General features: G+C 40.2%; 1 protein-coding gene across 1 annotated transcript; it reads right to left on the reverse strand.

The window, feature by feature from the left end:
* Positions 1-4,258: 4,258 nt before the first annotated feature.
* On the reverse strand, positions 4,259-53,677 carry LOC127411861 (protein jagged-1b-like). Its single transcript, XM_051647698.1, has 26 exons — positions 53,331-53,677; positions 52,684-52,986; positions 43,956-44,013; positions 35,161-35,418; positions 34,468-34,528; positions 31,044-31,174; positions 30,846-30,965; positions 26,130-26,243; positions 25,921-26,034; positions 25,703-25,816; positions 25,528-25,574; positions 23,190-23,363; positions 22,436-22,586; positions 20,851-21,015; positions 20,342-20,455; positions 20,111-20,224; positions 19,890-20,003; positions 18,759-18,875; positions 17,094-17,121; positions 16,092-16,177; positions 14,987-15,100; positions 11,842-11,951; positions 11,499-11,732; positions 10,591-10,722; positions 10,253-10,400; positions 4,259-6,220 (listed from the first exon to the last, which is right to left on the reverse strand). The coding sequence occupies exons 1-26, from the start codon at positions 53,400-53,402 to the stop codon at positions 5,766-5,768; spliced, it is 3,648 nt and encodes a 1,215-aa protein (XP_051503658.1). The 5' UTR covers positions 53,403-53,677; the 3' UTR covers positions 4,259-5,765.
* Between the last annotated feature and the right edge of the window lie 18,412 nt (positions 53,678-72,089).

Raw genomic sequence — 72,089 nt, forward strand, 5'->3', positions numbered from 1 at the left:
CGAATTGCCCGATCGGTTGGGTGTTGCTCAATTTTATTTGATACTGGATTTAACGAAGGGCTATTGGCAGATCCCCTTAACTCCAATCTCCCAAGAAAAACAGTGTTTTCCACACCGTTCGGTTTAAACCAATTCATGACCCTTCCATTCGGTTTGTTCGGGGCCCCCACCACGTTCCAGTGTCTCATGGACAAAATTCTCAGGCCACATATGGCATATGTCGCAGCTTATCTACAACCCCAATTCCGAAATAGTTGGGACAGTATGAAAAATGCCATTAAAAACAAAAAAGAGTGATTTGTAAATTATAATAACCCTTTGCTATATTGAAATCTCTACAACTACACATTATATGATGTTTTACCCTGTGAATTTCATTGTTTTTTTTTTTTATGAACAGTAATTTCAAATCAGATGATTGCAACATGCTCCAAAAAAGTTGAGACATTCAGGTGTTTACCACTGTGAAACATCACCATTTCTTCTAATAATACTTCTTAAGCATTTGAGCACTGAAGGCAAGTTTGTTAAGTTTAGAAAGTGGAATTTTCCCCCATTCATCCATGTAAGTCTTAAGCTGCACAATTGTACAGGGTCTTCATTGCTGGATGGTGTGCTTAATAATGCGCCACACATTCTAAATTGACAGGCCAATCTAGCACCCCCATTCTCTGCTTACACAGCCATGCACTTGTAATCTGGACAGTATGTGGTTTGAAGTTGTCCTGCTGGAAAATGAAGGGACGTCCCTGGAAAAGATGGTGCTGGATGGCAGTATAAGTTGCTCCAAAATTTGTACATATCTGTCTGCATTCATGGTGTTCTCACAGATGTGCGAGTTGCCCATGCTTTGGGGACTGACACACCCCTGGCCCATACAGACACTGGCTTTTGGACCTGACGCTGATAACAGCTTGGATGGTCCTTTTCCTCTTTGGCCCAGAGAACATGACAGCTGTGTTTTTCAAAAACTACTTGAAATGTGGATTCTTCGGACCAAAAAACACAGTTCCACTGTTTTACATTCCATCTAAGATGAGACCGAGCCCAGAGATGTCAGCAGTGCTTCTGGACAGTGTTGATGCAGGGCTTCTGCTTTGCATAGTAAAGTTTTAACTTGCATCTTTGGATGCAGTGGCGAGTGGTGTTGACTAACAAAGGTTTACTAAAGTAATCCCAAGCCCATGTTCATGAAATCTATAACAGATAAATTATGTTTTTTAAGACAGTGACGTCTGAGGGATCAGAGATCACGTGCATTCAGAAGTGGTTTTCGTCTTGCCCATTACGCACCGAGATTTGACCAGATTCCTTGAATCTTTTAACTATATTGTGCACTGCAGAGGGTGAAATGCCCAAGCTCCTTCCAATTTGTCTTTGGGGAACATTGTTCTCAAAGTGCTGGATTATTTGCTGAAACATCATTTGGCAAATTGACAAGTCTTGAATGATCCTTGCTCTTGAAGGAATAGGCTGTTTATGGAGGCTCCTTATACAGTATACAGTACTATGACACAATTGCCTCACCTGTTTAACATCTCCTGTTTCACATCACCTTGTTATTTCAACTCGTCAGATTGTTATTATTCTTAAATTGCCCGTTTCAACTATATTGGAGCGTGTTGCAATCATCTGATTTGAAATTACTGTACATTTTCAAAAAACAAAAAAAAAAAAAAAAAAACAATAAAATTCACAAGGTAAAACATATTATGTGTAGTTGTGGTGATTTCAATATAGCAAAGGGTGAATATAATTTACAAATCACTCCTTTTTGTTTTTATTAGCATTTTTCATACTGTTCCCAACTTTTTCAGAATTGGGGTTGTAGATGAAATCATCATTTATAGTAATGATTGGTGGCGGCACAGGCAACATCTGAGAGCCGTCCTGAGATCGCTGTGGTGGGCATGACTCATGGCAAACCCAAAGAAGTGTGCAGCTGGGCGGGTGGAAGTTTGGTATCTGGGGTCCCACTTGGCAGGTACGTCCCTAAATTAACAAAACCGCAGCGATCGCGGCCTGCCCAGCGCTCAAGACCAAAAAGGAGGTGAGACAGTTTCTGGGGCTGGCTGGCTTCTACCGAAGGTTTGTGCCTAGTTTCTCTGACGTCACCAGCCTGCTGACTGATCTCACTCGAAAGGGGGCTCTCAATCTGGCAAACAGGCTTTTCTAAAAGTGAAATCTGCACTTTGTAGGGGAGCGCTCATACATGCTCCAAACTTCTCTCTCCCCTTTATTTTGCAGACAGATGCATCTGACAGGGGGCTGGGGGCAGTGCTCTCGCAGGAGGTGGAGGAGCGTCTGGTGCTGTACATTAATCATAAACTCTCGCTGAGGGAAACTAAGTACAGCACCATTGAAAAGGAGTGTTTGGAGATCAAGTGGGCGGTCCATACCCTCCACTTCTACCTGCTGAGGCGGCCCTTCACCCTCTGTTCAGATCACGCCCCACTCCAGTGGCTCCACCGCATGAAGGATACCAATGCGCGGATCACCCGTTGGTACTTGGCACATCAGCCGTTCAAATTTGAGGTGATCCACAGACCGGGGGCACAGATGGCTGTGGCTGACTATCTCTCTAGAAATGGGGGGGGGGGGGTGGAGTTGTCAGGCCAGATGTTGCCCCGGCCTGAGTCGGGTGGTGGGAATATGTGGTGATGGGGGCGTGGTCGTGTGTCTGTCTGCGGGAGAGAGGGAGTGGTGTGGCTCGTCAAGCTGGTTGACATAATTTCTAACAGCTGTTTCTCATTACAGTGAGAGCAGATAAAACTCCTTAAAACATCTGAGCATGCCAGAGAAGGCAGAGAGAGAACGAGTGTGCAGCGTTGTCAACTGTGTACATTACATGTTGAAGCTATTGCATGTTTGTGAAGAAGTTTATTTTTGAGAGTGAATTATTGAACTGAGTGAAAAACCTGAAAAAGGCTGCATCTGCTGCACATGAAGACACGAGAATAAAACCCTTACCTGAAGCGTGTCACTGCTCCCCGTCTCCTTTTCCAGAACCTGAAGTTCTGTTACACTGATGCCTCAATGTCTGCTGTAATGCGATTTTGATTAGATTCAGGGGCCTGCGATTGATAATAAACTAATATTATGTGCCTATTTTACAAAATCAGCACCTGGCACTTGTACAATTTGAAGAGGACATGCATATCAATGGAAACGCATAGTACGATCGATGGAAATACATATGGACATGGCTGGCATGAGAGTGTCAAAATAAAGGAGTATCTTAAAAAAATCTACATTTATGTTTACGCATTGCAAAGATGACATCAGCATCTTTGGTTATTTGATCAATACATTTATCCACACCCCTAGTATTTATTGAATTAATCCTCAAAGATGAAGTGTGTAATTTCTGCATCACTAGCAGCACCAAACAGAATTGCAATAAACAAACAAACAAACAAAAACATTTAATGACTGTTTTTAAACGTGTTTCAAACACTCATCCAAACAGAAAAAGGGTAGTCTTGCCATTGGTTGAGCCAATGTTTTTATATCTAGCCCAGTCATGTGGCTCAAACAAATGGATTGGAGAAATTCCTCAGAAATTATACACTTCACTTTGAACTAGATCCTTACACATGACTGACAAACATTGGGAAACCCCTTTTCTACTCAGTTTTCTACTAATTTTCAACTCATTGCCTTTTGACTTCCAGGTCATTGTACTGAATACCTCATTGAACACGTGGGGAACGCACGTCAGTCTTCCCACGGTACAGAGTACAGTCAGAACCACATATTGCATGTTAACACATTTAGACAGACCTTGTGCCTCTGACTTACACCATGCAACATTACATAAGCACAGGGGCCATTCAGAGCGAAAGCGTTCTTGTTCTAAAAAAAGCTAGACGTAGTGCAACGAATGGAACAGATCGCAGGAGTTTTAACACGTTTTACTTTACAAGTTCTTTTTACTTGACACTATCTAAAAATGTGTAGAGATGTTAAAATGTTTTACACTTGGCACAATGGTCAAAAACGTACTTAAAAAAAAAAAAAAAAAAAAAAATGAAAAATGTTTTTTTGTAGATGGACGCAAAACCGAGTTAACTGTGAATGGCCCATAAGAGAGAGGAGCTAAGGACCGGATTTTGAAACACATCCATTCTGTTCCATTCGTTGCGCTGCGACTAGCTTTTTTTAACACTATAAGGCTTTCTTTTTGAACAGCCCCTAAGCCCACTCGTAAAGTAGCACAATAGAGTACAAATCGAAAGCAAACAAGATTTAAATTCTTTTTATACAAAATGTTTAATAAATATAACATTCAAAAAATATTGCCAGGAACAAACAAACAAAATTTTTTTTACAATAAGATCAAATATGAACATTGAATATTTCCTTGATCTCATAGAATTTACAAATGTTATAAGCATGTTGGTTTGTCGTTTTAGAGAGCCTTGATATAAAAGATTACGAAAAGAACACTACATGTGCACAGCAATAGAAATGGACTCCTGAAAGCAAGGCAGTCACTTACAGTGTTTCCATTGGCCCCCCTACTGTTCAAGTATTCACAGCCTAGCTTATGACATACTGCAAACCGAAGCTGAAGAGAAATAATTTCTGTGAATCATGGTCTGTGTTTGACTCTATTTTCTAATCTGAGAAGGTGAACCAACAAGCAACTAAAAGACTCTTGTTCCCTTTTGTTTTTTAATTCATTTTTTTTTCCATGTGTGGCAAGCAATGTGTCTGCCACCAAGTATCCAAACAAAAAGCAGCCATTATTTTACTTGACCTGCATTGAGTATATGCAAGTAAGAGTTGGCAAAAACATACATTAGAAGTTTCAAATATTGAAATATCTGACAATGTATATAAAAAAAGAATAATAAAAAAATTCTCAGGCACATAAATGCCCGTCTTATTTTTTTAAAAATAGACTGCTTTTTTCTCTTCAAATTTTGGTATCTGAAACATGAAACAAATGTGTTTGAACAAAGCTATAGGCTAACAAATCTATCAAAACTAGACAGGACATATAAATAAAAAGGAATGATATTTTAAGGCTCTTGATTATTAAGTTAATAAAATCAAATATACACAGTGATTAATAAAAAAAAAAAAAAAAAAAATATATATATATATACATATCTACACAAGTTCTAAATTGACACAATTCTTCATATTGGCAGCAAATGCTGACCGACATATCCCGCCCCAAGAAGAGAAAAATAATAAATAATTTTTTTGTTCTTTTTATTTATTTCTGACAATTGCTGTGGTGCGTAGCTGTGAAGGCACTAAGTTCAGAATTAGAAATAAAACCAACTAGAGAGAGTTTCCACAAATCTGCTGGATCAAGAAGAAACAACTACTTTAGCTGTGAGAGCATTGTCATTATAAACAAAAACAACACTTATAAACTATTTGCAAACACTATGCAAACTTTTCAGATACTCAAACGTATCCACAAAAATATAGACATTTGAAATGTATGTGTTCTTTTTTATACTTTTTTCTTTTTTAATGGAAAACACTCGTGAACTGGTTTCCCAAGGATACGAAATGCAGCATTTCGGTTTTTCAGCCATCCACAGCAACTATCAATTGCCAGTGTTAAGCCAGCTTGTCAAAACTTAAATTAATACATGTGTTCTAGGCAAACAATAGTCTTAGAGTCCAGAACACGACGCAACAGTTTTTAAGAAGTACAACCCCTCCGAGACTCTGCCAAGTGACCAGTATGTGCATGAGGGACAGGAGAAGGGGGTTTTGTCGCACGGCAACACAGCTGCCTGCTATATGATATATTCCATCCTGTTCAAGCTCTGAGCTGTCTCCAAGTCTCTGTTGTCCTGTTTGTTAGTCCAATTTGGGTTTTTGTTAGGCGTTCGCTCCTCTCTCTCCACCAGCGTGTAAGCTGGCTGTTTTGTGAAGCGCGCTTTCTGCAGGTGTTTCTCCATGTCCTCTTCCTCCACCTCAGTGTTATGAGTCCTAATTTTGGCAATGATAGAGTTCTTCCCCTCGTAGTCTTTTATGGCCACACTATTGGCCGCATGTTTTTCAATGGGATTTTTGATTTGGTTGAGCTGCTCCCGCACATTATTGGTGGTATTGTCCTCTGTAGTTGAGGTAGTTGCATTGCCATGGGTGTTCTGTTTCCGCCGGCGGTGCATGCACCAAAGGAAAGCCGAGGCCAGGGCGACGATCCAGAGCACTATAAAAATGGAGCTGAGCAGAGGAACCAGGTAGTCTGAGGAAGAAGACCCAGAAGGAAGGTTATTAAGCATTCACATAATTGCACCAATAACTCGCAGCTTTCAAATAATTAGGGTTCCCCCTTTTTTTAACCAATTAATTTTCATGTCTTCCAGTTGTTTTGATTTCTGGAAACCACATTTTAAAGAGAATTTAGATCCAGACTTATTTGCAAACCATTTCGATCAATCAACAGAAGCAAACCAAACTCAAAAGATGGATTTGCTTTTAAGCAAATTCTACTCTACACAAGCTCTAATCAAAAGCGTTATTTAGGTCATTAAATATTGTAAGTCTTGGGTATACTTAAGTTTTTATGCATGGTCGGGCGTTCTAGCATTTTCAACATATACTCTGCAGACGACACGTACACATACGCAAGGCTATAAAAACTGGGCTGCACACAGACAGTCTGCACGGACTGCGCTAATGACAACATTTACGTCATGCACACTGTGCGGCACGTGGAAAATGAAGTATACGTTAGCCTTTAGAGCAGGGGTCGGGAACTTTTTTTCACTAAGCAGCCAATTTTTTAATTTTTGGTTGATGCATTTTTTTGAAAGAGCCATAGCACAAACTAATAATTTGCTATGTTCAAAAAGTTTTTCAATAAAATAAAATGTTTATTATTCCCATAGACTATTCAAAAACACAAAAACAAATAAATATGCAACAATTAATAGGTAACATTTTGCAGTATGGAATTGAGTACACGTGTTTGTGCGGGTCTCCATAAAATTACTTCAATTGTACATGAAAAAGTTTACTTCCCTTTTGGGCTGGGTGATATGTAAAAAATATTTTAACGATAATTGCCTTAAATTTCTTGATATCCGATTATATCTTCAATCCCCCTGCTGTGAATATTTTTGCTTTATTGATTTTGCTTTAAAAATTAAATTTATTGAAACAAAAAAAAAAAACTTTTCTAAATTTTTTCAAATTGCACTTATAAAAAATATAAAAAAAAAGCAATTAAAATAATGAAGTGATCAAAAAATCTTATATATAGCCACCTCCTCAAATCCAAACATTTACCATCTCCAATGGCCCCATTTGCCATCACGCAAGCATTCGCCAACGACAACATTTGAAAAATTACTAATAGCCTACAAATTAAGAACTAAAGACAATTATAAATGTAAAGATAATAATAACACTCATAATAAATAAGCCTAATAAATTCCCATATGTTCCCAAAAAAAAAATGCTGCCAAATGTGTGTTCTTATCGAATGTGTTTGTATTGCGCGTTGGTAATACAGTTAATGCTGCCTAAAGAAAGTAAAATAGAACTCAATTTTAGGTTCAAGGTGTCTTGTATAATTTTATATACAAAAGTTTGGGGTCACTTGCCTGAAATGTTTCTCATGATCTTAAAAACCTTTTGATCTGAAGGCGTATGCTTAAATGTTTGAAATTAGTTTTGTAGACAAAAATATAATTGTGCCACATATTAATTTATTTAATTATAAAACTAAAATGTAATAAAAAAATAAATAAAAGTTTTTGAAATTGATGACTTGGACAAAATAATAAAGAAAAGCAGCCAATAAGTGCCCAGCATAGATGGGACTGTTTAAAAAGCATCCCAGGGTGATACCTCAAGAAGTTGGTTGAGAAAATGTCAGGACTGCAAACTCTAGGCAAAGGGTGACTACTCTGAAGATGCTAAAATATAACACAGCTTTGATTTATTTTGGATTTTGTTTAGTCACAACATAATTCCCATAGTTCCATTTATGTTATTCCATAGTTTTGATGACTTTACTATTATTCTAAAATGTGAAGAAAAAAAAAATATATAATAAAGAATGAGTGTTTCAAAACTTTTGACCGGTAGTGTATATATATAATGTTACTAAACCTGCAGTGTTGTGTTCACAATGCATGTTAACCGCAAACTGCTCTGTGGAAATAAAGTGAAACTCACTGCACCTCCTGAGATGATCGGAGATCATTTGCAGCATTCTCATAGACATTGTTCTTGCAAACAGTTTTCAGACAAATGAAACAGAGAAAATGGAGTGATAACTCTTTACAAGCGCGTGTTCCACAAGACAGGGTGCACGCATCTGAACAAACAGCGTATCCCACACAAGCAATGACGGCTTTTCTTTTGTCTGTTCTTATATGATAATATAATAACGTTTCTTGAAGCGTGTGTCTTTGTGACTAACAGCATTTCTTGTCATGTGCCACTCCGAGATGTCTTACAGGTCACCCACCTGTTGCGGCTAGATGAGCAAAATTTCTTGTGCATGAAATACCTGCATTTGGACGGGGAGCTTGCGAACTGGATTGAGCCTCGTCACATTTTGCGGGTGGCGGGTGCTATTTCACACCCTGGGCGCATTTAAAAAATAACAAACATTTGTAAAATCACTCGTAGAAAATGCTCTTAACCGCAAAGATCAATAGTTATTGATAATAGGAAAAATACTATTATAAAAAAAATAATAGGCCCAGAACTCTATGCATGTGCGTGTATAGAAGTGCTTTCATTGCACTCGTGAACAGCGGAGCTCACTGTGGCCATATATCAAATCAGATGTGCATCGGCGCCTTTTCTTTCATCTGTACTTCAAAATATAATCACACGTTTCGTCAAACGCACGTCTTTGTGTTTAATTTCTTGTCATATATCACTCTGAGAAGTCTTACAGATCGCCCTCCACAGTGGCTGGTACATCAGCAAAATTACACGCCATTGCATCTGAAAAATCCGCATTTGGCAGGTGTTAATTTCAAATCTTGTTCACCAGGAGTAGGCTGTATGACAAATTCGGGAGAGAGCAAATCAAAAGAGTGTCACTGACTTCACCCACACCTTCTGCAGGAAAATTATTTCTAGAAAGCTTTAAACCATCATGTGTTGGTGAATGGTGAGACACCAGGCGAGCCACTTGATTTTTAACAAAGAGCCACTTGTGGCTCGCCAGCCATAGGTTCCCGACCCCTGCTTTAGAGCATAACTAGAAACAATTATATTCACTATAGAGGTCTGTTACGCAACCCAAGCTGGGTTTCGAGTCTGGTTCGGGTTTGTAATTAATAAAATAAAACATTTTTGCACAAGTCCGTGGTGTTTTTCAATTGTCTTATTATGTAACCACTAACTCTAGCTTAACACTAGAGAGTGGTAACACGAACTAATTTTTAGACACCTTGTGCCGTGCTTTGTTAAAACGGTGTTCAGTACCTTCAGTGTTGCTTACAATGCTGAAATAAAATACAGCCTATTGCAACATATTTACTTGCTTGGAGAAGGAATTATAATGAGAGTGAGCAATTTCAGGTTCGGGTCGGGTTTGGGCTTAAAATTTGATGGTACCGGTGTGGTCGGGTTTGAGCTTTAACTTAAAGCCCCTACAGACCTCTAATTCACTATAGAAATGTCCATAATTTTTCCAGTCTTGGAAAACATTATTTTAAAATTCCCTAATATTTCCAGGTTAAACATGACCGTGGGAACCACATAAAATGTCTATATAACACCTGCAGCACATCTTTTCCCATGTACTGATGCCATGCCCTGAACATTAGTACAATTGACAGGGTAATTATAGACAGTTGGAGTGTGAACAGAAGTGATGTAGGAAAATATAGCCACACATCAATTTATGGAATAAGAATAAAATGTTCCTATTTTGGGACAAGACAAATATACAAAGGAGGTTGGCACACGTGTTTTAAGGTTTCTTAAGTTAGGTAGAGAGTAAGCAGCTTGGCAGAAACTTTGGGCGCCATTTTTAATGAACGGCATGCATAAAGAGGGCCCTGGTGTCTAATTGAAGTTCCATCCAACTGGCAAAGCTGATTTTACATTCCATGGATTCAATGACTTAAAGCTTCTTTCAGTGGTTGAACATTGCTCAAGCAAGACAGACCAAGAAAAGACTGGCCCTGACTGTGGAAACCTTAGCCACACCTTTCTTCTTCTTAAAATGTCAAACACTTAACTTAATTAAGTCCCATATCCTGCCGAAAGAATTCCAAAACCAGTGTGATGGAGAGGTGCTTACCAGTTTTGGGGCTTGGTGCCTGATGAACACGTACGCCGGTGATGGCTTTGATGATGGTGTTGTTTCCATTGTGCTTGCTCACCAAGTCAATGATTTGAACTGTAATTTCTTTAATTGGACTGCTGTCAAACCTGGGCTCTTCTGTGGACTGCAAAAAAAAATGGAGACTCATTAATAACACATTCGATTGCACATGAAAAACACGTCTTTCATTAACTATATAGGAAGTGCTTTACAACATATTCAACTTGAGTACATAAAAACACTTTTTTGTTTGGTTCTGCCTTCCTCCCAGCCTTACATGCAGGTTTAACCTTCTATTGAAAAGGTGTACTTACAATGCTGACATGAATCTCGTTGCTGGCTGAAGAAGATGGCTCACATGTAATGGACACTGCATACTCTGCCGTGAGGTTCTTCAGCAGGTACCAATGCCTCAGCTCATTACATACATGTTCTACGCTCAAGCCCTGTCAAAACAAAAATATCTAACTTGAGTTGATTCATGATTTTTGAGCCTTTTCCAAATAAATATCATCACAGGGTAATATGCAAGCCAACCCCAACAACTGCTCCTCAGTTTTTTGGTTTGACTCCCATTGCTGAGCTTACAGTGTGGGCAGAGGGAGAAGACAAAGAAAGAAAGAAAGATTCAGTTGGTTGGGGAGAAAGTAATAGAGAAAAAGACAGCAAGTTTCTCCCTTGTCAAATATTAATCCCACTACACTCCTCCCTTATGCATTCTCACTGTTGTTGCTGTAGCCCATTAGAAGAAGAACCACAAGTTTATACATGTCACTGTCCTTTGGTGTACTCACTTGTTTCTCGCTCAGCAATTGTACTTAGCTGGTGGGCAGCCGCCAGTGGTCTCTCTCAAACTTGGGACTTATACGATGACTGCCTGAATATTAAAACGTTATGGGATATTAGCTCAGGAATGCCTGGGTTCGGAAAAGGATACCGAGCCAAGGCTTATTGTACAAGACGTATTTCTTGAGCTTTTTTTTTTTTTTCAACATAAGAAAAAAATGTTTGGATATGACAACAAATATTGCAAGAACTGGGCCTGGAAAACTTCACCCAAGAGGAACATGGTCTCCTAGATGAATAGAACCTGATCTTTCATGCCCCACTGCTCTCTCAGTTCTACACCAAATTACACAAGGGTGGAGGAGACATTTGGAGAAGGGGGAAAATGGCGCAAAAGCTCATAATTCAATCTCTTTTCCTTGAAACTATGACTCACTTGAGGCATGTTCTCCATGTTAAAGGTGAATGTGATGTTGGCACAGCTGTCTTCCTGGTTAGAGAAGCTGGTGTGGCATTTGGAGGGTGGAGGAGGAGCTGGCGGCCAGCATTCTCCAAGGCTGGGGCAGGGTTTGACAAAGCACTGCTCTTCCTTAATGGGAACACAGGATTGGCCGACTGGACACCCACCTTTACCCTTTCCTGCCCGACATGACTTTGGTCCACACCATATCTAAACAGAAGAACAAAATTAGCATTTTAAAACTTGAAAGGAACTAATGTATCCCTAAGAGAACGATTAATAAGTCCTCAAGAAAATGCTTGTCTGGCTGATAAGTTACCATGGTGCAATGAATCCTTCCATTCTGACACTGGCAGATGTTGCAGTCTTCCTCCCATTTGGTGCCATCTGCAGTTACTTGTCCACTAGCAATACAGGGTCTTCCAATGACTGTGAATGACATGGGCATGACATTATGACATGGCCGGTGTCATGAGGAATGGAGTCCCCGCCAGGACCCTGAAGCAATTTCATTAGCTAAAAGAAGTTGTTTTGGGTATTCTATTCAGTGCCTGATAGTAAATCCTACAATATCGCTTGAAGATTTATTTTGTCTTAATCATGAAAATACATAAATTAATGTAATTTAAGCTATATATGACATATCACATTACATAACAAAAAGCAACAAATGGTAAAATTTAAATTGTTCTGTTTGTTTCCAGTTAGCATGCTAATTGTTTAGCCTGCTAAGGTTGCATCTCATCATGCATTCCTTACAGTTCAATTATGCCCCTAAGCTAACTTGTTCTGTGTACTTCATGTAATGATATCAAAACTTTTAATTTAATTTATTGCTATATGGTAAATGGATATGTTAATACTGTATTTACTGAGTGTATTTATGTGATCAGCTACACGTAAATAGGATTCTGAAGCGAATTCATTGGCTGAAAAAAGTTGTTTTGGGCATTCTATGGAGCCTGATAGTAAATCCTACAATAATGTTTGAAGATATATGTTGTCTTAGTCATGAAAATACACCAATTAATGTCATTCAAATGTATGTAATATCACCTGATATAACCAAAACAACAAATGGTGAAATTAAACATTTCTGTCTGTGTTTCCAGTTAGCATGCTAACCGATTAACCTGCTAAACTAACATTCCATCAAATATTTCCTATGGTTCAATTATCCTACTAAGGTAACATATTCAGTGCAAATACTTTGCATAATTACATCACAACAATGAATTTAATGCTATATGGTAAATGGATATAGCAATACTGTATTTACTGAGTGTATTTATGTGATCAGCTACATGTAAATACAGTAAATAAGACCCAAGCGTATTTTTTGGTTATTCTATTTGGTGCCTGATAGTACTATCAAAATGTTAGTAGTATTTGATAATAGTAAAAAATTTTAATTTAATTATCTTTTCCATCCATCCGATATGGTAATACTGTATTTACTGACTGTATTTATATGATCAGCTACAACAGGAATTAGTAATAGACACTTCTGATCAGGCATTACAACAACTACTCAAGGGGAACAGGATTTTAAGGTGAAAGGGGTTTGTGTGGCTTGATCTTTTTCAGTGAAAAACTACCACTGTTTAGGTAATTGCGTGTACATTGTCAAACAACCAATTTTGTGAGCTCTTTGAAGAGCTGTAACATTGGCTACGGTTTAAGTCCTTGCTTTGTTGTGACAGGAAGGGTTATTGGTGGTAAGTCTCAGTCATTGGGGTCAGGAGATTATCTACAAGAAATGAAGGTCTCCCGAGGGAACAGGTGAGGCCTGTGAGATTATGTGGTGTATACAGTGGCATGCAAAAGTTTGGGCACCCCTGATCAAAATTTCTGTTGCTGTGAATAGCTAAGCGAGCAAAAGATGGCCTGATTTCCAAAAGGCTTAAAGTTAAAGATGACACATTTCTTTAATATTTTAAGCAATTTTACTTTTTTATATTAATCTTTTACAGTTTCAAAATAACAAAAAAGGAAAAGGGCCCGAAGCAAAAGTTGGGCACCCTGCATGGTCAGTACTTAGTAACACCCCCTGGCAAGTATCACAGCTTGTAAAAGCTTTTTGTAGCCAGCTAAGTGTCTTTCAGTTTTTGTTTAGGGGATTTTCGCCCATTCTTCCTTGCAAAAGGCTTCAAGTTCTGTGAGATTCTTGGGCTGTCTTGCATGCACTGCCCTTTTGAGGTCTATCCACAGATTTTCAATGATGTTTAGGTCGGGGGACTGTGAGGGCCATGGCCAAACCTTCAGCTTGTGCCTCTTGAGGTAGTCCATTGTGGATTTTGAGGTGTGTTTAGGATAATTATCCTGTTTTAAAAGCATTCCTCTTTTCATCTTCAGCTTTTTTACAGATGGTGTGATGTTTGCTTCCAGAATTTGCTGGTATTTAATTTAATCCATTCTTTCCTCTACCAGTGAAATGTTCCCCTGGGCCACTGGCATCAACACAAGCCCAAAGCATGATCGATCCACCCACGTGCTTAACAGCTGGAGAGGTGTTCTTTTCATGAAATTCTGCACCCTTTTTTCTCCAAACATACCTTTGCTCATTGCGGCCAAAAAGTTATATTTTAACTTCATCAGTCCACAGGACTTGTTTCCAAAATGCATCAGGCTTGTTTAGATGTTCATTTGCAAACTTCTGATGCTGAAATTTGTGGTGAGGATGCAGGAATGGTTTTCTTCTCATGACTCTTGAAGGTCATATTTGTGCAGGTGTCACTGCACAGTAGAACAGTGCACCACTACTCCAGAGTCTGCTAAATCTTCCTTAAAGTCTTTTGCAGTCAGACAGGGGTTTTGATTTGCCTTTCTAGCAATCCTACGAGGAGTTCTCTCTGAAAGTTTTCTTGGTCTTCCATACCTCTACTTGAACTCCACCATTCCTGTTAACTGCCATTTCTTAATTATATTACGAACTGAGGAAACGGCTACCTATACTACGAACTATACGGAAACTTATAGCCTTCTCCTGCTTTGTGGGCATCAATTATTTTAATTTTCAGAATGCTAGGCAGCTGCTTAGAGGAGCCCATGGCTGCTGAATGTTGGGACAAGATTTGAGGAGTCAGAGTATGTATAAAGCTTTGAAATTTGCATCACCTGGCCTTTTAGATTGTGAACAAGCCATAGCCCTAACAAGCTAATTAAGGTCTGAGACCTTGGTAAAAGTTATCTTTTAGAGCTCAAATCTCTTGGGGTGCCCAAACTTTTGCATGGTACTCCTTTCCTATTTTCACTCTAAAACTGTACAAAATACAAATAATACACTAATATTGCTTAAAATGTTGAAAAGAATGTTTCATCTATAACTTTATGCCTTTTGGAGATCAGTTCATCTTCTACTCACTTAACTATTCACAGCAACAGAAATTTTGACCGGGGTGCCCAAACTTTTGCATGCCACTGTATGTGCAGAATCTGTTTGCACAAGCTAATATGACTCTCACCTTCTTGACACTCAGGTCCTGTTCTTCCAGGTGGACAAAGGCAGCGATAACCATTGATTTCATCTACGCAGGTAGAGCCAAATGCGCAGGGAGACGACTGGCACTCGTTTATATCTGAAAGTAGAAGGAGAATCCATTAGGAATCACGTTCTGAATTTTCAAATTTGGGAAAAACTTTCCAACATGCGATTTCGAAAGAGAAAAAAAAAAGCATTCTCATCTAACATTCCACCGTTATACTTTACAAGTGTTTCCCAAGCTTTAGGTCTTAGGTACCCCAACAGCCCTGTCAATACATATCAAGGACCCCTCCATCAGCACCAAACCAGAAATGTGTAACTTTACGATTACACTGAATATCATTTAGCATTATCATTAATATTGTAAAATTCACACAAATCAATACTATGGGTGAAAAACATTCACCAAGTAGCATGCATATTCTGCTAAGAGCAGATTTATAAAAAGATGCCCACATTAAACCAATTAGTTTTGTTTTCTTTACTTAAAAAAAATCAGATTAACCGAAATTAGTTATTTTGATATAAAAAATAAATAAATAAATAAATCTGTTTTACGGACTTATAGGGTATGCGTAACCATTTTTGGGAATCACTGTTGTACAGTATGCAACGCTGGCAACTAACACAGTGATACTTTTGATAGAGACAAGCTAAAAAGTATGACCTAACACCCTATACTGATGGGCAATAACATCTTGGGCTTAACTGACAGTAATGTCATAAGCATGCGGAGTTCATTTGCAGGTTTGGGTGTATCAAACATTGAAGCTTGAGGCATGTCCATTACAGCCAGATGAAAGTGTTTAAAAGAGCCAAATGAGCCATCTAATCAGAGCTGCATAACCAGGCTGATTGGCTTTCGGTCACTGTGAGCCAGTTTCTCCTTTGAGGCTGTGAACATCAGTGCTGTAGAATGCAAGAACAGTGCTTTTTGCCATTATGCCCAGAGGGATGGCTAAATGGCTGGCTAGACCGTGCGTTTTGCTCCAGCTCTTGTTTGTTTTTGAAGAGATGTATTGCACATTAACAGGGCTGAAAGCTAAGAGGATCAGGATTTGGATCAGGCATCATCTAACACTCACTTATGCGGCAGTCCGGCCCGGCGAAACCTGGGGCGCACTCGCAACGGTACCAGTTTTCACCGTCCACACACGTCCCGCTGTTGTAGCTAAGGAGAGAGAAAGACAGAGGGTCAGACACAGTTCAATTCAGGCATCATTACATAATTATAGAAGAGTAAACAAATTGAATTTTAACATCAAAGTTGACATACAGCATCCTCAAAACATATTTGGACACTTTAAGACACTTAATGGGCCGTTCACACCAAACAAGTTTTTGCATTGATATGCACTGTTCTTCCAATAGTTTTTCTATGTTAACATGCGCTAGATGGACACCTTTGACCGTTGCCCTACGTCAAACAAAAATTTAATTGCATTAGATAACAAAATATCAAACCAAGTGGCATCTGCGAACAATTCATGCTAGACCTTTTTTTAGGACTAACTTCACTTTTCTTGATTTAAATTTTTAGTGGATGTGTTAAGTAGGAAGCAGTTACTACAGGTATATTTCATCACATTAAATATGGACATTTCAGTACATCTGACAACCAGAAAGTGTCCAACTGCTTCTTTTTTAACAATGTATCTATTGTTTTATAATTTAAGACCTAACAAACCTCTTTTTGTGAAGTGTTTTGCTTGAAAAGTATATTTGAGCCATATTTCTTTCAAATAAATGGAACTTGGTATAAGTGTCATATTTAAGTGTGGCTTAAGTGTCCAAATACTATAAGCTAATCTATTATGCTTGGATATCACTCAACAATCCCTGCTTACTACACGCAATATTTTAAATAAGTGAACTCCTGACAACTCAGAATCTTGCTCAGCTCTCGAGCAGATGAACTCAATGTCAAATGCACAATAGGCAGCGATCTGAACGCACCCTTGGAATGACAGACACTATGGGAGTGCCTCTTTCCCAGCACTGTGAGAGAGTGTGAGAAAGTGCGGCACAGCTGTACAGGCCTGTTTACAGCGGCAGGCTGTGTGCAAAAAAGTTTTGCCAGGACTTACCATGGGTGTGGGTTGCAGTCGTTGGTATCTGAAAGAGAGGGAGAGAAGAGGGTTTGTTATACTACACCCATGTAAGTGCAGAAGAAAGAACACAACAGTGAACATGTCAGAGCTTGTGTTGGTTTGCGCGTGCATATGTGCACACGTGGGCGTCAAGCTTGGCTTCGCTAACTGTTGTGTTACTAACAGCTTTTCCTCTACCTTCAGTCATTTTTAAAGGTATAGTTCACCCATAAATACACATTTTGTCATTATTTACTCACCTTCATGTTGCTGCAAACCCATATGGCTTTCTTCATTGGAACACAAACTGAGAAATTTGAAGAATACAAAAATCTTTTTGCAATTTAATCAAATTTAATAGCTAGTCGGTATGACTTGTGCACTATATTCTGAGTCTTCTGAAGTCATACGATCCCTTTGTGTGATGAACAAACAGAAATTTAAGTCATTATTCACCCTCAAATCAAATCATTGATGCACTCCAGTTTCCAGCGGCTAAATCAAATATGGCGATTACAACGCATATGATTTTTTTGATATCATATGGCAAAATACACTCACTGAGCACTTTATTAGGAACACTATGGTCCTAATAAAGTGCCCAAAGTGGTCTTCTGCTGTTGTAGCCCATCCGCCTCAAGGTTCAATGTTTTGTGCATTTTGAGATGCTATTCTGCTCACGACAATTGTACAGAGTGGTTATCCGAGTTACCGTAGCCTTTCTGTCAGCTCCAACCAGTCTGGCAATTCTCTGTTGACCTCTCTCATCAACAAGGAATTTTTGTTCGCAGAACTGCCGCTCACTGAATGTTTTTTGTTTTTGGCACCATTCTGAGTAAACTCTAGAGACTGTTGTGTGTGAAAATCCCAAGAGATCAGCAGTTACAGAAATACTCAAACCAACCTGTCTGGCACCAACAATAATGCCACGGTCGAAATCACTGAGATCACATTTTCCCCCATTTTGATGGTTAATGTGAAAACTAACTGAAGCTCTTTAACCATATCTTCATGATTTTATGCACTGCATTGCTGCCACATGACTGGCTGATTAGATAATCGCAGGAATAAGTAGGTGTACAGGTGTTCCTAATAAAGTGCTCAGTGAGTGTATATGGCAATTATTTTTCTTCAAATTTCTCCTTTTGCGTTCCATGGAAGAAAGAAAGTCATACAGTTTAGAGCAACAGTAGTGTGAGTAAATAACAACAACATTTTCATTTTTTGGTGAACTATCCCTTTAGGACTCCAAGTTTCTTAGTTTACACATATGCCAAGGAGAGTGTGAGAGGTGTACAACAATACATGAAAGAAGCACATCGAAAAATGAGAAGCAGAGGACAGGAGGGTGGGCTTGAGAAAAGGGGGACATCTGTCTCCACTTTTTCCTCCTTTCAATTTTTTCCTTTATAGCTGGCAGCAACCTACAAATGTCCAGCCAGTGTGAGGTGGATTGAGAGAAAGAATGGAAAAGAATAAGCAAAAAAAAAATCCAGGAAAGAGGAACCTTCCTTTACTTACCGACTCAATGCAAGTCAGAGAGAGACAACGAGAGTTGAAGGAATGAAACTTGAAGAATGAACTTTTATTAGCAAAAATAGTTCCCTCACACCTTTAAAAGTTACAAGAACCTTTCTAAAGCCCACAGGAAGTAGTACTTACTCTCTGTACAGGTGGGTCCCTCCCAGCCTTCCTTGCAGACGCAGGTGAAGGAGTCACTACTGACTACACAGGTGCCGCCGTTCTCACATGGGTTGGGTAGACAGCTGCTGTTCTTGGCTGCAGAGGAGCCACAAGAGAGGTCAGAACCTTTTGAACTGAACTTAAGAACTGTACAGATAAACATGACTACAACCACAACAAGACTGCCACACTTAAAACAGACCTGCTGCATTTTGAAATGTAACCAAATATAACATTTCCCAAGGCTTGCTTTCATTGAATTTCCTATCAAAAGAATTGTGAGTGGACTGTAAGCCAGATATTATATTTTCTACATCAAGCCAATTTGCGCAAAAATGCTAGAGCCGAAATCTAAAGGGATTATTTTACAGTTCGTGCCATTTAAAGTAAACTACTGCCAGCAGTTTGACAGAAAGTGAGAGAATGTGTAGAAAAGCTGACCCAGTTAAAACTGTAAGCTGGACCGACTGAACATGGGCTGTGTAATTTGAGCAATTTTCTCCTATTCCCCAAGGCAACCTTGACTTTGGTCTCAAACAGTAAGTGTTTCTGAATTAGCTAGGATTTAAAGGAATAGTTTACCCCCAAATTAATTCTGACATCATTTATTCACCCTCTTGCTGTTCCAGACCAGTATGACTTTCTTTCTTCAATATAATACAAAAGGAGATGTTAGGCAGAATGACACTCTTAGTCACCAGTTTCATTGTATGAAACAAAAGATGCAATGAAAGTGAATGGTGACTAAGACTAATATCTCCTTTTGTGTTCCACAGAAAAAAAAAAAGTTAAAGGATTGGAACAACATAAGGGTGAATAAATCATGACAAAATTTTCATTTTTGGGTGAACTATCCCTTTACATTACATGGTCATAATATTTTACAAAAGAGTACAAAAGAGCTGTTTGCTACTGTATAACTGCCTGTGACGAGCATTATTCCATAAAGCTCATTTATGTGTAGAAATATGAATTTGCGGTAATGTTTGCCACAGGGGTTTGCTGGAACACTGTATTTTCATAAGGGGGGGGTTAATATCAACGAGTTGTATCACATTCTAAGAGAATGAAACTGAATGGGCGTCACCGAACTTGGCAACTGCTACCAACCTATGTTACAGGTGGCTCCTTCCCAGCCAGGTAAGCATCTGCATTTGAAGATGTCCCCTTCATCATGGCACGTACCTCCGTTGTTGCATGTGGCTTCGTCACATTGGCTATCACCTGAAATTATGATTTATCCAGTATTATATTATAACTCCATTCATACACAAACAAAAACTTTAAAAATAAAAAAATGGGTGGGTCATAAAGAAAATAGTCTTTCTTACGGGAGTGGCAGGTTTTTCCCTTCCAGCCATTTCTACATTCGCAGTAGAAATCGTTCACCAGGTCTTGACATGCTCCCTTGTTCATGCAGATATTAAAGCTGCAGTCATCTATATCTGAAAAAGTGGGGAGAAAAGAATGAGAAGAAAAAAGAATTAGCCCAACAAAGCACAAACAATATAAAAGGTTTGAGAAAGAGAAAACCAAAGAAATATGTATTCAAATCAACATACTGATTTCACAGTGAACTCCTTCCCAGCCGTCAGCACAAATGCACTGGTATACATTCACTTTATCGATGCAAGTTCCGCCGTTCCGGCATGGATTACTCTCACAATCGTTTATATCTGAAAAATAACAATACAGAACATAGAATTTTGGATCATAAGAATTCAGTGGCCATAAATGTAAATCGTTTAAAGGAACAATTCACACAAAAGTAAAAATTCTGTCATTATTTACACACCCTCATGTTGTCCCAAACCAGTATGACTTTCTTCCATGAAGCACAAAAGAGGTGCTAGGCAGAATGTTAGTCTCAGTCACCATTCACTTTCATTGTATGGAAAAAAGATGCAATGAAAGTGAATGATGGCTGAGGCTGTCAGTCCCTTACATTCTTTTGTGTTCCAAAGAAAGTGAGTTATACAGGTTTGGAATAGCATGAGTGTAAGTAAATGATGAAAGAATTTTCATTTTTGGGTGAACCTTCCCTTTAAACAATGTAAGCATTCAGTCTTACTCTCATGACAGTAGGTGCCTCTGAATCCTTCCTGACACTCGCATGTAAACTGGCCTCCTGCCTGGCTCCTGCAGCGTCCGTGGGGGCCACATACATTTGAGGAGATATACCGCAGCCCATCAGGTGTGCTGTTAGATGCCATGGCAACAGTGCAGCTGTCAATCACTGTAAAAAGTCCAAAGAAAGAACATAAGCTTGAGCGGTTAAAACGCTAGGTTCATTGCAGGCCAACAGCAAGTGACAAAACCTAGAAAAACTGTGCACACAAGTGACTTTTTTTCTTAAAGAAGCAGGGTTTCCACATTTTTGATCAATGAATTTCTGTGACTTTTCCATGACCTTCCAGAAGTTTGTGATTGCTGGTTAAGGATAAAAAAATAAATAATAATTCAGATTCAGACTGATTTCTGAACCAGTTTAACTGATTCATTGAGAAGAACCAATTAAAATAATGATTTGTTCACAAATCACTGTAGTTTTAAAGCACATTTTAAAAAGGAATGTTCCAGGTTCAATACAAGTTAAGCTAAATCAACAGCATTTGTAGCATTATGTTGATTACCACAGAAAACAATTATCTCGACTCGCCTCTTGATTGTTTTAACAAAAAGGGGTTATACTAATGCACTTACAATGAGAGTTAATAGGGCCAGTCCATAAATTCTCAAATTCGCGTAGTTTCAACATTTTAGTCACAAAATATAAACATTATATGTGCTAGCATGATTTTAGTGTGATAAAAATCACCTACTAACCTCATCTGTGTAAAGTTATAAGCCAATACAATACAATTACATTGGTTGGCTGTCATGACAACGAAGTTGTAATACTGACTATCGAACTTTACACTAAAGGAGGGGCACAAATTTTTTTGTGGTAATGCCACACATTCTGTTAATTTACCTTAACTTGTTATGAACCCAGAACATTTTTAAAGCTGATGGAATATTTTAGTGGCAAATATTACTGGGAAAATTTATTTCCATTATAGTAATTTACATGATTTTTCCAGTCCTGGAAAAATATGATTGAAAAATTCCCCGTTTTTTACAGGTTGTACATGACTATGAAAACCCTGAAGAAGTCTTGTGATACACCAATTCTGCACTGCTGTATAACAATCCAGGCAAGTGATTTAGATCTTGTCTTTTTTTTTACCTCTACTTTTGCAGTGTAGAGTGGGTGATGAGGCCCTATAATGCACATAAGCCCTCATTCTCTTCCATGAGTTGAAAGAAACATGATGGGCTTATCTAGCTGTGGGGTTGGTCTGACTTACTCCTTCCCCCCACACACACACACACACACACACACACAGCCAAGGCAGAGAATCCCACCAAGTCATTACCACAAGAACACACACAGAGCTGTTAAGAAATTGGCAAACTTTCAGGAGGATTTGGGAAGGGAGAAAAAGTGTGTTTAAGAGACTGTGTGTGTGTTTGTGTGTTTCCTTGTCTTTCTCCCTGAAGGTAGTGGGCCTGTAATCTAATCTGTAATCTTTACTCAGCAATTGAACAATAGCATGCAACTCGCGGATCACAGGTTTCAGGGGTGGTTTAAAAAGAGATACAATGATTCTCACCTTGGCATGATGTGGTTCGACAATGGTCCTTTAGGTGCGAGCAGTTTTTGCCTTCATAATCATCGGGACATTTGCAAAAGTAGTCCGATGCCAGGTTGAAACATTGTGCACCGTTCTGACATGGACTGGGCTTGCAGTAATCAATATCCAGCTATACCGGAGAAGGATTTAGAAGAAGAGAAAGAGAGCTCAATGATGAGGGGAAAATTATATTCAGGCATTTTGGATTCTTAGAAAACACAGAGCAACAGCCTCCACACAGGGCTTGCCAGGAAACAGCACACCAAACTGCTCAGGGAATGAAAACTAATATGGAGAATATTTTCAAGAGGTAGCCAAACCCTACCGGTCTCAAAACTAGCCCTTCTTCTTTTCTGTCTCTCACTTTCTTTAGAGTAAAAGCGTGTATGTTTTTTTTTTGGTGGGGCACTAGGCTCACTTCTTGAATTTACTAGGTACATACTTTACATAGAAGATGTTAGTCTAGAGGAACAGTTTTTTAAAGACCCAAGTTCAATTCCCCACCAAATAAATACATTTATAAATAAACCAATCAAAACTGCATCTTGACAGCCACTGATCACTATGCATTTTCATAGTATGTTAAAAAGCAACTTTGACATTTTGATAATAACTGTCTTGTTTCACTTTTTTCCCATGAAACACAAGTTTCGAGCAACATGAGGTTGGGTTTATGATGACATCATTTTCAGTTTAAAGAAAATTATCTTTAGAAGGTGTGACTTTCTCTCACCTGACACAGCTGACCTGAGAAGCCGGCAGGGCACAGGCACTGAAATCCGCTGACTTCATCCTGACATCGACCGCCATTCAGGCACGGGCTGCTAGCGCACTCATCCACATCTTTTTCACAGTGTTCACCTGAGTAACCAGGTGGGCAAAGACAGCCGTAACCGTTCACCAAGTCCTGTCAAAGAAGAGCCAGAACTACATTATTTTCTGGAAGAAAAGCCACTCCAATTGAGCGGCCAAGGTAAAATAATCTTTCTGCCATGAACATGAATGTTTTCCTGGCATCGACACCCAAAAATTATTTTTACATTTATGTTATTTAGTTGGGATGTGCTACAGTAGTCAACTAATTGACTAGTCATCCAACAACTGACTAGTCAATTAGTGGGGTCAACTACTAACATTAATATTGTTAGTGGTGGTGGTTTAAATGGGAGACACAATTCTTAGATTATTTGGAGAGTGTTTTTGCGTGATGATAGCTTGCTGTGCTTAACAGTGAATAACAGTCAGCACAGTAAAACATTCTGCGAGAAGTTTCATCTCTTTAATGCTAGTGTTTAGTCTTTTTATGCACTTATGCACTGTGGTTACAGCAATCAATGTGCCGCATCAACTATACATTTCAAGATGATCACTGTCTGATGTTAAATCCTCTGCTGTGAGAAATATTTCCATGTTTGTGAGGTGTTATGGGGAGATTAATATCTTTTGCTGATTCTGTCTGACACTGCTTAAATAAATAGTTGCAGTAAGAAAGTTTAAACTGCTCGATGTCATGATTTATATGTGTACCTGCAATATTATCTAGCAGTTCTGCTCTTATTTATTTATTATTTTTTTTTTTTTATAAATTTTTTTTCTCCCAATTTGGAATGCCCAATTCCCAATGTGCTTTTAAGTCCTTGTGGTCGCGTAGTGATTCGCCTCAGTCCGGGTGGCGGAGGACGAATCCCAGTTGCCTCCGTGTCTGAGACTGTCAACCTGCGTATCTTATCACTTGGCTTGTTGAGCGCGTTGCCACGGATACATAGCGTGTGTGGAGGCTTCATGCTCAACTCACCACGCGCCCCACTGAGAACGAACCACATTATAGCGACCACGAGGAGTTTACCCCATGTGACTCTACCCTCCCTAGCAACCGGGCCAATTTGGTTGCTTAGGAGACCTGGCTGGAGTCACTCAGCACACCCTGGGATTCGAACTAGTAAGCTAGCGAACTCCAGGGGTGGTAGCCAGCGTATTTTACCACTGAGCTACCCATGCCCCACTAGCAGTTCTGCTCTTTTGAATGTGCATCGAGGATCACCCTGAGACTCCCAAGCTCTCCGTTTACAATGAAGCTCTTTATTCTGCGTTCAGGATGCACATAAGCGGTTTTGTGCCGTTCTTTATCGGAGCCTTGCTTATTCCTTACTTTGCTTTCTTTGATAGTTTTGTGCAATAAGATGTTATAGTTATTTAGCCTATTTATTTGTTGAACATTTGTTAGTCACCATGCTGAAGTGGTGCACTTTGCATCCGTATATCCCTATAAAATGGGGTCAATGACCATAACGGAGCCAATTATACATTATTATCCTTAACACCGACTAGTCGACACGTCGCTCAAACAACCGACTGACTAGTCGATTATGTAAATTAGTAGTTTTGCACATCCCTATTATTAAGTCTAGTGGCGTACATTTTTTCTTGCAACACGTTTGATCTGCTTCTTTTTGAGTGGTATCAATACCTTTGAAAGATGGTTTTAGCCTCAGATGGTACGCCCATAAACTGTTGAAGGATCGTCTGTATTGCATGCAAAAATAGCAATAGCTAGCTAAAGAGGTCACCAGTTTGAATTTGATTGGCTGGTGTGACACAATTTTCAAGAGTCAGGGTGCATGTTTTTATTGGTCTGCTGCATATATTAAAGTCATATTTACAGTTTCTTGACTGCTTCAAAGAATGCTTCTGATGAAGAAGCATTCATTGAAGTCGCTGGACTCAAATCATGGGATTAAGTCTTGGAGTTGTGTTTGAAGCAGACAGTAGTGATTAAAGGTGACATCCTTGATTACACCTGTACATCTGACTTTGTTCTCAGAGTTATACGCAATTTCAGATAAACCCACCTGATGTAAAACAAAAACAAAAAACTATTGGGGTCGTCCGCTTTACATGGCAGTCAGACAGGCTCTTCCTGTTTAAGTGAGTGGTTCTTGGCTAGAATAAACTGCAATATGAACCAGATTTTATGCTAATAGTCAAAAGTCTGGCTAGTTTTATTTTTTCAGGGACTGTTAACAAGAACAAGAAGGCTACTGAAAGTGAAGTCCGATCAGGAGATCTCTTACCTTGCAAGTTCCTCCATTCAAACACTGACCCTGGCAGTCATTTATGTCTGAAAATGGGAAAGATATATCTGTATTTAGAAGCCATAAACATGCTTGTAACACTCAGATAGGACTCCATGCAAGCACATGAAGAGATGATTCCTTTAATTTAAATAACCAATAATGTTATACTCACTTATATCACAGTTTTGACCCGTCCAGCCAGGGAGACACTCACAGAAATATCCACCAATCAGATTGTGGCATGATTTAGCATTCACACAAGGCTTGTCCTCACATTCATTGGCATCTTTCAAATTTTGAAAATACTAGTCAAAATCGTTCACATGTTCTCACAAAATAGATTAAGTTAAAAAGATGTTTGGGTTTCAGATTGCTTGACTAATTGCTCACCAATTAGACACATTTTGCCGGTCCAGTGAGGAGGGCAGGTGCATTTGAAGCCATTGACCAAATCCTGACAGGTACCTCCGTGCTTGCATGGGTTGGGCGAACAGTCGTCCACATCTATGAGACCAGACCAGTTAGACACATTTAATGTTCTTGCTGGTTGTCTTGTGATTGTATTACTGAAAAAAAAGCATGATTATGTGCCATCTTACTGATATTGCAGGATGGGCCGCTCCAGCCGACCTCGCAGAAACACTCGTAACCCTGACTAGTCTCTTTGCACGTCCCTCCGTTGCCACATGGGTTGGATAGACAGGCACGTTCCGCTGTGATTGAAACCACATAGTCTTTCTTTTAGTGGCCATTCATACCGAATGAGTTTTTGTGTTCATCTGCACTGTTTTTAAGTTGTTCCCTATCTGTCACTCACTCGATGTTGCGTCGATGTAGTGACACTAGGGGTCACTCTTGGGAGCCCCAAACACCTCTGCTTTTTTGAAAAAAGGCCAATGAGAATTGGCGAGTGGAATTTGCATGCCACTCCCCCGGACATACGGGTATATAAGGAGCTGGTATGCAACCACTCATTCAGATTTTCTCTTCGGAGTCAAGCGGTTCTATTCATTGAAGTTGAATTCATCCGTGAAGTTCATTCACCTCATCCGCTGGATTCTACGGCGCATTTCAGCGGCTTCTCCCCCTCTGCACCCGTGGAGTGCAGAGAACGCCCCTGGGCGCTTCGGCAGAAACAACTAAAAGAGTATATTCTAAAAAAAAGAGTATATTTCTTTCTAAAAGAGCGGCACACACGGAACGTCTTTTTAAAGATGTCTTTCCGTTTGTGTGTTATTCCTGGTTGCGGTCATTATCTCTCCGCTTCTGACGGCCACGATCGATGTCATACGTGTCTGGGCATTGCCCACGCGGAGACATCGTTCATGGATGGATCTTGTCCTCATTGCGAGAACATGACCATGGCAACGTTGCGGTCGCGGCTTCCAATCCACAGCATTGCCCTGGTCGGGCGCTCGGACGATATCGCCGGCTCATCTCAGGGCGAGTTCGACCTCTCGTTCAGAGCCCAGCAACAAGACGAGTTATCGAGCGCAGCATCGGAGAGCGGGCTCGTCCAGTCGGACGTAGAGGCTTCGACTGGGCTTCCTCCTTCGGGAATGGTCGCCCAGTCCCAGGCCGACGCGGAAATGACAGACATGCTTTCCTGGGCGGCCGCGAGCTTCGAGCCACTCTCCTCTGAACCCTCGCGGCTCGACGATTGGTTCCTGGGATCGGGGCGCCGCCCACGGCCACGTCCCTCCCCTGTTCCTTTCTTCCCGGAAGTGCATAAGGTGCTTACACGATCGTGGGAGGCACCTTTTATTGCCCGGTCCCGGTCTTTCAGCTCCCCAGCTCTCGCTACCCTCGATGGCGGAGTGGCCAGGTGGTATTCGGTGATCCCCCAGGTGGATAAGGCGCTCGCGGTGCACTTGTGTCCACAGAGTGCTGCCACCTGGCGCAGGCACCCAAAGCTCCCATCCAGGGCCTGCAGGTTTACGTCGTCCCTGACGGCTAAGGCCTACGGTGCCGCTGGACAAGCCGCCTCTGCCCTGCACACCATGGCTCTCCTGCAAGTACACTAAGCCAAGGCACTAAAAGAAATGCACGAGGGTAGTTCTGACCCGGGATTGATGCAGGAACTGCGCTCAGCGACCGACCTCGCTCTCCGGGCGACGAAGGTCACGGCGCGGTCTCTCGGGCAGGTGATATCCACCCTGGTGGTCCAGGAGCGCCACCTTTGGCTCAATTTGGTTGAGATGCGAGAGGCTGACAAGGCACGGTTCCTTGACGCCCCCATCTCCCAGGTTGGCCTATTTGATGACACAGTCGAGGACTTTGCCCAGCAGTTCTCGGCGGAGAAGCAGCAGACGGAGGCTATACAACACATCCTGCCCCAGTGCGGCTCAAGACCCCGCACCCTGTCTGCTCGTCACCAAGGGCGTCTTCCTGCAACAACACCGGCTCCGCCGCAGCCCGCCCCCGTGGCCCAGCCCCGGCGTGGAGCCCAATGCAGGAAGCAGACTCCACCCATCTCACGGCCGGCTGCTAAGAACCTGAGGAAGGCTTCGAAGCACCCCTGAGATGGACGACCCAGGGGCAAGGAGACCAGCTTCTCTGGAGCTGATGAGCAGACCACTCCATTCCCAGGTGGAGGGCCGGGAGGAGAATCTTTTTTTTCATTTTCATTTAATTTCGCCGCATTTCCAAGAGGCTGCGGTACCCAAAAATTCAACAAAAGAGAGGTTTTCTTGTTCCCTGGGTCACATGTCCGGTGCACACAGCCGTCGTCATGACCACCGTCCCATCTTTGCAGGTATGGTGCTCCAGTGGCGGTACCCCGCCCCTGTGCGCCCAGCTGTGGCACAAACATGCCCACACGAGATTGGGTCTGGTGGACTACAGGGACGAGACTCCTCCTCCCCCCTCCTCGGCCAATCTTATGGTGGGCAGCAGGAGCCAGGTAAGTGCTTTGATGTCCCTGGACTCAGCACGGCCACAGGGCTCGAATCCCCTCGACGTGGCACCTCAAGCTCCACCCCGCCGCGAGGCCCCACCCCCCGGTACGTCCAATATGATCATTCCCTTGCTCCCCCTCACCCAGAGTTTGGGCGCGTGGCTCGCGCTTTCCAACCCGTCCGACTTGGCTACGCGATTCAGTTCGCCAGGTGCCCGCCCAGGTTCAGCGGCGTCCGCTTCACCTCGGTGAAGGGCGAGAGATGCACAAGGGCGTGATAGAGCCTGTCCCTCCAGCCGAGATGAAGAAAGGGTTCTACAGCCTTACTTCATCGTACCGAAGAAAGGCGGTGGGTTGCGACCAATCCTGGTCTCCCGTTCAAGATGCTGATGCAAAAAGCATTCTAGCGAGTGTCCGGCTTCAAGATTGGACACGTACTTCCACGTCTCGGTTTTACATTGACACAGACCCTTCCTGTGGTTTGCCTTCAAAGGCCAGGCATACCAGTACAAGGTCCTCCCCTTCGGCTTGTCCTTGTCCCCTCGCGTCTTCATGAAGGTCGCAGAGGCAGCCCTTGCCCCGCTAAGGGAAGTGGGCATCCACATCCTCAACTATCTCGACGACTGGCTAATCCTAGCTCACTCTCGAGAGTTGCTGTGTGCACACAGGGACCTCGTGCTCCGGCACCTCAGCTGACTGGGGCTTTGGGTCAACTGGGAAAAGTGCAAGCTCTCCCCGGTTCAGAGCATCTCTTTTCTCAGTTTGGAGTTGGACTCAGTCTTGATGACAGCGTGCCTCATGAACGAGCATGCACAGTCGGTGCTGAACTGTCTGAAGGCGTTCAGACGGAAAACAGCGGTTCCACTGAAACTTTTTCAGAGGCTCCTGGGGCATATGGCATCCTCGGCGGCGGCCACACCGCTCGGGTTGATGCATATGAAACCGCTTCAACACTGGCTTCAGACTCAAGTCCCGAGATGGGCATGGCGCCGCGGGACACATCACGTGACCATCACGCCGATCTGTCGCCGCCTCTTCAGCCCTTGGACCGACCTTGCATTTCTATGGGCAGGGGTTCTCCTAGAGCAAGTCTCCAGGCACGTCGTGGTTACAACAGACGCCTCCAAGATGGGCTGGGGCACCGTATGCAACGGGCACACAGCCGCTGGCTCCTGGACTGGCCCGCGGCTGCATTGGCACATCAACTGCCTAGAGTTGTTGGCAGTACTGCTCACTCTGCGGAGGTTTTGGTCGTTGATCCAGGGCAAGCATGTGTTGGTCCAGACGGACAACAAAGCGACGGTAGCGTACATCAACCGCCAAGGCGGTCTACGCTCCTATTGCATGTCACGACTCACCCGCCGTCTCCTCCTCGAGTCAGTAGCGCCTCAAGTCGCTACGAGCCACTCACATCCCGAGTGACCTCAACACCGCAGTGGACACACTGTCACGTCAGGTTACCCTCAGGGGAGAGTGGAAACTCAACCCTCAGGTGGTCCAGCTGATTTGGAGTCGATTCAGTCGAGCACAGGTAAACCCGTTTGCTTCCCGGGAATCCTCCCACTGCCCGCTTTGGTACGCCCTGACCGAGGCACCCCTCGGTATAGATGCGTTGGCACACAGCTGGCCTTCTGGACTACGCAAATACACAAATCCCCCAGTGAGCCTACTTGCACAGACCCTGTGCAAGGTCAGGGAAGATGAGAAGCAGATCATCCTTGCAGCACCCTACTGTCCCACCCAGACGTGGTTGTCGAATCTCACGCTCCTCGCGACAGCCCCGCCCCCCCGGCGAATTCCCCTGAGGAAGGACCTTCTTTCTCAGGGATGGGGCACCATCTGGCACCCGCGACCAGACCTCTGGAATCTCCACGTCTGGATTAGATCAATCAAACTCAATGAGAACTTATGCCATTATTTCAATATTTTCACTAACCTATATATTACCGTTTTATGCTTTAGATATTTTGTATCTAAAGCATAGACATTTTTTATATATATTCTTTATTAAGTACACACTTGTAATTACTTGTAATTGAAATCCAATAACCGGAACCAAAAACTGCAAATTTTTCTTAAGCATTACAAATTTTAAACCACTCTTGTTGCCAAACAACAATAAATTACACAACCCAAATGTTATTCAGAAAAAATTAAATGCTAAATAAGAAATGGGGGACCAAATTTAAAGGTGACATGTGTAATTTATCTGCCACTAGCAACAACATTGGCTCAACTAATGGCGTGGTTTGGGAAGAAACTACCTGTTTGAGCTAACCATGGAGGTGGGGAGTGTTTAAAACTGTTTAGTGTCACTAGTAGTAAAGCCACTATGATGAACAAAGATTCAGGGAAACGTCAATAGAGAGCACAACACTGACATTAAACCTATCTTTGCTCCACAGAAGACCAGACTCACCTCTTTCACAGTTGACCCCAGAGTAGCCATCAGCACAAGAGCACTGGTACTTGTCGGGTCCTGTATTGCTGCATGTTCCTCCATTGAGACACGGCTGGTAAGTTCCACAGTAGTTCAGATCTGAGAGATAAGAATGTTTAATTTCAGCACTGTGCTAGGAAGCAAAAACACAGAGAGAACCAATTGAAGTTTGCTTACCTTTGTCACAGAGTTGTCCACCCCAATTAGTGTCACAAAGGCACTGCCAGGGCTCCACACAAGTTCCGTGGACACAGCCAGGATGAGGGATGCATTTGTCACAGTACAAACCCTGCCAGCCATATAGACACCTGCAAGAGTTAAGGAGAAATACATACTAAGACCTGGTTTGCAATGCAAAAGGACTGTATATGCCAACAAATGCCAGTACATGCATTTGTACATTAAGTGGGAACTTAAGCCTAACTTAAAAATTAAAATGTAAGAATTCTATTGCATAGATGGCATCTGTAAACAAATGATGCTAGAGCATTTTTCTTTCAGGGGATTTTAAATAATAATTTGCCATAATTTTCAGCAAAGTACTTTTCAAAACGTAGAGAAAGTTTTATTTTTTCTAAAGGAGTCCACTGAATGGTTACCCTTTTTATAAACTACATTATAAAACCCCACTACGGTCCACTGGGGACGGGAACCACCATCAACTTCTTGTCTAATTATTTAATGCCAAGCCATGCAAACAACAAACACTAGCTTTAAAACTCCACTGGGTCTTTTAAAAAGACTAACATTAGCTTGTGGCAGGACAATCTGTCTCAATAAAAGCAGAGCGGCCTGGCCCCATAACTGGGGTTTGTAGACTGCATCATTGCCAATGTATTTACAATGGGTTCTTCTGCATTCTCACTTTTGTTCCCATGCAGCGGCTCTCCGCCCCAGGCATGAAATAAAGAGAGCCAACACTCCGGCCACAGAATATCTTTAAGCCTGTAATTAAAAGCCATCTCCAGTCTGACTACCACCCCTGGAGTCATGAGTTCGAATCCAGGGTGTGCTGAGTGACTCCAGCCAGGTCTCCTAAGCAACCAAATTGGCCCAGTTGGAAGGGAGGGTAGATTCAAAGGGGGTAACCTCCTCGTGGTCGCGATTAGTGGTTCTTGCTCTCAGTGGGGCATGTGGTAATTTATGCGTGTATCGTGGAGAGTAGCATGAGCCTCCACATGCTGGGAGTCTCCGCGGTGTCATGCACAATGAGCCACGTGATAAGATGCACGGATTGACTGTCTCAGAAATGGAGGCAACTGAGACTTGTCCTCCGCCACCCGGATTGAGGTGAGTAACCGCGCCACCACAAGGACCTACTACGTAGTGGGAATTGGGCATTCCAAATTGGGAGAAAAGGGGATAAATAAAAAAAAAGCCATCTCCAGAAAGGCTCAGCAACAACTCTACCATGCACCTCTCCCTGAGGAAACGTCTTTTTGTGATTAAAGGCAACTATTCTTAAACATGCATAAAAGATTTCACTATGAGAAATGTTTGCAAAGCACAACGGTCTGCAATTAGCTCAGCTTTCAGTTCTACTTGGAAAACTGTTGAGTGATATTAAACCAGAAATATGAGCTCTGTTCTAAAACGTAGTGAGCTATGTTGTGAAGGCCTAATACATTCTGGGATTAAGAGTCATTCAAATTAAATGCGTTTCTATGTCCGTTTGCCCTCTTTTTCAATTGTTTTTCTATGGCAACTTAGTACTAGATAGACGTCTTTGACTATGCGCTGCGTCTAGTTGTTTTTCAGCATCTAGAGTATGAGCGCCATGTTTTTAAGTCCCTGTGTCAGGTTAAAAGGACGCCTTAGAATTTGGCCAAAAAAGGTATCTTGAGTCATGTCCACACTAATCCATTTATGCTTGAAACCTCTGTTTTCAGTTTCCTAACATCATCGTTTTTATGCAGTTATGGAGAGCGTTTTTGAATGTTTCAGACTTCCTGCATTCTAGTGTGGATGAGAGGTGTGAAATGAATGTGTTTTCAAACAAAAACATGTTAGTGTGGACTTTGTCTTTGAAGACAGCATAATTATTGCTGACTTCCTTTTGGAACAGCCTTAGCATCGAGCATGTCTATGATGTCTTAACATGCCATCTCCGTAGGCAGCTCACTAGGTTTCGGAAGAGATCTATGGATAAATCTGCATGGCTGAGAAACATGTTCACCCTGTAGACCTCGCCAGCTTCAATTTAGCACAGTTTGAGCTCTTGTTACCGTTGCACAATTGCATGGTTGTGTGTTCTGGAATACTTTTAGTGAAAGATAAATAGGTAATGGGATATAATCATGCTTTTCAGTTGTTAGTATACATTGAATTCTGTAGACTGTTAGTCTTGATCTTGTACAATTTCGTCACAATTTGCAATGATCACAGTACAATGATGATAATTAATAGAACTATCTAAAAGGAGTAACAAGGACAGACAAAACATTACTAGCTGCTGACCATGATCCAAGCGAGCACGCAAAAATCAAACAACATCCAGAGAAATCCAAATGGCAAAAAGCTGTGACTTACCCCAACCAATAGAAATTTTGTTTGTTGTGTAAGAAATTCAATAACTCGATGCTCTCCTTTACACAAGTAGGTTTTGCAAGCAGTTAACTTAGAAACCCTAGTTTATTGATTGGTTTCTATGCATGTAGCAATCACACACATTACAAATGCCATTTCTTACATTTCTTCTGTAAGATATAACTTAAAGAAAAAGTCTGCTGGTTAGTGAGCATGCGGCTATGAAATGAAGAGAAACCACAAATTGTTTGTTTTCTAGGGAAACAACAAAATAGCTGTAGACTAAAACCACTGTATTATTTTATTACATATTAAACAACCCAGTTAGTTTAGGACATATTATGATGTGCATCAGAGTTTTGCAAAAAGAAAGCAAAATAATTTACAGCATTTGAGCGAAATCAATGAACTATTACTGTATATGAACACATACACACAAACAAATATAGATATTCATCTCATTCTCTTCCCCTGTGGCCAAATTCATACACTATTAGTAAAACAAGCAGTGCATTTTAAAACCCAGTTAAAGGCTGACAGATTACAGTTTAAAGATAAGGCCTCCACACCTTGCCAGTCGAAGGAAAAAAAATTAAATGACTATAAATCGTTTTTTTCTTCAGTTATCTCCACAACATGGCCTCAGTGACATTGTCTTAATGCCGAGCACCATCTTGGAATTGACTGAATATTTTTAGGTGGATATCAGTAATTGAACCAGTAAAAGGTTTGGATGCATTTGACTGAATTTATGTTTCTCATGATCTTAAAATCTTTTGATGTAAAGGCTTATACTTAAATGCTAGCAATTAGTTTTGTAGCAGAGCTGCAATCTAAGCAAAGGGTGACTACATTTATGAAGCTAAAATATCACCTAGTTTTGATTTAACATTTTTGGTCACAACATAATTCCTATACTTCCATTTGAGTTAATTAATAGTTTTGAAGACTTTGATATTATTAAAAATGCAGAAATGAGTAGGTTTGTCCAAACTTTTGACTAGTAGTGTACCTCAAATTACCTCAAAGAGTAAATTATGAATAAGAATGAAAAATAATATTTCAAATGACTCACTTGCAGCCCCCTGGTCGCTTACAAGATCCGTGTTCGGTGCTGCAACCTTGTCTGCAGATGGCTGGGGAAGAGAGAGAGGGAAAGAAAAGTTAGTTTGGTCACACCATGGGGCTCACAGTCTTGTGCTCACCCATGACAATGTTTTGAAAATGTACAGTGCTGGAATCTTTTAAACACCTGGCCTGCCAACTGAATCCTGCTCTAATTTGAGGTCTGTCATCAGGCTTTGAGTATTGCACTGTCCGTTCACACCTGAAGCCTTGCAAAACGGAAGACTACCTTCACCCTTCAGCCTCTTAAAAGGATAGTTCGCCCAAATATGCAAATGCCATAATCCTTTACTCACCCTCATGTTGTTCCAAACCCATATGGCTTACTTTCTTCTGTGGAACACAAAAGATGTTAGGCAAAATGTTAGTCTCAGTCACCATTCACTTTCATTGCATCTTTTTTCCATACGATGAAAGTGAATGGTAATTGAGGCTAACATTCTGCCTAATATCTCCTTTTGTGTTCTTCCACAGTACAAAGAATGTAATACAGGTTTGAAATGCCATGAGGGTGAGTAAATGAAGATAACATTTTTGGGTGAACTATCCCTTTAAGAAGGTAGGGATGACTTTAAAATGCCTCTTTGCAAAAAAGAATCAAGCTTTTTTTGTCAAATGTCAATGAAAATGTCTACTTGCTCACCTGTATTGCAGTCAGGGCCGGTCCATCCTTCCAGGCAAGTCTTATTGCCATTCTGGTCACAGGTGTAATGTCCAAAGAACTCGTCACGTGGCCGGCAGAACTTGTTGCAGCCGAAGCCGTAGTAGTGTTCATCACAGGTTACCCGGATCTGGTACTCAAACTGGGCGATGGGGCCGATATGGTTCAGCCTCTGCCATTGTTGATTTGGGTTGATCATACCAGAGTGGTACGCTTTCTCGATGAGCTTTCCGGGTGGACCTGAACAATTAGTGTGTCAGTCAGAAAGGGCTCAAAACAACAACACCACACATAAAGAGTTAAAGGTTAACCAGGAAACTTTAATGTCTCTGTATCTGGTTGTTTACAGATAAAAGATATTTAAGAAATAGCCACATTCACTTTTAAAGGAATAGTTCACCCACAAATAAAAATTCTGTCATCATTTACGCACCTCATGTTGTTCCAAACCCATATGACATTTTTTTCCTCCTTTTTGGAGCTTGACAGCCCCTGGTCCCCATCCACTTTCATTGTGTGAAAGAGAATAGCTTAGACATTCTGCTACACTTCTCCTTTTGTGTTGCACAGTAAAAAATAAAGTCATATGGGTTTGGAACAACATGAGGGTGAGTGGAGGATGAAAGAATTTTCAATTTCGGTGAACTATCCCTTTGATTACAGTTTGTAAACAAGAAGTAATCTTACTGGCAGCCAGCACTCATTACATCACTAACTCTCTCACTATCTCAGATCCATTCAGACCTCTGACATACAGCCTCTCTCTTACACACAATGTCGAAGAGTACATTAGAGAAGTAAAAGTTAAATGTAGCATCTTGGAGACTCTAATGAGCTTTCCAATGAATATAAATACTCTCCCACCCAGTTAACTGACCTGTGTTCCCTTTGCACACTGATATATCAACCTCCACTATCACAATTAAAAACACCCACCCACAGATTTCATCCTCAAATTATTCTACTCCCAAATGGGCTGTATCTATCTGTAACAGAATCTGTGGTAGGCTGACAGCTCATTTCTTTCACTATTTCATTCTTGGATCTGAATAAGAAAGCAGACCATGAGGCGTCTATTCCTCCCTTTCTCATAAACACAAGCTTTTATCTTTCAGGGATGTGCAACTACATATTTTGTAAACTGACAAGTCAGTGAGTTGCCTGAATGACAAGTTGACTAATCAGTCTAAAGGAAGCTCTGTAAAATTAGGCTGGTTTCGGGTTCACCTGACCCTGATCAGATTCATTCTTCGGGGGGCGTAAAAATATCTAGACAGAGCACAATGGAATGCAGGGGTCTCAAGATATGTTTTTAAAGGATTTACTATTTTTTACTTGACACAGCATCTTGAAACACAGCCCTTGTGGCAGGATACTTAAAATAAATAAATTAAAAAAAAGCACAAGATGCAATGGCAAAAGCTGTCCATCTGAGTGTCTATTTCTCTAGAGACTTTACATTAAACTTAAATTAATTTAAAGATGCAACTTTTCCAAAAGAGCATTTTAAAAAGATGCCATTTCATTCCTGAATTTGACTGTGAAAAATGGACTAGTTGGTGGATTCCTGGAAGGACTAATATTTTTTCCCACTTCCTGTAGCTAAAACTGGCATATATACTGTATATATTTACAGGCGGTACATGCTTGACTTGACTGCACATGCTACCACAGAAACTGATTGTGTGGAGCAGTGCACGCTTATCCATTACGCACAACTCATGTCCTGGGCATAATAAACAAGACCGGATATACTGTACGAAGAATGGAGACTTCACCTGCAAGCGGTAAGCCAGGTGTGGGAGAGAAAAGGGCAAGTGGCTGTATCTCTTTACATTGCCTAAAAATGCTCTCTTACTGTCATCTGAACCAGTGTCAAAAATGAAACTGTGCAAGAGAGACCCAGCATCTGCCTGATAGAAACTAAACAGCAGCCAGAGAAAAGAATAGTTGAGATTTTAAACTTCAGTGTTCAATTTGTTTTATATATGCACGTATAGTGTCTTATAATGCATTGACAATGTGCACTTAAAGGAATAGTTCACCCAAAAATGAAAATTCTCTAATCATTTACTCACCCTCATGCCATCCCAAATGTGTATGACTTTCTTCTTCAGCAGAACACAAATGAATTATTAGTACAATTTCTCAGCTCTTTTGGTCCATACAATGCAAGTGAAAGGGTGCCAAAATTTTTAAGTTCCAAAAATCCCATAGGTCAGCATAAAAGTAAATCATATGACTCTAGTTGTTAAATCATTGTCTTCAGAAGCAATGTGTGGGTGCAATGTTTGATAGGTGTGAGTGAGAAACATATCAATATTTTATTGAAGACTTAAATATTGATCCATTTCTCTCACACACCTATCATTTAACTTCTGAAGATATAGATTTAACCACTGGAGTCTTATGGGTTACTTTTATGCTGCCTTTATGTGCTTTTTGAAGCATCAAAATTTCAGCACCCGTTCACTTGCAATGTATGGACCTCAGTGCTGTAATGTAACAAAGTAATAATACTTTGTTACAGTACTTAAGTATTTTTTGGAAGAATCTGTACTTGAGTTTTTATATTTTTGTCAACTTTCACTTTTACTACACTACATTTCCTAAATAGAATGCATACTTTTACTCCGATGCATTTCCCCTAAGCATCTTCGTTACTACAAAATAAAATCGGAACAGACTACAAGCAAGCAGGTTTGACGAATCAGTGGTCAAATCCTAGCTGGCAAGTTAGATCATTGGTTAATCACATTAATGCGTAAGTGCAAACAAGTGCTCTCAAACAAAGCCGCAGTTAAGTTTCCACTCAAGCCCAGGCATGTCAGATGCTAGCGACTACATGAGAAGAGTTCCACTCTACAATTAGACCGATTTCATGATTGAAGCAGGAATAGTGGCAGCACCTGCTATTCCGCTGACAAATGATGGTTGTGATGAAGACAAACACCCACACCCATGGCCATATTTGCAAGAAATGTTTTCTTATGTTGGAATGAAAGATTCTTCATACTGGATGAAGTGCCTCTTATGCTTACCCAAAGATACAGAAATATTGGCATTTAAAAACTCCCCATCCAACCTCAAGAAACACAGTGAGGTAAGTTAAGATTTCTCCCATGAAGTCGCAGCGTTAATGTTATTTAGTTAACATTAAGCCTGTTCAGATGTAACCAGAAACGTTAGCTAATCGTTGCTGTAATCAGCAGCATAAACGTTGCTGGTTACACTCATATCACAAATCTAACGTTTACCACTGAATTTTGTCTGAATTAATTCAACACAACTCTAAGTAATGTAACTTATATTTTATACCAGTGGAGGAAATATTTGTGGTAGAGGCAGGTTACAAAAGTGTGTTCAGGATTATGCATGTCTTCAAAAGTGCCATACTCTCTTTGAGTTTTGCTTTGAATTAATTCCATCAAAATTCAGTGGAAATAGATTATTGGGCTTTATCTCAAATATAGGCTTACGGTATTAATAAAAGTGAATATACTTTTTAAAAACGAAACAATGATTACATCAGTGACACAAACTAGGGCTAGTTGATGCACATCATAACTTAATTGCAGTTGCAGATTGGGTAAAGGTAATATGTTAAATAATGGTCATTGAATGTTAGTGTTGTTGAGTAGCTTTTAAATCCTGTTGCTAAAGTTACTATGCTTTGAAAATGTCTGTCTCTCACTTTTTCAGAGAAAGCATGTACACCACCTTAAAAAATATGGAAAGCTGACATCAACAAAGAGAAAAAGGGCTTCTGAGACTCCTTCCACCAGCAGACAGACCACATTAGTGAACACCTGGACTGTGTCTCAGAGGGCCATTGACAAAGTGGTTGTGAAGTACGTGGTCCAAGGGCTCCAGCCATTCTGCATTGTTGAACAAAAACCATTTAGAGATTTTGTAAAGGAACTGCAGCCTAATGCAAAAATGATGTCACAGATGACCCTGCGCTCCATGATTGATGATGCCTCCAAAGGAATGAAGAAGGCGGTGACTGAGGCCATGAGGGGTGTTGACCATATAGCCACCACCACCGACTGCTGGTCTGTAAGAAGGCGGCACTTCATTGGTGTTACTGCCCATTGGATTGACCATGACAGCCTCAAAAGATGCTCAGCAGCCCTAGCCTGTAAACAACTCAGAGGTTCGCACACATTCGATGTGTTGGCAAATGCCCTGAATGACATCCATTCCGAGTTTGAAATTCGGGGGAAGATTCTGAGAACAACTGATAATGGCTCTAACTTCATAAAAGTTTTTGGTGAAGATGAGAACAACAATGTTGTCGAAAGTAATAGTAATGCATCTCAACCAGGAGAGGATGAAGAAGTGGTGTTTGTTGATGTGTCAGCACTTCTGAATGAAGATGATGGTTCTGAGTTCCAGCTCCCAAAGCACCAGCGCTGTGCTTGTCACCTACTCGACCTAATAGCTACGGTTGATGCCATGAAAGCAACATCCAATGAGGCATACAAGAGTGTGTACCGTTCAACATTTGGCAAGTGTAATGCACTTTGGAACAAATGTGGAAGATCCACACTTGCAGCTGAAACTGTCAAACTTGACCGAGTCAAGTTGCCATTGAAGTACTGCAAGCCTCTTGTGGATGCTCTACAGGTGGGAATAAAGAATCGTTTTGGCCAAATGTTAGGAGACCTTGAGTTGATCGCAGCCGCGATTCTTCTTCCAAAATTCCGAACAACTTGGACAAAGGATGATCAGACACCATGGGGATAGTAAAAAATAAGTGTATGGGTGTACATTTTGAGACTTTGTAATGTTGGCAAATTCACAAATTAATTATAAATGCATGGATAGTGCATGCAACTACATTTTTTAAACCTCAAATTAAAGCAAACTAGTACAAAACCTTGAAATGGTTGAGGTCATGACATGTTAGAAAGTTGTATTGATCCTATCATTTATATTTTTATCCTCACTATATTTCAGGAATAGACCACATCAAGCAGCACATGGAAGAACCCTCCCTGCAGCGAGGTGATGCCACTAGGTCCAGTTAATCTGATGAAGATGACTTCTTCTCTGCCCTGCAGTCGTCGCAAGCACAAGACAGCTCCAAACAACTGGACGGATACTTGGCCTGTACAGCAGATTGCATGGACTTGATGAAATCCTTCCCAGCTGTGTGCAAGCTGTCTGTGAAGCTGAACACGCCTCTACCTGCCTCAGCGGCCTGTGAAAGGCTATTTAGCATCGCAGGACTTGTCTTCAGCCCATGAAGAGCGAGACTGAATTCTTGCAATTTTGAAAACCAACTTCTTTTGAAGATGAACAGCAAATTTTTCAGTTTCAAGTAATGATTGGGTTGTTACTGTAGGGAAGGATGTGAGGAGGAGTGTGGGAGAGATGGACAGATGAATGAAGGAATGGGAGGGAAGAAAAAACTGGATATTGTTCTTTAAATTCTTTAAGTTGTAAAGACATGCTTGCTGAAATAACATTTGATATTTTTGTTTGATTCCTGTTGTAAATTTCAGCCATAGCATTGTCATATTGACATGTTAGAGCAAACAATCAGTCTTGTAGTTATGCAAGCACATGCACATGGTGCAGAAGCAGCCAAAGATGCTTCACATCAGTGTTTCCTCTCCATTATGCAGAGATGCAAGCTTTTTGGAAGACAAATAACTGTTTGCACGTCATTTGTGTGCTTTTTTTTTGTTTTTTTCACAGATTCTTTGAAGTCTGTTTTAGCAGCACTGTGTGACTCTAAATCTTTAGATGAACAATTCTGCATGGTGCTTCCCAAATTAAAATTAAACAGTCCATTTTTAAAATGTGAAACTGCATTTTTTTTCTCTTTACTACAGAACACTTACCATAAACATTTTGCCATTTTTCATTTCAAAGAAAACCAAATGGAAGAAACCAAGTTAAAACTGAACACAATCTTGTTGCTGTTTTTTGCTTTGCATTAAAGCTCCACCATACTGCAGAAGACCATACTGCAGAAGCCTTATGGTGAGTTGTTTACTCTGAAAGTTTAGCAATTTGGCAAAATGAATGACACGTTGACCCTGACAAAGCTGCTAGAGTCTGAGCTTTTTGTTCCTTTTGAGAGGAATTCAAAGAAAGCTTCTGCTTGAAGTCCTCTTGTTTTTTTTTTCTTCAAGTGTAATGTAGGCTCCATTTTTAAGGTGGTGTACATGCTTAAAAAGAATACACTTTTTTAAACAGCATTTACTTTTACTTTCAATACTTAAGTACATTTAATATTAGAAATTACTTGTGATACTTAAGTAAATAAATATCAGATACTTTAAGACTTTTACTCAAGTAATATTCTAATAGGTGACTAACTTCTACCAAAGTAATTTTCTGGTAAGACATCTGTACTTTTACTTAAGTGTGGCTTTCAGGTACTTCATACACCACTGATGGACCTACAGAGCTGAAATATTCTTCTAAAAATCTTAATTTGTGTTCTGATAAGGATAGAAAGTCATCCACATCTGGGATGGCATGAGGGTGAGTAAATGAGAGACTTTTAATTTTTGGGTGAACTATTCCGTTAAGTTTATCTTGCAAATAAAGCTTGATATAAATTGTATCTGCCCATTTGATCCTATTATTAAAAAATAGTCCACTGGAAAACACAGAAGGTTTTGACCAACATTTAACTACAGCATTTCCACTGAGCTTATTGCATGTAAACATACACTTGTATCAAAGATTTATACTTGTAAAAATGTGTCTAATTAACTCTATCTGCAAAAAAAAAAAAAAAAAAATTTAAACATTGAACATTTTAACATGTACATATTTAAATAATTAAAATAAATGATGACTAACCAATTTCTTGCAAGTTCTTTGAGACAAAGTATAAAGTAAATGTATTTTTGATTATATTCTAATATTTGTTTTAATATATTAATCACGATTAATCACAGAAAACTGTGCAATTAAATAGTTGTTGTGGCAGGATGCTCAAAAAACAGCACAAGACAGCAAAAGATGTCCATCTGAATGTGTATACTGTAGATTTAGAGACGGTGAATTGAATGAAAATTAAAGACGCAACTTTTCCGAAATGCTGTTTACGTAACTCATGTCCTTGCGTTCAAAAACAGCTTGATGGAGCACAACGGAATAGAACAGAATTCAGGGGACTTAAGATGTGTTTTTAAAAGATGGACCATTTTTAAATTGACATGGTTAAGACACAACACTCGTGGCTGGATGCTCATAAAACGGTGCAAGACATGATGCAATCTGAATAAGTACAGCTATAGAGATGGTGAATTGAATTTAAATTAATTTAAAGATGCAACTTTTTCGAGAGGGTTTTAACATTCAAACTGTTCAAGAGCTAAAGCACTGCACACTGTCAGCATGCTAATTAAAGCACCACCACTTTAAAAATCAAGATAAACTAGTCAACCTCAATAATCAACTATTCGGTTGCTGGACAACTTATCGACCATTGTGATTCCTGCAAGAAAGCTTCTCTGTAAACTGATGGAACATGCTAAAATTGGTAGATTTAGTGACTCTCGTCCTCAGATGAGGAAGGAAGAGTGAAAAGAGATGATATTATGGCAGCTAGGCTGGCCAATGTTTCATGGGACTCTGGAATGGAGTGGGCTGTTGTGGCATTTCGCTTGCACCCTGAGCCTTGCAGCCAGAGCCAAGTGACACATATTTACTACCTGCAGCATGGTTCACTTCACTGTGGGGTGAGGAAGTCACATTAAACTGTCAGAAGAGCCTCTACTCTATCAGGACAAACACTATGGAGAGTTGGGTTCGCTAGCTAGTGAAAATAAATAAATGTCCTAAATTCTACTCTTAGCCAATTTATGAGACAAACAAAATAATATTTTAAAAGATCAAGTTTTACAAGATTCTAAAGAGCATGAAGAGTTTGAACTAAGTCTGCATGTGATTACCAAAATGTTATTTTACTGTACAATATTTATTAAAACTAACATTGTTACAATATCTTCTTAAAACACAGTAAAATCAGATAAAGGCAAACCTGAATTGGCTGCAGATTTGGGGATTTCCGCATAGATTCTAACAGTTCAATCAAAGGTTTAAAGACAAATAAACAGAAATAAAACCGTCTAAAACTTAACAGTTTACATATTAAGAATTATTTGAAAAGACAACTATTGTAAAGTCTAAAATCACTGGTTCTAGCATCAGAGAAACCAAGTGCATTTGCAGTCTATAACCTGAAATGTTTATATTGAATAGACAGCAAACAAAACCCCAGTAAGCAACAGCCGCTCTGAGCTCAGGATCTCTAGCTATAACTGAAAGTTGCTAAACCCAATTTAATGGTAACAGCTCAGTCCACTACAGTTATTCAAATGAACTGCACCAGACTCCGTGTAGTGCCTAAATGAGATTGTTTCTGGAGTGTTAAGCCCTGTTAAGGTGTAAGACGAGAGAGGTTATAGCAAACATAACCTTGTGCTTGAGCTATGCACCGTGACAGAGAGGCCGTGAGACCTTGACTGCCAACACCTGCCATTAGTCATCAGGTATTCGGAAACATTTTCATAAGCGTGAGGCCCCCCTCAACAGTGCTTCTATAAGCCCCTCACACACACTTTCTTCTTTTCCCTTCCCTGTTCTGTCACACACCTTTCAGCACACTTGATTTAAAGTCTAGCAACTATGAGCAGAAAGGGTATAAAAAAACTTCAATTTCATCAGTTACCCAAAGGTTAAACCACAGAAACTAAACAAAATGAAAACAAAACAGGAACAGATCCTCTAAGAATCCCAATACTCACTTTCACTGGCGGTATCATTATTGAAGTCCAAGGCCTCCACTATCAACGTGTAGGACCTCTGTAAGAGAAAAACACACATGCAGTCAGCAATGTAAACCAAAATAGAGCAACATCAAAGACTGTTTTACATCAATAGAGCTTTAATCAGGGACCTTGTCTTACAACCAATAAATACCAGTGACAAAATCTGACCATGAGAACATGCTGAGAAACGTGCCGTGAAAGATCAGAAGAATAGCAGAACCTTGACCTTCTGGTAATGCTGCCTCGAAATTTTGACCAGACATTACCAACTTTTCAACTGAAACACTGAGCAACAAGCATCCTTGCTATCCTCCTGATTTAAATTTAAATAGCCCAGTTTGGAACAATTACAAATGCACTAATTTAACAGTCTGCACGGCTGTCTTTATAACATTTATAAGCTTTTTAACATTAATTTATCAACTGTCTTGTTTATTCAAACTATGCTGCATGTCTACATGGATTTATGAAATAAAAAACATCACATTTGGTGCAATTAGGGCTGTTAGCCTACTCCATTTTAAAAGTTCAAACAGTTTGAGCTTTTTATTGTTCTTGAACATTTAACTGCCATTACAGCATCAAGCTCCCTTTCTCTACATTCAGATATAATTTCCCAGACAATACTGAAATTTTCCAGAAATGACAGACCTCAGACTTGATTTACATGTGCATGTTTATTATGTGTGCCATTTATTCATTTGGCAGTGAATAAGGATGTGAGGATCTCCTAGTGCTGAAACACTGGGTCACGCCAGTCTCTCTGACAGTTATATTAGGGGTGGGAATCTTTAGGCACCTCATGATTCAACTATTGCAATTCAAGGAGTCACGATCCAATTTCAAAACGATTCTCAATACATCTCAATTTTACTTTTGCAAGTTAAGGTGGCTCATTGCTAAATTGTGTAAAGATTCTCCATAAAAGCTCCACTGAAATATTCTGACCTCAATTAGAAATAGAATGAGCGGGTATTATGGCAAAGTTTCAAAGATGGTGTAAATGAAATGCTGTAACAGACCACCTTTTGTCATCAATCTAGAAACACTTGTAAAAAGAATTGCAATGCTTTAGTAAATAAATGTATTCCCCCATCCCAAATTTATATGGCATCAGTTTAGCAGCCATTACAAAAAAACACTGCGTCAATATTTTGCTCGTTTGAGGATGCCTTACTCTCTTTGCAAAGCAGATACTGTACTACCTTTGTGGAATACTTGCATATTAGAAGTAAATATCTAGCCTATTTCTTGGTATATGTGGTACGTTACCATGGTGCAGTGATCGTATCAAAAAGTAATACCAAGTATACTGGTAATATATCATGATGGTACTGAATGATTTTCATATTCATGTACCACAACATTTACATGGGACTTCAACGTACTTTAAAGAATACAATGATACTAACACTACCATGGCACCCCATGCCCACATAAACCATTGGAAATACCATAGTACTTTTTGTTAGCTTCCACATAAAGTTTCACCATACAGGCCATACATAATACATTCCATGAATGTTGAGATACATTCCTTTGACCATTCTGCATAACTGTCCCACACATCTAACAGGAAGAGGTAGAAGAAAGCAGATTGAAAATTACCTTTTTTTTTTTTTTTTTTTTTTTTTAAACCCACAAAAATCCCCTTTCGCTTCTCACTTTCAGGTCTTTTGTGTGCTGCGTTTTGTTCCTTTTTTTCCCTATGGAGAGGAATGTGGAGTTGAGGATCTGAGGGAGTTGTGGGGGGTGGGCTGCTTTTAGCATGACTCCAATGCAGGCCGAGATCTCTGGAGGGCTTGGCTACATTTCAGCACTTCTGAAACGCTTTGTCTGACTTAAGGTCACATTGGCTCTCACCGGTATCAGGTAACAAGGGCCACAGCGAGAGAAGAGAGAGAGAGAGAGAGAGAGAGAGAGAGAGAGAGAGAGATTTCTCTGCCTGGGAGCATCAAATTAGTGTCCATATCTAGGTGTTAGAGTATTAGTGTTAGAAGATGAATGAAAAAAGCAGAAATGATAGAGTTTATTAGAGAAAAACAAGTGTGAGTGTGAATACCATCATGGCCTGTGCCAAAACCGAAGCGTCTCTTACAGCACCTACTTGTCAGATTCACATCCTCGTACTCTTGACAGAGCACTATGGAATTTCCAACTTTGCCAACTTTCTTACTGTCCATTTGCAGCAATGACGGACCCCGAGTTCCTTACACCAGACCATTCAAACAAACCTGTGATGTGCACCTCACATAGTACAAAGAGCTCAAATTAGTCCCGGGTCATTCTGGTCTCATTGACCTGAAGAATATCAATATACAGTACCTGCCTCTGCAAAACAAAGTAATACCTCAAGCAGAAAAGGTCACTCGAGTGGTACATAGTGACAACACTTTTACAGTAACTGTGTTTATGTGCAATATCAGTTATTTGATGAGAGATGTGTCACCTCTGTTGAGATACACCTTGTCCTTCCTCTCCTTGTCCACACTGTAAACACAGCCACACACTCATACTGCCAAATCACAGCCTGCATTGAAGTGACAAATCTTTCTAGTTAATGTTAAGCAAGCACACAGCTCATTGATTTCAAAGGTCCTGCATTTCCACTATTGAAACGCACACACTATGTTTGAAAGTGCCCGCTACCGACTGCTGACATGTCCGGGCATGAGCTTTAACAAGCTCCAGTTAGACCAGGGAAACACATGGACTTAGCAACCTACAGTATGCAATTAGTATCTGGTTTAGTAGGTTATCCAATGCTTGCTGTACCTGTCATTATCCTGTATATTATGACATACATTTCTGCTCCTTTGAGGGACTAAATGAATAAAAAACAATCAAAGATGATTGACTAATCATCTAACAATCGACTAGTCAATTAGTGAAGTCAACCAATGTATCTAGATTTTTAAATATGCATGTACGTATATACAGTAGAGTAGGGGTTTCTTCAACTTTAAGGACTTTTAGCACTGTGGACTTCTAGAAAGTAATGTCTCATTAAAACATTTTGTCTACCACCAATGTCCAATAGTGAATGTACATCCATCATAGGAGATTTAGTAAAGTCATTTTTGTAATTTTTCCTGAGGGTCTTGAAAATTCCAATTCTCACCACATCTCAAATTCTGTATAGGGTTTTAAATAATACCGTGATGGAAATTACAGTGATGGAAATTACATTTTTAACATTTTTAAAATAAAATAGCAGACTACTTTTTTAAGGCTAATTTCATAGCTAACATTTTATGTATCCTACAGTAAATTAATTAATATTTTCACAGTTTTTGCACAATTTGGCAAAATTAAAGCTTGATTGGAAATTAAATCCAATAAAAATAATCTCACAAAAGATATTCCCCTTGAACACTTCTCATATTTAATTTCAAGCATGCTCTTCACTGACACTTTTGTCGACTAAGTATACTAACTCTTTAAAAGCGTTTTTAGGGGCAAAATTGTTTAGTGTGGTGGAAATGATGCCACAGTTTTAATTTTGGAGGATAGAATATGAAAGGCATTTGAAAAGTTCCAAAGTGCCAAGTTAAAAAACTTTTAAAAACATGTCTCAAGACCCCCAGTTTCTGTTCCATTCCATTGTGGTCCAGAGCAAAACAATGCGTCTCAAGTAAAAACCCCTAAGAAACCTGTCAGATTGGGGTCAGGTGAAACCGAACCCAGCCTAATCTTCCTTAAGACAAATTAGCCGACTAGTCATTCAGCCAACTCACCGTCCAGTTGATTTTGAAAATATGTGATTTAGCACATCCCTAGTCTCTTCAGCACATACAAGCACAGTTTTTCGTTCAGAAGTGAGGGAGATTTTAGAGCAGGGGCCCACAAGCCTGGCCAATCTATCTCACTCCATAACTCATAATCTGGTTATCAGTTCTAAATGCCTGCTGCCACCAGGTTCATTTTTCCCATGCTTGTCACTGACCACTGTTTCTTCACTGAACTCAAACTACCCCCCGCCATATGTCCTGGCCAGCAGCAGTCTCTGGAGCTTTGTACTGCTTTTGCCTTATCACACTGGGCCTATACAGGCTCTGTACAGCACACAGACACCATCTGATAAAGGCCTCTGGACTTCACTGCACCAATCACTGACATGCCAGACCTAGCACTCTCCTTCTCTTGCTCCCATACTCCCTGAGCCCAGATATATGGTGTTTAAAATAAATAGTTCACCCAAAAATGAAAATTCTGTCATCGTGTACTTTCCCTCATGTTGTTACAAATCTGTATGACATTCTTTCTGATGTGGAATACCAAAGTAGGTGTTAGGCAGAATGTTAGCCTCAGTCACCATTTACTTTCATTGTATGGAGAAAAGATGCTGTGAAAGTGAATTGTGATTGAGGCTAACTGTATTGTCATTTTTGGGTGAACTATGCCTTTAAGCACTCGGTTTCTCTGTGGATCACAGTTTGTGCTTGGCAAAATAGCTCCTTGTATTGTGCATTTTGCCTTTATCACAATCACTTGGTTTGAGAATTTGTCGAATGATGACTTCATTGGTGAAATTGCAATTACTAATAAGGAAAAGCTGACATGGAGTGACAAATAGTCCAAACAATGGCTCCGGATACAGCACAGCAGATTTCAAAGTCAATGGGTTTACATTAGTGGCTCGGAAAAGTAGATTATGACCAAGGAGGTAGACGTCCTTTTTTGCCATACTAAGCAGGAGGTGCAATCACAGTATAAAAAAAAAAAAAAAAAAAAAAAAAGAGGAGGAAGGCCTTTTTGGCAAAACGATTGCTATCAGGAGTGGTGGCCGGAGATAAGAGGGGCTCCCAGGGAAAGCTTTTGTAAATCTTTCACTGCTTTCTCTGGTGTGGAAAATGAGACAGGCTTCCCTGATAACAGGTCTGTCACTCACCTGTGCACACACAAGCACTACTGGCAGCCATCTAATCTCCTGTCACTCACGACAGTGATTGCGAGCAGGGACTACTGAGCAGAGAATCGGATCAAATGACACTTCAGCTGTTAGATGTGTGCGTGTGTACTGCCTGATCTCTGCTCGAAAGTGGAGTATTCAAGACTAGATATCTTAATTCCAGCAGAACACAGTGTTTCCAGGTACCATTATGCCCAAACCATGGAAGTTGTATGTGGGGTGATTAAGCACAATAGCCACAACACTACACAACTTTACAATGGCCTGACAATACCTCAATCAAGACCTGAACAAGGCCGAGAAAATGGCAAGTGATGCATTTCCACCTTCTATGGCTTGAGTAATTTGTGCTGCATTTCCACCTTCTATGGCCTGAGTAATTTGTGCTTAAGTGCCACATCATAGGACACCATATAAAGCAAACATGTCATTATCCCCTTTGCTGCCAGCAGCTCTTTCCCCTCAAGGCAGGATAGGCATATAGACGGTTCACCTGCTCACCACAGTCCTGTCCCTCTCTGCTGTCCTTTCCAATGGCACAAGAGAGAATGGAGACAGCATGCTCAGCAAAGCAAAAGTAAATAATTAAGAAGAATATTCCGGGTTCAATACAAGTTAAGCTCAATTGACAGCATTTGTGGCATGATGGTGAAAACCACAAAAATGTATTTTGATTTGTCCCTCCTTTTCTTTCAAAAACAAGAATATGGGTTAAAGTGAGGCACTTAAAATGGAAGTGAATGGGGGCCAATCCGTAAACGTTAAAATACTGTTTCAAAAGTACAGCCACAAGATGTAAACAATATCTGTGTTAACATGATTTCTTTTTTTTTTTTTTTTTTTTTTTTTTGATAAAATCGCTTACTAACCTTTTCTGTGTAAAGTTATAGCCAATTTTACAACTTTGTTGCCATGACAAAATAAACCTAAGGTTTATTTTGTTATGGCAACAAAGTTGTAAAATTATCTATCTATTGTATATACAACCAAAATAACCGTAAAAACTACAATTTAAACAACTTTACAGCTCAAATAATACAGAAGTTTTAACAGAAGAAATAATGTATGTGCTTTTATAAAATTATAAGCTTAACATTTCTGCCTTTAACCCCTCCTAAAAATTGGCCCCATTCACTTCCATTAAAAGTGTCTCAAAATAACCTCAATTTTTTTTAAAGAGTCTAATACTTTTTTTGTGGTAATCAATACTATGCTTCAAATGATGCTGATTGAGCTTAACTTGTATTGAACACGGAATATTCCTTTAATAGGGGATTTGTCCAAATATTCTGTCATCATTTACTCACCCAATGAGTACAATGAAGGTGAATGGTAACTGACACTAGCATTAACATCTCCTTTTGTGTTCCAAGGAAGAAAGTCATTTGGATTGTTTTTGTATTTACTTTGCATGGGACATGTACTCGAAACACACATAAATACTAGTTTGGCTTTAGAGAAGGGAATGGGTTCAAACACCATTTAACAGACTGGAAGATGTTGGCTTTGGCTCTTGCTGAGCAGACAGACCCCAGGTGCATTCAGGGCCATGGGGCCAGAGAGCAGCACTGTAATGTGCTGAAACGGCCAGTATGATAAGTAAGGTCAGGGCTGGGGCTGGGTTTGTCTAGGAGCCGATCTCATCACTGCTGAGTCGAATGTGGCTTCCTGTTGCTTGTTCTGGGCCAGCATTATTCCTGGACTGGCTCCATTGTGCGCAGTAATCCTCCCTGTAGCCATTTTGGCCTGACCATTGTACCCTGTTTCATGTTTACTGGAGCTGGCTCAGTCTGGGTGGGCCATGCCCCAAACCCTCTCTCTCTTTTACTCTCTATACCCCTCTCTAAAACTAAAAACAAAGGCCACTAAATTGCTATAAAAGGTGCTAAATAAATGGGTGGTATTTGACTAAATGAAACTAAAGTGTGGCGAGGAGTTGCTGTTTTGTCTGGGAACTTTCTGAGAGCTTTATTAACTTCAGTAATTACAGAGGGTTGCAAAGTTAAAAGGTGCAATACCTACTCTCCAGTCAGCCATGACTGACACAAAGCCTAAACTTCAACCCTCTACAGCGGCCAACCGAAAATATAATTATCGAATCAAATACTGGCAGTTTACTGACTGAAGTGTGCTACCATCATTTTTTCTTTAATCATAATTTTGAAGACTACCATTTGCAGTCTCTTTATTGCTGCCATCTGATTAATTATTTGAAGCAACTATTTTACCATCCGATTTCGAAGATTATTTATGCTTTGGATGTACTGTAAACATTAATTAAAAGATTACTTAAAGGCACCATTTGAGGTTCCTCAGCTAACACACCAGCGGAACCCTCTGGAGGTCCTCCTGACACCCTTTAAAGGAGCCTCAAAGGAACTTCAAAGCCTTTCCCTTATGATGGAGTTACTGCAGGAGTTCTTGTAGGATCTAAGAGTATATTTCTCAGAGAACTGAGAGGGTGTCTGGAGGATCTCTAGAGGGTTCAGCCACTGTTGCAGCTGAAGAACTCCAAATAGTGCCCCTCGTGTCTTTTAATTTGTACAATCTGGTAGTCCACATCACCAAGTTTGATCAACACATGCACAATGGCGTCTAGTGGACAGCTCAGCAAGTTCAAACAGAGACACATTTTCTTTGTCAGACTGACAGTTCGTCCTTTGATTTTGTATCATTCCGACCTTGCTGCTGAGAATTGTATCCATGACATCGAGTGAGCAGGTGCATAGGCACGCGCACCAACAGAACCAAAGGACAGTTCAGCGTCCCCAGCACCAAAAGGTCCTGAATATCTGCAAGCTATGCTGAGTGGGGAATCCCAGCACACTATATTAAGTTTCTAAATACCACTAAAATAGTTCCAAATAATGAGTTGCTACCAAAACAAACAGTTGCACCACATTATTTATAAAGTTAATATAAACGTGCCTCTCATGTTGTTAGAAATCAAACTAGCCTATATATTGCGGCAGGGATTCCATTACATTGCTGCATATCATAACACAGAGGTTTACTGCAAATAACCGGTTTAGGCTTGGCTTGATAACTCAGGATAAAAGCCCCTTATACAGATGATTACCACTTGAAGGGATCACGGTACTCATAAATAACTCATAAATTCTTTAGAGCAGCAAGACAAACATTGGCAAATCTATTCTCTATGTGCTTCACACCAAACAAATCTTCTCTAATTTGCATTTTAATACAGTAACACAAATGAAGACACAGGGTAGATGGAAGACAACACCGGCTGATTATTTGACGTATTTATTTACCGAGTTAAAATTAGCTGACTGCCACATACAAGTGAGGAGTTTAGGAGCCACTGAAATGAGAAGTGAATTAACTCGGGCCACTAGCAGCAGGCAAGTTCATGCACCACTGAACATTTGAAACCACACTGAATGGGAACACAAACACACGCAAATAAACAAATACAGCAGCATATTTTATAGGGCTGACAAGTGAGCGCCTACTATTTGACCATGAATAATTAAACGTAACGTGTCACTTAGGTTGTTTTGGGTACATTATATATATTTACCAAGACAATCGAATAACCCACCCTTGCATAACTGAAATGAAAAAGGTAAACTCCAGGGAGAAACAGCGCACGTGGAGTGGAAATTCGCAGCCGTGTAACCTATCCACCAGCGTTGCGTCATCATAACGTCGTGACCTCATATTACATTTGCACTAAAACAAAGAAATTGCCAAAAGAAAAAAGAAAAAAATAAATAAATAAATAAATAAATAAATAAATTAAAAAAAATAAGAGGTAAAGCCACTCACCGGCCAAGCGAAACTGAAGGGTAAAACAATCCTTGACTTTTCACTCCGCGTACCCTTGGTCGAAAATTTATTCCCACTGATAACGGGCGTAGATCCAGTTCCGAAACTGCAAGGCCCAGCAGCGGAAACTCGCGATTGATATTCCTTCAGACAAACTTTAAAATACGTATAACATTCGTCCCGCGTGCATTTGCGATCCGCCGAGTTCCTCGCGCCGTCGCAGCACGAGCCGTTCTGCAGTTCACCATTCGTGTTCTGCATCGATAAGATTTCCAACTCGAAGTGTCCCGATGCGTCAGACACCTGTTGAGAAGAACAAGTCTTTGCTGTAGATGCATGTGCATGAAATGTAAAAAATAAATAAATCACTTTCTAAAACACCTAAATGGATGCCAACCATCTGGCAGTCTGTCAATGTCAAATTCAACTAGACAGAACTTTTGCGCTGCTTTTGAAAGTTCCAAACAAGGTTCTGCTTGTTATCAGAGGTTGTTTGCCAGATAAACAACCAGGGATCAGATTATAACCACTGTGGACTTTAGTCTAGCATACAAAATATTAATTGCAATCATAGTTGTATGGTCAAATAAAAGTAAAAATATTTTAACCTTAAGACAAGAAAAAAATATATAACAAAATCGACTTACCTTCGTCGGCAAGCATAACAAAAAGGCATGAAGGTAGAAAGTAGAAAATACTGAGCTCCGTCGCACAATCATGCCTTCTTGTTGGTGTTGCTTTGAAACTCTGAAGTTCTAGCCGATTCACGGCTCTAATGTACTCCCCGATTTTACATGCACGAGTTGAGATAACTTAATTTTTTTTTTTTTTTTTTTTTTTTCAGAAGACTATTTTCCAGTGTATAGGAAACTGCCTTCTGTTATCCCAACGTATCTGAAATTCGTATCTTTCTTATTCAGTCTCTCTCTCTCTATCTCTATCGTTTTCTGTCTTTCTCAACGGCGGTAAACATTACACTGAAGCCATGAGATCGTTTGTCCGCTAGTGACTGAATGCGCTTTCAATACACCAAGTCCCCTTAATGGGGGTGGCAAAATTAAGGGAGGTTTGGCTTCTCTAAAGCCCCGCCCCCACGTCCCACAGAGCTGCTGAGAGTGGAATAACTGCATGTTCCTATCTATAGTATATACAACCAAAATAGCAATAAATACATTAAAAGATTGACTGAGCATCTACTGTATGTCTTCTGGACAGTAACGAGAAGCCAAAGAAAATTGCTGAATTTTGGAAGACACATTTAGAGACTCTGAAAACCATGTAAATCATCAGTGTAGTAACTTTGACACAATAAAGGATAATTAATTTTATGATGTCAGCATTCAGAGTATTTCAGCATTCAGAGTGTTTCAGTTTCAGGCTCTTTCATTGGTTGTGGATTTATTCACAATCTGTAACTTTGCTGTGAGCTGCACTGTGTGCATATACAACATTCAATAATCTAGATTTAATTAACACCAACTATTGCCCCAATGGCCCTTGCTGGAGAGGGGGCAAAATATTATAAGCTACTTAAATATGGATTCATGCATGTAGTTTTTTTTTTTTTTTTTTTTTTTACGAAACAAATTCTGGCGTGCATTTCTGCCACTTTTAGTCTAATATCTTGTACTCTTCCAGACTTTTCCCTGACGTTATAGGTCATGCTACACAGGTCATGCCGCAGACCTTAGTGCAAACAGTCACCCAGCATGAGACAGCGGGTAATCAGTAACTGGGTTATTTCGCCATGTCATTTTACAACCAATGTAGTATGTGGAACAGGCAGGTTTGTGGTATCATATCCTCTGATAAGCAACCCCAGTAGGAAAAGTGCATTTCTACATGTCAGTCAAATTTCTCTTTAATCAGTGTGTTAGGAGCCTATTAATCATGTTGTTGAAAGACAGCTGAGGGTCTAACTTCATTTATCTCTGTGTTAGATCTGAGTAGTGTGGGGTAGCATACCACAGCATCTTAAGAGGATATACAAGCAACATTTTATTTCTTAATATGTCTAATCCTTTTAAGAGTTTAAGTGAAATTTAACTGTCTATCACTGAATGCACACTACACTGTGAAATAAACTATAGACAAGCTTATAGATTTTACTGATAAACCTCTTCACCTTATATGGTAATAACAGCAGAATCAGTGCAGAGCCCTCATTAATGTGTGTGGCCAGATAAAGGAGAACCATAACAAGTTGAGGGCAAGATGCCATGGATTTCCTTTCGGTGAGGTTCAAGATTAAAGGTGCGCTGGACCTTTTGTCCCAGCCACTATGCCTTTAAATGACTCTGACCCCCTAGAAAGGGCTCAGGTTACTCAGTGCATTCAAATAGCCAGTCTGTGTAATGTGGCTTAATTAGAGTATTTAGACCTAAAAACTTGAGCACTTTCCCCTCAAAGTGTTTTGCCCATTTTGATATCCTCATTCACATTTCATCTTGAATGCCAAAGTCCCTCTTTTGAAAGTCAGACAGGTCAGAGTTTGTGGGATTTAAACTACAGCCTTTGTTGAGTCTTGACCTGTCATAATAATGATGCTGGTTGTAAGAGCAAGAAGATATAGTATATTATTAGTAAGATATATTAATGTAAGATATAGATTAGAGCAGAGGGTTTCAAGATGGGGCACAAGTTAGTGTTTTATAATGGTGGGGATTTAGATTCATCCCAGTGTGCTGAGTCTTTTCAATCCGTTTATTAAAATGATTAGTTCTGTCAACTTTTCTAAAGATTACATTTAAACTAAACGACAGTGGCGACAAACAAGCATATTTTCAGTGTGTTATGAGCGAGTCATTGAATGATACAGCTGACTGAATCACTGATCTAACAGAGTCTTTTACGCACGGCTGAAACAATGGCTGCATCTGAAAACGTAGGCAGCTGGCTTGCTGACTTGCTGTCTAATCAGTTAATGGCTTAACTGACACCATTTTTCAATGAAGGTAACTCTTAAGGAAACTGGTCTTAGAACTATTTGAAAAGCACCTTATTTTCATCCTACCTCCATATACAGCTTTTGAAGGCAGTGAACGATAATGATTAATTCACTTGAAAACACCAATTCAGGTTTAACGAAGGGGCCATTCACACCGAACACGTACTTATGCAAAAAAAAGCTAGACACATGCCATGAATCCACCTTTTACCTGAACGTGAAAGTGGTCCACGTTTCGCCTGTTTTCAATTTCCGGTCTCCATTATTTTCACCCAAATCAGCGTTTATTCTTAGTTAGTAAAGTATTACATTTGTAGAAGTTGGCAAAAACATGTTAGCAAACACATTTTTAATTTTTTTTGACAGAGTAGATGACATAAAGTGATGGGAGTTAAGGGGATCTGCCAATATCCCTTCATCAAATCCAGTGTCAAATAAAAGTGAGCCGCGCCTAACCAATCGAGCAGTTCATCAATCCGAGGCATCGGGTACGCATCAAATTTAGACACCGCATTGACTTTTCTATAATACACACAGAACCGGACGGAGCCGTTGCTCTTAGGAACCAAAACCACCAGGCTGGCCCAGTTACTGTGGGATTCTTCTATTAGCCCCATATCCAGCATGGCCTTTAATTCTTCCTGAACCACTTTTTTTTGTGCATGGGTAATTGGTAGGGACAACTACGTACCAGTACCCCTGGGGTCATCTCGATATGGTGCTCTATGAGATTCGTACAACCGGGAAGAGGCGAGAACATGTCTGAGAATTCTCCTTGCAACCTGGCAACTTCCGTGAGTTCCATGTGTGGTCTCCACAAGTGACCGGGTTGACTCGATTGGTGACTTTTATGTTCACCTCTGGTCCGAGCTCCTCCCTCTCCAGAACCACCATCTCCAAAGTCACGGGTATTGCCTCTCTCCACGGTTTTAGGAGGTTGAGGCGGTAAATCTGACATGCTCCGCCTCTATCCATTAGTTTCACCTCATAATTGATTTCCCCAAATCACAGTGTGACCTCAAAGGGTCATTTACATTTGGCAAGTAATTTAGAGCTCGATGTGGGGAGCAATACAAGGACTTTATCTACCGGTGTAAATTCCTGTAGTCGAGTACCCCATTATACAGCTGGCTTTGACATTCTTGAGCCTGGAGCAAATTCTCCTGTATTAATTGCCCCAGTGCTCAGGCTGTTTGAAGGACCCTCCTCCCAATTTTCCCATAGGTCATTGAGCACGCAGCATGGTTGACACCCGTACAATAATTCAAATGGGGAGAACCTTGTGGAGGCTTGCAGGACCTCTCGTACTGCAAATAATAGGGGCTCGAGCCACTTGTCCCAATTTCGAGAGTCTTCGTGCACGAACTTACGAATCATATTCTTTAGGGTATGATTAAATTGTTCAACCAAGCCGTCCATTTGGGGGTGATAAACGCTGGTCTGAATCGATTTAATCCCCAATAATTCATACAGTTCGCATAGTGTACATGACATAAATGTAGTGCCGTGGTCAGTGAGGATTTCTTTCACAATCCCCACTTAGGAGATAATTCTAAAGAGTACCTCCGCAACACTTCATGCTTCAATGTTGCGCAGAGGCACTGCTTCTGGATATCGCGTTGCGTAGTCCACCAGAACCAACACAAAGCGATGCCCGTGTACCGTCTGTTCTAATGGCCCGACGAGGTCCATACCTATTCTTTCGAAGGGGACCTCGATCAATGGAAGGGGGCACAATGGCACTCTTGGTGTGGCCGGCGGATTCACAAGCTGACATTCACAGCATGCTGCACACCACCTGCAAACATCCCCGGGAATGCCCGGCCAATAAAACGGGCAGTTAGACAGTTCAGTGTCTTTTGCTGCCCTAAGTGAACTGTCATCGGATTATAATGAGCCGTCTGGAATAACATTTCCCGACGGCTCCGCAGTATTAACAATTGGGTTGTATCCTCCTTTGTTTGAGTGTCCTGCGTCACTTGATACAACCGATCCTTGATAATTGAAAAATACGGATATGCGAGTGCAATGTCTGGCTGGAGGCATTGACCATCAATCACTTTCACTTGGTCAAAGGTATGTCTAAGGGTCTCGTCTTGTGTTTTCTCCAGTGGGAAAATCTCTGCAGGGAATCCTCTAAAGGTTGGGGAAGCCGAGACTTCCCCCACCTTTACATCCTCCTATCGTGGAGCTGACATAGACAGCTCTGGCACCGCCTCCCCAGCCAGCGAATCACACACCACACACCGACACACTTTGTTGCAGGACCCATCCACACATATTCCCCTTAATAAAGTAGCACATTCCTGCCAATTCATACCCAAGATTAGTTTATGGGAGAGGCGGGGACTAAACACAGCCTCAACACTATGCTTTTGTCCCTGAAATTGAATAATGACGTCATTTAAGAGTAAATTTGAATATCCGCATGCACACACCTTGCCTTCACTCGCCGACCGGTATCCAAAGCCTCAGTCTGAACCAAGCTTTGGTGAATGGAGGTTTGTTTACAACCTGAATCCACCAAGGCTTGGTATGTACACCCCTTAATACTCAATGGTATCTGGTAGGCTACAACTGTGTCGGGGGCGGCCTGTGGCACGTCGGGGATCTGGACCAATGCCCCCATCATGGGGCATCAGTCCTGGAAATGCCCAGGTTCCCTGCAGCTCCAGTTGGTGAACCCGCAGCAGCAGATTCACCAACCTGGGGAGAAAAGCGGAGAGAGATGGGGGAACCAGTGGGTTAAACGTTCCCCAGGACCGGGGCGCCAGTTTTGGGGGAACAATTTCCCATTTCCAGGGAGTAGGGACAGGATGGGAAAACAGGAGGGGGAGGAGAGAGAAGGAGAAAGAGAGAGAGAGAGAGAAGAGGGCTCACTGGCCCCCTGATATGCCACTAAGTGGTCCTCAGCCAGCTGGACGGCCTCAGCCAGCGATGCCAGGCAGTGGCACTGGACCCATTCCATAGTCCCTTTTGGCAGTCGAGAGATGAATTGCTCCAGTACCACCAGCTCGATCATTGCCATGGCGTTGTGCCTACTGCCAGCAGCCACCACCGGCAGGAGTCACAGGGCTGTTGCGCAAATGCAAACGGGCTACCGAGCTCGCCAAGCATCAGCGCTAGCGATCCTTTTCTGGGCTGCGGCCGACCTGCTGCAAGATGGCTCGTCTCAAGTTATCGTACTCAAGGTGGTCTGTCACTGGAAGCTGTTGGGCTGCAAGTTGAGTCTCCCCGGTCAACAGCGGCAAGAGGCGGACCGCCCACTGGTTGTTGGGCCATTCCCAGGATTCGGCTGTCCACTCGAACAACTCGATAAAGGCCTCTGGGTCATCCTGCAGGCCCATCTTCACTAGTATGACGTGGGGGATGGCTGAATCTGTGGCCGGGGTTGTGGCTGAAGTTTCCCCCTGGGGTACTAAGCTCCGTAACACCTGCCGGTCCTCAGCTTGGGCCTGTAGGAGCACCTGGTACTGCTGTTCTTGCTCCATTCACAGGTTCAGGAGGGCCTGGTGCTGGGTTGGTGGATACCAGCGAGGGTCTTGATCACCTCGGCCAGTGGCGATGACTCCATATAAGCGATTCCTTCTGCTTCCCGGGTATCGACACCACTGTGACACGTCTCGTGTCAGTTTAAGGGAAAATGAGGAAGCGGGAACCAGCTTACACACTTTAGGGTGATTTTATTTGGTGTCACTTTTCAGCTTGCACACAAAACTCATTAGCTTCTTTTAGCTCAACATAAAGTTCTTCTTTTTAACACAACACAAAGTCATGCTGCAGTCCACGCCATTGTAGGACTTCGGTCTCCCTCCACACAACTGTGGCACTGGCTGCTCTTTATCTCTCTGCAGCTCTTCACTGTAACACAAAACAGCTTACCGTTCTTCCTCTCCCGGCCTCCCTCTCCACAGACATTGTTCGGCCACGCCCCTATCTCCATAGTTTCATATTCACATATTCGGATTTCTTCTCTCAAAAGCTTTCTAAGGGTGGGTGCAAAAAGGATGGTATCAGTAAAGGCTATTTTCTCTTGAAATCGACGCTTTTTAAAAGTGGACAAAAGCTATGATCTCTATGAGGCAACAATCTCTAAGGGACCGTCTACAAAATATAGATTATATTTTATGTCAACCGGCCCTGGCTTCTGAGCTGAACATCTCTGCTAGACTTGGTCTGTTAAGGTTCCAAAACAAGTTGTAGAATATATTTAAACAAATAAATAAATTAAATAAATACATTTAAAAAACATATCTCTTGATGTAAATTTTACTTTTGCTATGCATATGATTGTCCATGTCAATCATTATTGAGCAAATGAAAACCACATCTGAATAATTGTCCAAATTCATGTGATACACACTAGAAAACATTCAGGATATACTAGTTGGCCTTCAACAGCTTTGATTTTGGTGATTTAAGTCCAAACTTTACCTCTCAATTTGTGCAGTTGTACAGCCTGCTGAGTTCTGTTGCCTTTTTAATAAGGCAGGTTTAAGAGTTTTTATCATAATTAATGTGGAGTACAGCTATTTTATGGTTGACAAGATTACTCTTAAACAAGTTGGAAAACCTTATTTATACCCCACAGGACATATTAAAGCTTGCAGCACTCCAACTTTGGTGGGTTTTGGTTTTCCACTTGGTTAAATTTTGGTCATGTGTATTTTCCATTAGAAACATAAATAACTTACCACTATTTGAACTGATTAGTCAAACATTGGTAAGTGTTGGTAAATGTTACGCACCCTCTTGCACCAACTTTTTGTATGGCAACTTTCACCTAAATATGTCAATACCTTTTCTGTGCTTGCACAACTTCAAGTTTATCAAGCACCCTCTAAAGGACATACTACACCTCAAAGTCTGGCTTTTGTCAAATCTATTTTGTTCCTTTGACTTTCTAATTTGGCAACATATAGAGCTCAATTGATTCTACAAGGTAGACCAGATTGTTTTAAAACAATCTGGAAATCCATACATGAACCCTATGGAATATACTGCAACTAAACATTTTAAAGTTACCAGAGCTTCATAGTGATGTTAATTTTAATCAAGACATATATTGACTGTCCATGTAACACACTGGTAACACACCAGATTCAATAGGTTTTGAGTGGATAAATTAATTGCTTAAAAACATTTTGTAAACACTTTTGTGCAAACTAAAGGACATGCTACAGTTTCACCTTACAATTTCAATACCTTTTTGTGGTTGAACAGATTGCCCTTAAACAACTTTAACAATATAAAGCACACTCTAAAATATATATTAAACATCATAGTTTGGTATTGTCATATTTTTTTCTAGAAGTGAAAATAAACTATTGTCTTAATATAAGTTAATATAAGGTTGTGGAAACAACAAGTATAACAATAATATATGTATATATAGCTATACAAGATAATAAAATGTTGCTTAAAATAGTTAGATGAAGAAAGTGTCACACAGCAGGACACTGATGACAGTGCTTAAAATTTCATGTCAATTACTCACATATATATGTGTAAATGTTTATTTAAAAAACAAATCTACGAAAACAAATTTGGCCAGAATATGTACATAAATATAAACAAATATATATATACAGTATGTAAAACGAAGTAAACATACCTCTTAAAGTGTAGAACTTTGCAGATATTTTGCAGATTAATTGCTCATATTTTCTCTCTATGTTAGTTTGTTGCATCTTCATATCGTTAAATTCCTTCCCCATATGAGAAAGTGAAAAGCCCTATGCTTTGACAAGTGCTGTTTCTGCTATCCTTTAAACATAGTAAGCCTCAAAGACCCAAGTAGCCATAAAGTAATATTTTTCATGACTTATTTTCTGCCTTTTTATCTGGTGTGAGCATTATTCAGCAAGCCGCACTTCATCTCCTTGCGGTATAAATAAATTATGCAAATGACTATGTACTGCTCATAGCTTTACTGTTTGCAGATTTTTTATATGCTGCTGTAATTGTATTTGTTGTAATTTGCAGTTATTTGTCATTTTGTGATTATTCAGAGCTCGTCTTATAATATGTTGTCTTTGGTTGTCACCATTATTGTGATTTGTATGTCAAATAATGAGGTCGACGCAATGTATGGAGTTAATGCGCACATACAGAATTGTGTTATGATGTGTAAGCAATTCCAAATTAACAATCATACCAGTTTTACAAAACAAAACTCATTGTACTGGCTTTACCTTACAGAGTTTTTTTGAATATTCACTCTCCAATGGGGTCCGAGCAGGCATGTTGGAGCCCAGGGCTGCCGCCTGTATCACGTGTAGGACGGGTCAGTACTTACGCAGCAACGGGCCGACCCAAATTACCCAGTGGCTCACTGGGAAAACGCCCGGTGCTCCCGAAGGCCAGTCCGCCCCTGTCTGTATCTTGCCTTATTAAAAGGTTAAAGAGCTTTAGCAGATATTACAACAGACAAACTATGATTTGTAGTATATCCTGTAGAGGGTGCTTGATAATGTTAACATTGTTTTAGAATTATCCCTCACACCATTTTAAATGAATTGAACTTTAGAATTGAGAGCACTGTAATTACTGCTGAATTACTATTGAAATGTTTTCAGTTTTATTCTAAGCTCAAGTGATAGAAAAATTTAATATCCCTGAACTGTAGTTTTACCCTTGGGGTTTCCAACTTGTTTTGAAGCAGTCTGTCCCTCTTTTCAACAACTATTGAACTGTATCTTGTGTCATTATACAAGTCAGCATAACACAGTGCTTTTAAACATTGAAGATTTGAAGCAACAATTGTGAAATAAAGTGATATAGGGTGTAATTTAGGTGGCCCAAAAGGGTTTCCAACTTGTTTTGAAGCAGTCTGTCCCTCTTTTCAACAACTATTGAACTGTATCTTGTGTCATTATACAAGTCAGCATAACACAGTGCTTTTAAACATTGAAGATTTGAAGCAACAATTGTGAAATAAAGTGATATAGAGTGTAATTTAGGTGGCCCAAAAGGGTTTCCAACTTGTTTTGGAGCAGTATGTCCCTCCTTTCAACAACTACTGAACTGTATCTTGCATCAAGTCAACACTACACAATGCTTCTAGACATTGAAGATTTGAGTACAAATATCATGTACTGAAGAGATAGCATGTCCTTTAGGTTACCCAGAAGGTTTTCCAGCTTGTTTTAGAGTAACTGGTTTAACCATTTAGAAAGTATTAAAAAATTTTAAGAACTGTCCAACCATTAAAAAGGTATTGACATTTTGGGGTGACTGGTGCAAAATAAAAATATTTTTCAAGTAACCTATGCTCTGAAGGAAACATTAATAATTTGTTAATTCTTTTTAATCATTCAAAGTGTATTGACCATTCTCAAGTAAAATTTTCAAAATGTCATCATATTTTAACAGACACAGTTGACAAAAGGTGTAGTGTGTCCTTTAAAGGGTGTTTCAGAACGTATATAGTCTTTTCCAACACTGTCTAACCACTTAAAAAGTGTTGAAATTATAATTAAACAAATGTTTTTAAAAAAAAAAAAAATATACAAACATTTTGAGGAGTATAATGAGGTGAAGGTTTTTTTTTCTCCCAATTTGGAATGCCCAATTCCAAGTCCTCATGGTTGTGTAGTGATTCGCCTCAGTCCAGGTGGTGGAGGACTGGGAATCCCAGTTGCCTCCGTGTCTGAGACAGTCAACCCATGCATCTTATCACATGGCTTGTTGAGCACGTTGCCACAGAGACATAGCGTGTGTGGAGGCTTCACGCCATCCTCCGCAGCAACCAAACTCAACTCACCATGCGCCCCACCGAGAACGAACCACATTATGGTGATCACGAGGAGGTTACCCCATGTAACTCTACCCTCCCTAGCAACCGGGCCAATTTGGCTGGTGTCACTCAGCACACCCTGGGATTTGAACTAGCGAACTCCAGGGGTGGTAGCCAGCGTCTTTACCACTGAGCTACCCAGGCCCCTGAGGTGAAATGTTTTTTAAATATTAGTATTAGTAGCCATTAGTACCTATTAGTAGCTCTGGCAGCGGGGGCATGGTCAAGCGTCCGTCCGGAGAGAGAGAAAGTGGTAAGGGCGCTTACATCTGAGCTAGATCATATCTAACACCTGTCTCTAATTCCAGTGAGCATGGGGAGAGTGGCATATAAGCGGCCACGCCACCAGCAGAGAGCAGAGAGTGTCAGGGTACAAGATTCCTGTTAGCCGAAATATAGATGTGAAACTGAAGTATAAATGTGAAGCTGATGAGTAATTGTGAAGTTGATTTATTGTGAAGCTGTAAGCCCAGAAAGTTGCCAATTAAAAGCCTTACCTGTGTGTGTGGAGAAAACTGGTTTCCTGTGTCCTCCTTCCCTCCTGCTTTGAAGTCCTTTACAGTAGCTATTAGTAGTAATTAACCTGTACAACAATGTAGAAGCTACTCACTTTTTATTTATTAAAATATAAATTCAATAAAGGTTTATATTTCTAAAGCAGACCAATATGTCTGAGGTATTCAACCTTCAGCATCCACGTATCCAATATTTAACATTCAACATCCACTCAACTAGTAATACAATGGTTGAAATAATCGAAAAGAGCATTAAGGTTGCATGAAAAACATAAAGAGTATATGCTACAAGAAAAGAAATGTACCAATTGTCAGTACAGGAAAGGCATACAATAAAGAAATAATAACGCACGCTGATCAGCGTCTGTAATCAAACGAAGGTGGTTTCATCACATGCTGGTCGCAAACAAATACAAATTTTCACACACTTTATAGACGATCCCTAACTTCTCCGACACAAGCTTGGTGGATATTCTGAGAAAATATGACATAAAATCGATGATTCCGTATTTTGTTTGATTCAATTAGTTATAGCTGATTGGCATACATGCCAGTTATTATAATTTATAAACACTGATGGTACTGCATCCATTATTAGAAAACTATTGACAAAAGAAGTCCGAATGTATGAATATGAAACCAACTTTACCACAGTATTTGTTGTTGATTCTGAGGTTGAACATGTAAAGGGTTGTTATTATAGCTGTAGATTTCAAGTTCAGAATCTACTCTGAGAATGTCATATGAAGATTTCAAGTTCAGGATACGGCTGTTGTGATTGTCATTTTGTTGTTGACAGTGTAATTCAACGTTCTTAGCTGTGGTTTGTATGACTTTTTGCATATTATCATAACCACCGGCCACAACCAGTGGTTGTAAAGCTGCCCCAGGGCTAATGTGATTAGAGTAATGACCACACAAGTGAGCCGCAAACCTTTGGGGAGCCCAAATTCAGCTGGGAACTGTAGATGTGTACGGGTCATTGGATTGGACTAGGTTTTTCCGGTCTCACTCTGCTTCCTTTCCCCTTGTCCATCCTTCACTGAGATCAAACCAGGCAGTTATGGGCTTCTAAATCATGCCTGAACCCAGGAATAAAGGTCAGATGGCCGCTGGAGAGATGACTATCTATTGTTGTTAAACACTCAATGCTGTATACCAGTCCAATTACTGAAGCTTGTTGCCACCTCTCAAATTACACTTCACCAATGCAGCAGATTTGAGTTCAGCCTGACAAGAATGTGGTACAGGGGTGCACAACGGGGGCGGTACCACCCCTCAGAGGGCATTCATAGGATGTTAGGTCAGAAATGGGGGGGCGTTTATCAGTCATATATCAAATCGATAAACAAGTTCGTATTTGCATAAAAACATTTATCTAGACTCGGAATATTAGCCTACCAGTTCTCAATTATATGGGTTGGTATGCATTTTTACCGTGGTTCATCTGATTCTGAACTGAATTCTTGTGACGCATCTGAAGTATCTGGTTTTGCAGCGTCAAATAGACAGGTAGAGTCACAACCTCGGCTAATGCACCAGTATGGCTTTGTAGCAGGATATGGCTCAATTGACAGAGCAGGTGCGTTTTTACTCGCAGACCGATTCGAGATCTTAATCGCGCTGCGAGAACCAGTGAAGCATGGTGCGAGACATGGAAACCATTTGAATTCGGCACAGAATTCTACATCACCACCCTTGAATTTACTATAGTAATTAACTGTACTTTAGGCAGAAATAGATTCATAATAAATATTATCATATCTCCATGGTAGTGAAAATCCATATTCCATGTGCTTACTATGGTCTTGTTACAAATAACACAGTTAAAACTATACACTGTAAATTTTCATAAGTGCAAATGCAAAATATATAATTTTTTTTATTTTTTTTTAAGATGAAATAGAAATCCTAAACAAAAATAGTCTAAAATATTTTTTTTTAGTGTAAGTAAATTTAACTGGTTTTGTTTGCCTTCAGAAATTCCAAGAGATTTGAATCAATAAAAGGATGATGAAAGGAGTCACAACTCATTCACTGTTGTTAATACCAGAAAATTTACATCAGCATCCAACTCTAAATCAATGGCATACTGTAGAATGAGCATTTCAGTGGGACAAAATATGCAATATTATTGGTCATTTCACTTATTTTTGAAATATAATAATAATAATATCACTTTTATTATTAGTTTCTGTCTTTGCATTTTCTTTTTATATGCCTCAGATATAGCCCTCATCTGCTTGAATTCAAGAAATGCAAGGTTTGGTCTCACATTAGTATTCCGAAAACCTGCTGAATTTATTAACAAAACTGTAAAATTATTAAACTGTAAATTGCATCAAGCAAATATATATTAATTCTTTTATTATAATTTTTTTTTTTTTTTTTTTTTTTTTTTTTTTTATAACACAAAGTCTCATCTTTCAGATTGTCACATAATTTGGTATGGGTGTGGAAGGTTGAAGAACCACTGATGTAGATTATGTCACAGATTATAGATTATGTCCTTAAAGGAATATTCCGGGTTCAATACAAATTAATCGACAGCATCTGTGGCAAAAAGTTGAATAACAAAAAAACAAAAAACAAAAATAATATAATAATAATAATATATATATATATATATATATATATATATATATATATATATATATATATATATATATATTTGCTTATTATTTTCTGTGGTAATCAATATTATGCCACAAATGCTGTCAATTGAGTTTAACTTGTATCAAACCCGGAATATTATTTTAATTAGGCAGCCCGTGTGCTTTTAATGCAAGTTTGCTCATTATTGTTTCAAGCACTGAATGCAATGTACAAAGTTTCCTGGATACTAAAATTTTTTTGCATGCCTTAGAGAATGCTTGTTGAGATGTTTAGAATTATTAGAGACATTTCAAGGGTTAATTTTTTATTCTTGTGAAACTGTCAGTGCAAATAGAAAAAGAGGTTCTTTCTGCGTTCCATTCAACTTGGAAAGTCAGAATTTCCATCTTCCTGCTAGGAAAAGTGCAATGGAATGCCCCTTGAAGTCGGATTTCCAACTTGGAAACTCTTGCGGAAATCTTGAATTTCGATTCTGCCGAGATGCGGGTGCTTGACGTCATGCAAATATGTCGGCACCCAGGGATATTTACAGAGTCAATGGCAAACATTCACTTTTAATAAATACTATCCATCAATGAGTCAAAGCTACTACATTACATGATAATAAATCTTGTTCAGCAAACGTTTGCAGAGACAGGTGTTCAAAACACTGTAAATCAGTGGTTCTCAACCAGGGGGTCGGGACCCACTAGGGGGCCTCAGCACAATTCCAGGGGGGCCTCAATATCTCTTACAATTACTTAAAATATGATAGATTATTATAAGTTTTCTATAATTATTATATTTCAACTCACTGAAAATGCTAAAAATGTAATAACTCCCTTCAACAGCTTGCTTTTTATGAAGAATATACAGTTCTAGCCATTTCTGGAATCACACATTTTAAGGAAATATTTATAATAGATATATCTTAAAATATAAATATCTAACAGCCTTCATGGGGGGCTTTCGAATATTTTCTCCGACAATGGGGGGCTTTGGAGTCAAAAAGGTTGGAAACCACTGCTGTAAATTATACTCTCTTTTGATAATTGTACACCTGTAGAACAAACGCTAGCATTGGAGCATTGTATATCAATTTGGTTGCTATGAGACGTCTCTGTTGACAATCGAATACCTGCCAGGAAGATTTGTCATCTTCCGAGCATCAGGCAATGGAATGCCTTAATGGTCTGAGATCGGAGATATCAAGAAGGAATATCCCGCATCCGACTTTGAATGTAACGCAGCAATAGTTCACTTTAATCATTTTCAAAACAATTTTCAAAAACTGATGGTATTGTCTTGGTTTGGCATTGGGCCATATACTGAATAAGAGCATTATTAAGATTTTTGAATGAATTGATATATTTGTTCTCCATTATCGTGCCTTTGCTTCATCAATATTCATTGAGGCATTAATTAAATATTAAAGATTAAGGATTCTTTAATACCAAACAACTAGGTTGGTGGTCATTGTGTGTTATTCAACACATATCAGAGTTAATGACCAGGAGTTGTCAAAGGAATTGCAATGCATTGAGGATTTATGGAAGATCAGTGCTGCATATGTTCAAAATGAACACAGCTGGATGTGGTGAAATAGAACATTGCTGGGAGATGAAAAAAGATAGAGCCTATTAAAAGAGGGGGTTTTACAGAACTCAAATGCCTCTCGGAAATAATGACGTACTAATGTTGTTCCAAAAATAATACTGTTGTGCACAGTCAACATGTGTCCTGACTGGACAGAGGGAGAGAGAGAGTGAACAAGAGATGTAGAAACTTGACTGTGTGGAGAGAGAAAGGGTGGGAATATGAGAGAAAGACAGTTAAGGTCCTGGAAAGTGTTGCTGGAAGATCTTTGTTATTTCAAGAGGGCTGCTGTATGACATTTTTTGTAAAACCCCTATCTTGAGGGATGGTTTTTTGGGTTTATATTTTTCCATATACAGTGGCCCCAAAAAGTATTTGGACACTAAAGCCACACTTAAAAACATCTGAATGTCTTTGCATTAGACAAAAAAAAAAAAAAAAAAAAACATCATATCAAGTAGCATTTATTTTAAATGATAAAACCAATAGATATACGGTTCAAATATATATATATATATATATATATATATATATATATATATATATATACGAAGTGGTTACTCTGCTACGAAACTCATGTGAACTTGAAGAAAACTGACTTTATGCATCCACTGAAAATCAACTTGAGACCAGTTGGGTAAAAGTAATTGTAAAAGTGGCAAAGAAATGTTAGTTCTGAGAAAGGTTCTAGCATCATTTGTTAGCAGATGCCTCTTGATTTGATATGTTGTATCTTTTACAATGAAATTCATACATTTTTAAATGTGGCTTAAGTGTCCAATTCCTTTTTGGGGCCACTCCAAATTCATTCAGGCATATAGATTATATAAAGAATGCACATTTCAATGCAGTGGTTGTGTACATGTACGTGCACACACATCTTTATCTGTGTGCTCTCTTAAGCTGTTCAACGACGTTGTCAGTCTGACGGTACTTAGCTGCTGATCCTGGCCAGATGACACGCAGTAAAGCTAGTAGTATTTGAGGGAGTGGGAGATAGAGTGCTTGGAAACATCTCTCTGCTTAGTGCTTCTCACTCACACTTTTAGAACATTTACACTTTCTGTTTACAAGACCAGCTTTTACGTACCGTGATGTAGGCAACACAGACAGCCTGAAATAAATATTATTCTCTCTTGAAATGTGCTACCCCCATTTATATTTTCAACAATTATCTTAAACCTGCCCTTGTGAAATGAATAATGGACATTTCATTGGATGGATGGAAGAAAAGTAATGAAGTTCTTCTTCTTTCTCTGTTTTGTATGTTTGGAGTGTGTCATCCTTTAGGTTTTTAACTTTGGTGTGGTCATCTTTGTTATAGTTTTATGACTGCATTTGGTGAAGTATATTGACTAAGCTTGATAATTATAATCTTACCTAGAGGACCATTTATCTGCTTCACGATAAGAAGACTGACTTTAAATAAGATCAAATCAAACTAGATTAAAATGACTAGTTTAAATTGCAGGATTGCAAAGATCTTAATCTTAAAGATCATAATCTTATCATACATCTTTGTAATACAAAGATCTGAGCATAATTTGCAATTACATAATGGTATATTGAAGTAATGAAAAAAAATCATGCTTTATTTTCACTTGCAGCAGTGCAATCAGTGCAAGACAAAGGTGTCTTTCATTATTGGATTATCATAAATGTATGGTATTGGAACATTGGGCTATTCACCCAGTCTCATTCTCATAATGAGATTGACAGTGGGGTCAGGGTCATGGCATCTGACCTCTGCTATTCTATCAGCATGAGCGGAAACTGACCACTCACCAACATACAAAGTGGATTGAATAACAAAATTCATGGTCATCCTTGATCATAACTAGGGTGACCAGATTCCTGCTTGTGGAAAACGGGACAGCTGCCCCCCCCACCCCCCCAGCAAAAATGAAATCGACATATCCTTACCTAGGCACAGATCAATGCGAAGTAGAGGGTGCATCCACGTCTGTAACTGTTGTCACCTTGTACTTATTTGACGTCTTGCCACCCTAATCATAGCAAATCACCAGCATATGTTGTGTTTTGTATCCTGGTTCCCAGCATGGGTGCTGGTATCCCCAAAAGGGGATAAACCAGACCAACTAAGTTTCCCTGATGAACAACATAGGTATGCTACTATACCAGCTAGACCAGCACCAAATCAGAATAAACTAGCATAAACCAGCATAAACCAGCATTCATGCTATGAAGTGGTCTTTTAGCAGGGTTATATTTATACAAGTATGACTGAAAGGTTAGTTTAGGCTATATGAGATGATCCAGATTAAAATAAAAAAAGTCTGTAAAAAATCTGTAAAATAGACAATATGTTACAGTATCTTGATTAAAGGTGTACTAAGCAGGGCTCGACATTAAGCATTTTCATGTGATTGTCCTTCGAACAAGTAAATTGGTCATTCACCGGACAGAAAAAAGGACAAAAGGAAGAAATTGAGAACATAGTCTAGCCTAGTCAATCACCTGATTGCGGATCGCTCCACGCACAGTTTGCGTGACACAAATTTCGTCATCAGCACAGTCTGCACTGACTGGCCACATTCTTGACACGTGAACAGTCCTTGTCTTTGCGCATCGTTGGCGCATCCGCCTGCTGTTGACTGTACTGAAGAGTAATCACAAAGCAGTCATAGTGCGCATGCGTCGAAAGCTTTTTTATTCGCTCCCAGTCAAAAGAGTATACTTTTGAAAGGCAACACGGTCGACCGGGTGCAGTCTGATCTGGAATGCAGAAAAGGATACCCGAGCCTTAAGGAGCTGCTCTGGGTGCTGTCTGACACCCAAGTTCGTGGCATATTTGCTAAAAAAATTACCTTATTTCAACAGTAAAATGTGATTGAAGTGCACAATAATCACGGTTATATCAAATAACCATGATTAGATAATTATTTAATAATCGTGACAGACGTATATGTAATAAACAAAACTGTAACACTTAAAGATGGTAAGGAGGAAGCTGGGACACATAGACATTAAACGACACTTTTCAGTGTATAAAGAAACAAAAACATGCACTGCTTTTCAGCCAGCTGAGTCAAATCATAAAGACATTCAGACACACAGACAAGCTTCGTACATCTCTCTCTCATCTGCCGCTGTCTCTTCTCCTTAAATACTCCCGCCTCCCCTCGCTCTGCCCAGACACCACAGGACTCCGCCCTGCTCACCACATACCCCCATCATCGAACTCAGGTCAGGGATTTCTCCGGCCTGTGACCTCTCCCTCCTCGACGGGTCACACCGGTCTCCGGATCCGACCTGTGCATGCCTGGGAGGGGGAACAGGGCGAAAGAGAGGAGAAAGGGAAGAGGGGGCCGGGAATAACAAAAGGGAGAGAGAAAGCATAGAGGGGAGAGAGAGGAGAGAGAGAGGAGAGAGAGATGGGCTCACTGGCCCCGGACACGCCGCCCACCGGCCCTCAGCTCACTGTTGTGCTTCTGTCTGAGACGCCGGGTGATGGCACTGGACCCCTCAGCCGTCCCTTCCGGTTGCCGGTTGATGCAGTGCTCCAGCGCCACCGGATCGAGCACTACCTCGGCGTCGCGATCCTCAGTCAGCGGCGAGGATTCTTTGATGGCGCATCCTTTCTCCTTCCAGGGTTTCGGCACCAGTGTAACACTTAAAGATGGTAAGGAGGAAGCTGGGACCGCCTTGACAAACACATAGACATTTAAAAACACGCACTGCACTTCAGCCAGCTGCATCAAATCATAAAGACACTCAGACACTTGTACAAGCTTCGTACATCTCTCTCTTATCTGCCGCTGTCTCTTCTCCTTAAATACTCCCACCTCCCCTCGCTGGAACACGAGGCCAGTGTGGCATGCAGGTGGAAGTCATTTGCCACTTATCTTCCCGGCCTCGCTCTATCCAGATGCTGCTCGGCTCCACCCTGCTCACCACAAAAATTAAGGGCAAAAAGATTATTTTTCAAATATTT

This window comes from Myxocyprinus asiaticus, chromosome 21, assembly GCF_019703515.2.
Source record: "Myxocyprinus asiaticus isolate MX2 ecotype Aquarium Trade chromosome 21, UBuf_Myxa_2, whole genome shotgun sequence".
Taxonomy (NCBI): Eukaryota; Metazoa; Chordata; class Actinopteri; order Cypriniformes; family Catostomidae; genus Myxocyprinus; species Myxocyprinus asiaticus.

What these genes read in the sequence shown, in the direction of transcription:
- LOC127411861 (XM_051647698.1), bottom strand. Translation starts at nt 53,402, where the DNA reads ATGATTGTGCGACGGAGCTCAGTATTTTCTACTTTCTACCTTCATGCC. An exon ending in TGTTATGCTTGCCGACGAAG is followed by an intron (nt 52,987 to 53,330) that starts GTAAGTCGATTT and finishes TCTTCTCAACAG; the next exon opens with GTGTCTGACGCATCGGGACA. An exon ending in AGGAGTTCACTGTGAAATCA is followed by an intron (nt 20,225 to 20,341) that starts GTATGTTGATTT and finishes CCACTTTTTCAG; the next exon opens with ATATAGATGACTGCAGCTTT.